The sequence below is a fragment of the Hevea brasiliensis genome, chromosome 8, assembly GCF_030052815.1.
Source record: "Hevea brasiliensis isolate MT/VB/25A 57/8 chromosome 8, ASM3005281v1, whole genome shotgun sequence".
NCBI lineage: Eukaryota > Viridiplantae > Streptophyta > Magnoliopsida > Malpighiales > Euphorbiaceae > Hevea > Hevea brasiliensis.
The window spans coordinates 7,395,300-7,465,358 of record NC_079500.1 but is presented as its reverse complement, the minus strand read 5'-3'; the positions used below and the strand labels follow the sequence as shown (position 1 = coordinate 7,465,358).

Genomic DNA, 70,059 nt, shown 5'->3' with positions numbered 1-70,059 from the left:
AAGATATAATGGAGCGATGTGCAGATACTGACCTTGTGTTAAACTGGGAAAAATGTCATTTCATGGTTCAGGAAGGGATAGTGCTTGGACATTTGGTGTCTAACAGAGGAATAGAGGTTGATAAAGCCAAGGTTGAAGTGATAGAGAAGATGGCTCCTCCTACCAATGTCAAGGGAATTCGAAGTTTTCTAGGACATGCCGGGTTCTACAGACGCTTTATCAAGGATTTTTCTAAAATAGCTAAACCTTTGTCTAATTTGTTAAGTAATGACACACTATTTGTATTTGACCAAGAGTGTTTGGATGCCTTTTGCAGGTTGAAGCAAGCTCTTATCACTGCACCAATCATGCAACCACCTGATTGGAGCCTACCTTTTGAAATTATGTGTGATGCTAGCAACTATGCAATTGGAGCTGTTCTTGGTCAAAGAAAGGACAAAAAGGCTTATGCTATTTATTATGCTAATAGAACACTGGATGAGGCTCAAACAAATTATGCAACAACTGAAAAGGAATTTTTAGCAATTGTCTTTGCATTGGAAAAGTTCAGACCTTACATTATTGACTCAAAGGTGGTTATATTTTCAGATCATGCAGCCATCAGGTATTTACTCCGTAAAAAGGAGGCTAAACCTAGGCTCATTAGGTGGATTTTGATGCTATAAGAGTTTGATTTGGAGATTAGAGATAAGAAGGGAGCTGAAAATGTAGTTGCAGATAATCTTAGTAGGCTGAAATTGGATGATGAAGAATTGGATGAAATCCCTATTGATGAGTTTTTCTTGGATGAACAACTTTTCTCTCTTGTTGCTAAACTACCTTGGTATGCAGACTTTGTGAATTATCTATCTTGTGGAGTTTTACCTCTAGGAATGACATGGCAACAAAAGAAAAAGTTTTTGCATGAGGCAAAATTTTATAGATGGGATGATCCTTTACTCTTTAGGAGATGTTGTGATGGTCTAATTAGAAGATGTATTCCTGATGAGGAGACACAGAGTATTATGCATCATTGCCATGCTTCTGATTATGGAGGACATTTTGGAATCTCTAAAACAGCTAGTAAAATTTTGCAAGCTGGTTTCTTTTGGCCAAATCTTTTTAAGGATGTGAGAAAATTTGTGTTGGAATGTGATAAATGTCAAAGGAGTGGAAGCTTGTCAAAAAGAGATCAAATGCCCCTAAATGGTATTCTTGAAGTAGAATTATTTGATGTATGGGGAATCGATTTTATGGGGCCATTTCCTCCTTCATTTGGTAATAAATACATTCTAGTTGGAGTTGACTATGTGTCAAAGTGGGTGGAAGCTATTGCAACTCCAACTAATGATGCTAGAGTGGTAGTGAAATTCTTAAAGAAATTTGTCTTGAGCAGATTCGGAGCTCCTAGGACTGTAATTAGTGATGGGGGTTCCCATTTTTGTAATAAGCAATTTGAGAGCTTAATGAGGAAGTATGGTGTAGTGCACAAGATAGCTACCCCATACCATCTTCAAACTTCAGGACAAGTTGAAATTTCTAACAGAGAGCTCAAACATATCTTGGAGAAAACAGTGAACAATTCTCGGAAAGATTGGTCTATCAAACTAGATGATGCTTTATGGGCATATAGGACTGCTTACAAAACCCCTATAGGAACTACTCCCTTTAGGTTGGTGTATGGTAAGTCTTGTCATTTACCTGTGGAGCTAGAACATAGAGCATATTGGGACATTCAGACTTTGAATTTTGATCTTAAGCAAGCTGGTGAAAAGAGACTATTGCAACTTAATGAGCTTGAAGAATTGAGGATGGATGCTTATGAAAGTGCCCGTATTTACAAAGAAAGAACTAAAGTTTGGCATGATAAGCATCTTAGAAAAAAGGAATTCAAAGAAGGTGATTCAGTTTTATTGTTCAACTCAAGATTGAAATTGTTCCCTAGAAAACTTAAATCAAGGTGGACTGGTCCATATAGAGTTTCTAAGGTTTTCCCTTATGGAGCAATTGAAATTTGGAGTGAAAAATCTGAAAATTTTAAGGTCAATGGGCATAGATTGAAACATTACATAACTGGAGACCCGATAAAGGGAGCAAGCTGTTACAAGCTCTCCAATCCCTCACCTCTTTTCAGTGAAATTCATGAAAAGTCCAGCTAAGACTATAAATTAGCCCTCTTGGGAGGCATCCCAAGTCCTTTTATTTTGCTTTTGCCGATTTACTTTTACTTTCATTACTTTTGTTTTTATCTTGAATCTCCCCAAATTCAATTTTTAACATTGTTGAATTTTGTCCCTTGTAGATGTATTTCAATGAAGAAAGGTTGGTGAACTGCTGGGGAGTGATTCTTAACTTGAAAATTTTGTCCTTCAAACTCTCCCAAAAACTGATTGGTTTTTTGCTGCATAACCTGTGCAGGAGCTGCTACCTGGTTTATGCAGAGAGGAAAAAGAAATTCTGCAGCAAGGAAGGATCTACAGCACCTGTCTTATGTTCTTGGTGAGGTTGGGTGTGTAACTTTTAAGTATTTGTGCTTATAATGTTAATATGGTGGTGAGTGAGTCATCTTTGTAGTTTTGAGCTTATTTGGGTTGTGGATTCAAGGTGGACAAATTGCATTTTCTTGGCAAAACTTGGGGAGTTCATTTCTCATTTGTGGATAGATGCAACTTCATGTAGAATTTATGGAGTTTTATGTGCCAGATGTTGATTTGCAGAATTTGAGTCAATATGGAATGGGTCACAAATGCCTTTTATGTAGGGTTCACTTTTACAAGCATGTATGATGAAATTTTGATTGATTTTGTATATATTGATGTGTTTTTGGTGAAAATTTCTCATGGTTTATGCTTCATAGAATTATATTTCCTCATTCTAGGGTATTTTTCACACTTGCAAATAATTTTCCATTGCAATATTAATCTTGTTGAATTGTGCATAAGCAACTGCATAGCTTATGCAATCCTGCATAACCACAATTCTTGCCATTTTCATTCATATTGCAAAGTGCATGAGAAGAGTGCATAGCTTATGCAACTCTGCGAGCCTAATTTTGTCAAATTTCATATCTGTCAAAACTTGCATAAGGTGAGTGCATGACTTATGCACGTTTGCATAACTTCAAATTCTGCACTTTCTCTCTCTGCCGAAGTCTGCATAAGGAGGATGCATGACTTATGCATTTTTGCATAACCAGAAACTCCAAAAATCAAAAGTTGTCGAGAGGTGCATAAAGAGAGTGCATAACCTATGCACTACTGCATGACCTCAAATTCTGAAAATCAAAACCCACCGAGGAGTACATAAGCAGAGTGCATAAGTTATGCACAACTGCATGACCACCAAACCAAAATCCCAACAGTTACCGAGAGGTGCATAAGGAGAGTGCATGACCTATGCACTTTTGCATAACCACTTTCCACAAAAATCAGAACCCACCGAAACATGCATAAGCAGAGTGCATAGCTTATGCACTATTTCATAACCACACTTTCTAAACACCAAAACCTACCGAGAGGTGCATAAGGTGAGTGCATGACTTATGCACTTTTAAAAAAAAAAAAAAAATTTCAAAACTGCCGAACGATCGCATAACCCAAAAAAATCAAAAACTTGGAGCAGTGCAGGAAGGCAGGCGATGCATAACTTATGCACTTTTGCATAAGCTATTTCTCTGAAGTCCAAAAACCTACCGAAACATGCATATGTAGGGTGCATAAGTTATGCATACTCACTTTTCACTTATGCAGTCTTACACAACCTAATCCAAAACTCCCGTCGGCACCCATTTCTCCCGCCTCCCGTATTTTCTATTCCCGACCGTCCGTTCCCCTCCATTTCTCTCGACATTTTCCTCTTATTCTTCTCCACACACATTTCTACCGCCCTAGCCCTAACTACCCCGTGCATATTTTTCTTTTCTCCCTCACCTTCTCCATCTTCTCCATCAGCAATGGAGTCGCCTCCCCATTCCCGTCCAGTTTCCCCTCTCCAGGTTTCACCATTGTCAACGCTACCTCCCAATCCCGATTCCCCTCCACAAGCGACACCCCCACCACCCTCCACAACCACATATAAATGAAAAATAAGGTCCAAATCTACTAGGCCCATGTCATCTGCACCTCCTCTCTCAAAGCGCAACGAACCACCCACCACCCCAAGGTCAGAGCCTCCACCCAAAAAGCCAAAGACTTCAGCCTCCACACCCTCTTCCAGCAAAAAGCAATTGTCAGCAACTTCACAGGTCTCAAAACTCCCTTGGTCCCTTTCTGATGCAACTCACAAAGAAACATTTAAACGACTTAAGGAAAGGAAGGTGCAACCCACTAGGTATATTTCTGTGGACTCTCTCCAGTCACTTGGTTTATTTGACAATGTAGTTGACTATCTAGATGGTATGGGTTGGATGGAATTTGTGCACAAGCAAGAAATTGTTTACCCAGCTTTAGTTTTGGAGTTTATTTCCTCATTCTCTGCCACCCTGAAATTGCATGATGTAGATTTTAAGCCAACTATGAAATTTAGATGTTTGGGGCAAAACAGAGAGTTATCATTGGATCAATTTCATAGCATTCTTGGTTTTGCAACTGATGGGCTATTTAGAGTGCCATATACAGGGGTAGAGGTAGCAAACAAGGGTATTTGGAATGCTGCCCAATTTTGGAGAATTATCACAAACCAACCTCAAACTTTCTCTGCTGGCAGATCAAAAACCTCTCAAATACTTGACCCTGCACTTAGGTTTATTCATAGACTGATTGCTAGCACTATTTTGGGCAGAGGGACTAGTTCTGGTGCTGTGGGGAAATCTGAATTATTCATGTTATGGTGTGCATTTCACAAGGTCAAGGTTTCTCCTGGTTATTTCTTTTGTGAGCATGTGTTGCATATTGCCACTAAATCCATAGGTGACATTGTTTTGGGTGGGCTCATAACAGTTATAGCCAAGCATTTTGGTTTTAATCCTAAAGAGCACCAAATACCAGCACTTGTGGACACCTTATATTTTGATGCTGCACACCTGTCCAAAACAGGGTTCAGTTTGCCACATTTTGATACTGCACAACCAGCAGTAGAAGCTGAACCCACTGCACAACCAGAAGCCCAACCTACCCAATCACCCCACAAAGACTTCATCGAACCCACCCCACCCCCTCAATCTGCACAGGACACCCCAGCAGCTTCTGCACAACCCACACCTCCTACAGCTGAACCCTCCTCATCCACAGCCCCTCCTGTATTCAACACTAAAGCCTTATTCACCTATCTTGAAAGGCTTAGTGATGATATATACTTTGTGGATAGGAAGCTTGACACTGGTCTTGATACCCTCAAGGATCGTCATGATCACCTATTTGACCTTGTCATGGAAACCAAGGACAAGCAGAAAGAATTGAAGGAGATGATGAAGAAACTCATGATTTTTCTGGGAATGCCACCTCCACCTCCATCACCTCCTCCAGCACCATCATTTCGACAGCAGCCAGATGCAACCAGCCCCTTAGCAACATCTATGGACAAGGGCAAAATAATAGAACTAGACTAGTTTTTGTTTTACTTTTGTTCAAACTTGTCGGACTTTTTCTTTGTACATATGTTCAAACAATTATAGTTTGTTTTGAATTCTGTTAGTTTGTTTTGAATTAGTTTGTTTCTTAAAGTTCTATTGGATGGCCATTACATTAGTTTTCCATTGATTTTCCCTGCCTTTACTGCCCTTTTGTGCATAATTGTCCATATGTTGTATATTCTGTTTTGTATATTGTGGTTGCACATTTTTCCTTGCTAATCATCATGCAGTAGCTTTTGAATAAGCTGCACAGGCTGTGAATCTCCTTATGCAAATGTCCTGCATAGCCTGTGCAGCCCTTATAGCCACTCATGCAGAACCGCACGGCTTATGCACCCTACTTATGCACCTGTTCTGGACAGCACTTTATTCTGCATAACCTGTGTAGCTTCTTATGCATTCCCATTATCTCTTGAATTCTCATCTGCTCTATACCAGGTAACCTTTTCTTTTTGCTCTTAATTTTCACTAATCCTAGTTATTCCCTTTGCTTTGAGTTTTGATATTGCATTGCTTGAGACATTGAGGACAATGTCTAATTTTGAGTTTAGGGGTGCATTTTGATTTTTGCTTCATTTTTCACATTTTGAGTATAGTGCATCCCATCCCATTCCATTTACATATATTGTAAATATTTTACATATACATCCATACATACATATACATTACACATTTACACACACATTATACATCACTTAGAAATTATACATATTGCACACATTTTGCATAGTCATTTAGGTCTAGTTTCATAGCCATTTTATTTTATTATTAGTCATTTTTAGTCAATTTCATTAGTTATTTAGTTAGTTTTTCATAGTTGTCAATTTTGCATTAATTTGTAATTTTTACTTTATTTTGTAGGAAAAATGGTGTTTTTGAAGGACTGAAGAGAAATTTTGCCATTGAGGAGTGATTTCTACAGCCAAAGATGTCAAAAACAAGTTTTCAAGCTAAAATATGCATTGACCAAATTGTGCATAACTTGCCGCATAAGCTATGCGGATCTGCATAAGGAGAAAAATCACTGTTCCAATACCTGCCGAAATGTGCATAAGGAGACTGCATAGCTTATGCACATTCACGCCTCCCTTATGCACTTTCACGGAATTGTGCATAACCTATGCACCAAGTCATGCAGTTTCGCATAAGTGAACCAGAAACCAGCCGAAAACTGCATAAGGGACTGCATGACTTATGCACCCACTTATGCGATCCATAAAGAGTTCATTAATGAGCTGGCAGAAGATTCCCTCCGAAAATCCCTCCTCAAACACACCATTTTAGGGCTCCATGTCAGAAAATGCTATAAAGAGTCCCATTTCCCATTTTAGAAAGCAAGGACAAAGAGGGGACAAGGAGCAGAAAAGGAAAGGAAGAGGGAGGCAGCAGCTGAAGAGTCATTTTCACCTTCCACACCATTTTCAACCAAGATTTGTAGATTTTCTTTCTTTCCTTACATTTCTAGTGCTTAGTTTCTTGTTTCTTAGCTTAGATTAAAGCTTTATTTCCTTATAAACTCATAATTTCTTGTAAACATTATGGATAGTGAGTAGTTTTATTTTGATTCTGGAGTAAGGGTTGTAATATTTGAGATATTTTGTGGATTTTGATTGGGTAATCCATATTTTCTGGTCTTAATGAGTTTTATTCATTTTTTGTGTGCTTAATGACATGCTTAGTGTAGGATCTCATTGAGTAATGTTCTTAATCCATGGTTGAGGCACCGAAAGGAGAAGGCCTTGTGATAGATAATCAAGAAATTGGACTTAATTAACTTAGATCTAGAAATAGACTAAGGATTAAGAGGATTCACAGATTAATTAAAGAACTTAATGGGTCTTAATTAATTCTAACTCCACAAAAGTAGGATTAGATTGATTAAGGCACTCTTTGTCTCACTCAAAAGGGTATTCAAAGGATTTGAGAATTAATCTCCTTAAAACCCGTAAGTTCCACGAGATTGGATAACCAATTTAAAATCCCAAAATAGCTCGAATATGAAATCCCGAACTCTGAAATCGCCTTTTCATAATTGTTAATTTTTAATTAAAATTAATTGCTTGCCATTTTAATTTTGCCATATTTCAACTTGCTTATTTAAAATTGATGCAATTTTAGTTTAATTAATACATTATTGGATAGATTATTAATTTTGCACATATAGATTTCATACTCCAATACCTATCAATTTATCTCTTTAATTTCAAAGATAGTTCAATTTAGTCAACCTTTTATATCAAAAATTCAATCATTAACACAACTCCTCGTGGGAACGATATCTTTTACTATACTACTTGTACGACCCGTGCACTTGCGGTTGGGTCACATCAAAGTCTTGGATATATATATATATATATATATATATATATATATGAGCTGGTTCTCTATCTACCCATAAGGTTACACACATTCTCTTTCATAAAGTCAAAGATATTAGGGTCATCTCAAGAAAGTCTTCCATCGCTAAAGTCTTATGCGTAAATCAAGAAGGGTCAAGAGGGAGAAATCAGTTTGTTGAATCAAATGGTCTCTCTCAATTACTGCTATGACTCAAGTAAAACTCCGCATCAGGTACGCTTTCTAGATCTGTGAGAATTTATTTGTTCAAAATCCATTATTAGGGTGATAGTTGAATCTTACGTTTATGATTCACATAATGTTTATGATTATTATGATCTATTGAGATTTATTTTACATGCGGTATCAGAGCCCTAGGTTTTGAAGAATTAAATTTCTCCATTAAATTTATGGTGATGAACATAATATTAAAGATCTTACTTGTTATTAGATATGGGTAGGATTAAAGTGTAGATCGTAAAATTTTATGATTAATGTTAATGATTAAAATAATATGATTAAAATTTGACCAAATTAAAATTTGGGCATGAAGATCATTAACGCGACAAAAAATCGCGCTATAAAAGGATTTAAGTTTAAGATCATATTTTTTCAAAAGAAATAAATTAAAAGAAACAAAAAAAAAAATGTTTTCTACCCAATACAATTAAGATTTATAATTAAACCTAATGAATGAATAAATATTAGGTTTATTAAGATACATAATTTATATGGATGCCTTATGATATTTGTTTTAATTTATTAGTCACCAAAGTGGCCAAATTAAAATAAAATAAAAATAATAGTTTGTTGGTCGCCAAAGTGGCTGAACTATGAATGATGTTTACATGCATATAAAAATTATCAATTATCCATACTAATAGATGCCTATGATGAAAAATGGATTAATTGATACCCATTAGTCTTCAAAACTTAAGTATTTTATCCAAAGGTAAATCAATTATTCTATGATAGTGAGAATTATGAGGACAATAATATTTTATCAAATATATATTGGATGTTCAAAGACAACTTGTATATTTGATGTAAGTTAATTATTGTCCAATCAAGTTTAAAGGCATTTAATTTAGGATAGTATATTATAGTATCTACCCAAAGGAGAACTATAATATACTCTAATTATTAAAGTTATCTGAATCTATTTTGAGCATATAAATATAATATTGCAACTTTTCTCTTCATCCGCAAGCTTAATATGTTATTGTTTTAATGGGTTGAACTTCTTTGAATAGTGTGAGCAAGTCAAGTTCCATTTAGGTGTCTTGGACCATCACTTCGCATTATTGGAAAGTTAACTTGCTACTATTATGGATACAAATAGTGAGGAAGAGAAGTTATACCATAAGCAATAGGAATTGGTAAACAAATTGAGCCTTATGTTTTTGTGAATGACTATTGCCAATGACATTAAGACTTTAATTTCACAAACTAAAAATGCAAAAGAATACCTTAAACTTATGAAAGATATGTTTTATTCTGAAGCTAAGTCACTTACTGGTACTCTAATGGCATAACTTATGACCATAAAGTATGATGGATCAAAGAGTATGCAAGAGCACATTATTGAAATGAGTGATATTGCAGCAAGGCTAAAGACTTTAAGGATAACGGTTGATGATTCCCTCTTGGTGTAGTTCATTATGAATTCATTACCTCTTGAATATGGGCCATTGAAATTAACTATAACATTATTGAGGATAAGTAAAATGGTAATGAATTGGCCAATAGGCTAGTTTAGGAGGAAATAAGGTTGAAAAATTAAGGGACTCATTCTGTCAACATTATGGGTCAAGAAGCTAATAAGGGACTTAAGTTAAAGCTTACAAGTTTAAGATGAAAAAGAAAGGATCTTCAAATGTTACTTAAGCTAAGGAAAGAAATAAATGGTAGTATGACACTATCAAAAAGATTGCCTGAAAAATAAAGCTTGATTTGAAAAGAAACGTAATCTTTATGCTTATGTATGTTTCAAATCAAACTTATTTGAGGTCCCTAATAATACTTGATGGCTTGATTTTGATGCTACTATTTATGTCTCTAATGTGATGAAAGAATTCCTTATGGTCCAAACAGAAAACCCAACTAAGACTTTCTATTTATGGGAAACTATATGAAGGCTCTAATTGAAGGCATAGAGACTTACCATTTGGTCTAAGATAATGGCTATCAACTAGACTTGTTAAAAACCTTCTATGTGCTTTCAATTTCTAGGAATGTCATTTTTGTTTTAAAACTTGATGAATTTGGGTTCAATGTTAAGTTTGGGCATGAATATTTCAGTTTATTTAATAATAATGATAATTCCATTATTGTTTTTGGAATTCTTACTGATGATCTATATATATTGAAACTTGGTGATAATTTTGCTGAATCCTTGCTTGTCACTTTTAACAATATTGGAATTAAGCCTAGTAGACAGAATGAGAATTTTGTTTTCTTGTGGCATAAGCGTTTGGGTCACATATCCAAAGAAAGATTAGAAAGATCAATAAAGAATGAGATTCTACTGAGTTTAGATATTATTGATCTTGATGTGTGTGGATTGCATTAAGAGAAAGCAAAATCAAACACAATAAGAAAGAAGCCACAAAAAGCAATAAGCTTCTTGAAATTATACACACTGATATATGTAGGCCTTTTGATACTCCATCTTTTGGTGGAGAAAAATATTTTATTACCTTTATTGATGATTTTTTATGTTATGAATATATTTATTTGCTTAATGAAAAATCTCAATCAATAAATGCACTTGAAGTGTACATAAATGAGGTTGAGAGACAATTAGATAGAAAAGTGAAAATAGTAAGGTCAGATAGAGGTAGTGAATACTATGGAAAACACACTGAAATGAGACAATGTCATGGTCTATTTGTAAAGTTCTTAGAAAGTTATGGCATATGTACACAATATACTATGCCAAGTACTTCTTAATAAAATGAGGTGGCGGAAAGGCAAAATCGAACTTTAATGAATATGGTTAGGAGTTTGATGAGTAACTCTTCTTTACCTATATCTTTGTGGATATATACACTTAAAACTGCTATATACTTGTTAAATAGGATTCCTAGCAAAGCAGTATCAAAAACACTTTATAAATTATGGACTGAAAGGAAACCTAGTTTAAGGCACCTGCATGTTTGGGGTTGTCGAGCTGAAGTAAGAATTTGTAATCCACATGAAAAGAAATTAGATTCTCAAACGATAAGTGGATACTTTATTGGTTATCCAGAGAAATCTAAAGGATATAGGTTTTATGTTCCAAACCATAGTCCAAGAATTGTGGAAACTGGTAATGCAAGATTCCTTGAGAATGGTGAAGTGAGTGGGAGTGTTGAGAGACAGGATGTGGATATATAAGAAAATAAAGTTGATTTTCATGTGCCTATTAAAGTTCCAATATCCACTCTTGCTCCATATGTTGTTCCAACAGTCATTGAAGGACCTAACAATGCTACACAACATAATGATGAAATACATCCTGAAGAAGCTAACCTACAAAGAGCTAATGAAGGTGAACCACAAGAAATGCCATTAAGAAGATCTCAAAGAGAAAGGAGATTGGCAATTGCTAATGATTACGTGGTTTACTTGCAAAAGTTAGATTTTGACATAGGAATTAATAAAGATCCAGTTTCCTTTTCACAAGCTATAGAAAGTAATGAGTCTGATAAGTGGTTAGATGCCATGAAAGATGAGTTAAAATCTATGGAAGAAAAGAAATTATGGGATCTTGTCGAATTGCCTAAAGGATCTAAACGAGTTGGGTATAAATGGGTCTTGAAGACCAAGTGCGACTCGAATGGCAAAATCAAAGGATATAAAGCAAGACTTGTTGCCAAGGGTTATACTCAAAAGGATGGTGTTGACTATAAAGAAATATTTTCACTAGTCTCAAAGAAAGACTCATTAAGAATTATCATAGCATTGGTGGCTCATTATGACTTAGAGTTACACCAAATAGATGTGAAAATAGCCTTTCTAAATGAAGAACTTGAAGAGGAAGTTTATATGGACCAACTTAGAGGTTTCTCAATTGAAGGAAAATGCCATGTGTTGTGTAAACTTAAGAAATCAATATACATACTTAAGTAAGCTTCCCACCAGTGGTATATTAAGTTCAATGATACCATAAAGTTTTTTGATTTAAAGAAAAAGTCATTAATCGATGTATATATATCTTAAGATTAGTGGGAGTATGTTTATTTTCTTAATTCTGTATATTAATGATATTTTGTTTGCTGCAAATGATTTGGGTATATTATGTGAGACTAAAGATTTTCTCTCAATGAATTTTGAAATGAAAGATATGGGAGAGGCATCCTTTGTGATTAGAATAAAAATATTCCGTAATAGATCACAAGAACTGTTGGGATTGTCTCAGAAAGCCTATATTGATAGAATTCTAGAGAGATTTAATATGCGTAAATGTTCAGCAGGAATTGTTCCCATACAAAAAGGGGACAAATTTAGTCTCAATCAATGTTCAAAGAATGATTTGGACCGTAAAGAAATGGAATTAATTCCTTATGCTTTAATTGTGGACAATTTGATGTATGTTTAAACCTGTACAATTCTTTATCCTGGAATTAATAACTAGAAAGCTGCAAAGAAAGTTTTATGGTACTTGCAATGAACTAAAGATTTCATGCTCACTTACAGGACATCTAATCATTTAGAAGTGATTGGATATTCAGATTCAGATTTAGCTGGATGTGTTAACAATAAAAGTTTATTTTGGCTACTTGTTCTTATTAGCTAAAGGAACAGTATTATGGAAAAATGCCAAAAAATAGTCTGTCATTATTTCATCCATTATGAAAGCAAAATTTATGGCATGTTTTAAGTTATAATTCATGTATATGGATGCGGAATTTATCTCAGAACTTGAGGTAGTCGACACCATTAGCAAACCGTTGAAAATTCATTCTGATAATTCCGTGATAGTATTTTCTCCATAAACGACAACTTTGCCAAAGTACCAAGCATATGGAATTAAAGTATTTTGTTTTTAAGGAGAAAGTTCAGAAATAAAGAGTGTCTATTGAGCATAATAGTATTGATCTCATGATAGCAGATCCGTTAATTAAGGGTTCACAATCTAAGACATTTAAAGAATATTTTCTTATAATGGGTCTTGATTGTATTAATGTATAATGTATTAGCTTTGACACTCTGAGCTCATTGATGTATTTCTTATATAAATTGAAGTGTTTCCTGTTCCTCATGATTGTGTACACATAATATTTTGAGTGAATGATAATAGGAAAAGTCTTTGGAGACATTATTGTGGACCATGATGTGATAAACATATATCCATTATGTACCTACTATGGTAAGTTGCTAGTATTGTGGTATATGGAAGGAAGAATGTGATTAAACAATGTACAACCGCCATAACCTAAGTAATTTATTATAGGAAGGTAATTATGAAGTACATTATGGAAATGATTTGTATTTATGTTATTAAAGTTTATATCACCTAATTATTGTACCAAGTGGGAGAATGTAAGATTTTGTCCGGTAATTAATATTACTATATGGGCCAAAATCAATTCCTTTAATGTGGTCCAATATTAATTGATATTTACTTTAATTAATACAAATCCTAATTATACAAGGATTACTTTAATTGAAGTAAATCCTAATTCTAATTGTATAAGGATACTTGATGGACGTATCAAATTAAGTCTTGGATATATATATATATATATATATATATATATATATATATATATATATATATATATATATATATATGAGCTGGTCCTCTCTCTACCCATAAGGTTACACACATTCTCTTTCATAAAGTTAAGTCAGAGATATTAGGGTCATCTCAAGAAAGTCTTCCATCGCTAAAGTCTTGTGTGTAAATCAAGAAGGGTCAAGAGGGAGAAATCAGTTTGTTGAATCAAATGGTCTCTCTCAATTACTGCTATGACTCAAGTAAAACTCCGCATTGGGTACGCTTTCTAGATCTGTGAGAATTTATTTGTTCAAGATCCATTATTAAGATAATAGTTGAATCTTACATTTATGATTCACATTATGTTTATGATTATTATGATCTATTAAGATTTATTTTACATTAATTCGATTCCAATCTCCTAAAAACAACGAAAATCAAAATCATGCCAAAGAAAGATTTCACTTAATGATTTTTTTAGAGTTGTTTAATTGGTAACTCTACGTATTACATGCATTTTACAACATTTGTTTTTATTAGGAAGCCTACTGGACTTCAGGCTAGATAACTCACGTAATGTCAATATGAATTATTATAATTCAGCAATAATTATTAAAAATTTGATTCTATTAATAAAATAATTATTTTATTATAATTCAGCAATAATTAACGATTAATTAAAATATAAAATAAAATTTTTTACTATTCATACTATTAACCCATGACATCGTGCAACTAATTTCGCTTGTATAATTTAAATGTATATAATTAAATTATAAATTATTTATTAAGTTGATAGATAAGAAAAAAAATTTTCTAAATAATTTATATATTGCGAGTCATTTCGAGTTTGTTATTAATTTTTCTTAAAAAAATTATTTTTTATTAAATAATTTTTAAATGAATTAACTTAAAATCAAATCATATTAGTCTTTGCATTGATCCTCAATTAAGCTTTCAATTTTACAAGTTATTGAGATTCAAATCATTTAAAATTTATATAAATTAAAAATCAATTATCAATTAATTTGAATCAGTGGGGTTCTAATAAATCGACGAATCGTATAAAAATTTTACCATATATTATCAATCCTTATGTTCTGAACGTGTTACAGTCCTTCAATAACTAAAATTTTAAATTGAAATGATTAAATAAAATTTATAATTATTGATAAATAATAATTTTATGTTAAAATGTGGATATAATATTTTGGATAATTATAAAAACTTTTGTTTTGAGTTCTTGGATAATAATAAAAAATGATTTCCATAACTTTTCAATATATATCTTTTTGCAATTTCCACTTATTATATTAATATTGAAAATAATTTATTCATCTCAAAAATATTGAAAATAATTATAAATTAATTTTTAATTCAGTGATATTATATTTGTTTCAAAATTATAAAATTTAAATTCAAGATTAATTAAAGTAAAATAAAAAAAATATTAAAATTATCAAACTGGAGGAAGTGAACTTAATTAACCAGGGAATGGAGTTTAACCCAAACTTGCAGCTGATATGCATTGTTTGGCATTTATGATTTAACACTGTGAGTAATTAGACTTAAATGATTAAAATTAATAATTTGGTGGGCTCAAATGAATTATTAGGTTTTAGACCATTGAAATTGCTTGGCATTGAGTAGATAACATAGCGGGCCAACATTTAATTCATAGCATTTGAACTGCTATACTATAAAGGGTTAGAGTTATATTTCTATTAAAAATTTAAGCTTCATGCTCAAATCCTTTTGGTACATGGCACTTGAGCTGTTACACTATAAGGGGTTAGAAATACGCTTCTATTAAAAGTAAAGTTTAAGCTTCCTGCTCAAATTCTTTTCACACACGGTGTTTGAGTTACTACACTATAAATCTCTGCTAAAAACTTAAGATTATGGTGCGATGGTAGGTGCTTGATTTTATAATTAAAATTATATATTTTTCTCTAAAAAGTAAAACTATATTTTCTTATTTCCAGAAAAAAATCTAGGTATCAGACGGAGCTCAAAATCTAAACATATAGACGTTAAAATTTTTATTAAAGGTTAGTTTTATATTTTCGTTACTTTGCTATCTTTTTCTCACAAGTTCGGGTCAAAGGAAGTATTGCCCTTCCAAGACGTTTGAGGCAGTTGGAGTCTTGATTAATGCAAACAAAAAGTTTGTTGGAGTCTTGATTAATGCAAACAAAAAGTTTTTTCTTTGATGATGTTGCCAATTATTATTGAATGGTAAATTGCATAGTATATTTCAACTATGTGATTCTTTAATCACACAGATATGAAATTCATTTTTTATAATTTATAAAAATATTTACATTTATACGAACGTAATGAGCACTTAATTTAGTGTTTCAAGTGCATTTAATAATTTTCAATAAGATCAAATTATGTTAGTTAGGATGGTAGGTTATTCGAATTATTCATCAGATTATTTATATTGCCTATAAAAAAAAATATTCATTAGATTATTATACGCCACAGCCATCAATTTCCATTGAATTAAAGAAAGTTGCCAACTATGCGCGCTACGATATAAATAAATTGAAAGGATTAAAAGAAATTTATAATTATTAATGAATAATTTTTTTATTAAAAAATATGAATATAATGTTTTGAATGATTGTAAAACATTTTTAATGGGTTCCTGGACAATTATAAAAAAAAATGAATCAGATATATTTTCAATTTCTGGTCATACCAATATTAAAATAATCAATTTATCTTAAAAATATTAAAATAATTGATGAGTTTTAATTTAAATAAAATTTTGAAATTTGAGTCTAATATCAAATCTAAATGTTTTAAAAAAAATATTTCTCTCTTAAAACAGATAGACTTCTTGTTAATTTTTTCCACCACAATCAATCTTAATGTTATTCAAAGTTAACGAAAATAAAATAGAATAATTATTGTCTAAATTACAAATTTTGAATTAAAATTAAGTGATAGCTAGACTAAAATTGATAATATAGGAACAAAAATTTAAACTTGAAATCAATATCAAGGTTTCGTGTATAAATTGATGAAATTAAAAAAAATAAAATTAAAGAAGTATTGTGACGCCCCTTACCCGTCTACTGTATAGCCGAGCAAGAAGTGCCACATTCGGTGTCGGAGCACCCTATCTTGTTTTATCATATCTATTGTAAACTTTTGATGTCATTTAAAACATGTATTCTATGTGTGAATTTTTTTTTTTTTATATATCTTATTTCTGTGGAGACCCGGACAGAACCTCCCCTGTTTTATTAGCATCTGGCGGGTTCCACTAATCACCTGTTAACAGGTCCATATTTATTTTACACATTTTCATATCATATTCTCGTGTATCATGTCATTTACAATTATTTATGAGATCTAAAAATGAAGTATCATCTATTGCATTCAAATAGAAATTCATAGATAATAAATTATAAGTTTTCATTTCAATCTCAAAATTTAATTACAAGTCCAAAATGAAATACATCATGACTAGACATAATGAACCAAAATACTAATCTATACATGCCCTACCAAAATACAACTGTAGAGGTGACTAGTAAACACTGACAGATCTAATCGGTCTCTGTGTGAGCACTACTATTGCTGCTGCTGTGGGTGTTGGGACTGATCTCCAGTACCTACGCGATGAAAAACCAACGAGCTAAGCATAATGCTTAGTGGTGCATAATTTATAATAACAATAATTTAACAATTGAAATAATATCTGCAAATCATAATTTTTGGGTCTTTTACATTTTTATTGTTCTTTGGAAGCAATTAACATTATCGAGATCTTTTATGATTACTTATTGTATTTTAAGTCTTAATTAATTTTTATCAGTGCCCAATAAACCTATAACAAATTATAAAAGCTGGATGCACAGATGTATACTGGTTAGACAGCCGTATGTCTATCCAGTATACGTCTGTCAGGCACAAGGCCAGTTGTCAAGCACGAGACCCGCTGTTAAGCTTGTAAAGCCTGAAATAAAGTAGGCACAATGGCCAGTAAGTAGGCATATAGCCGGTAGAATAATCATACCAGACATATATTGTCAGTTTATGATTTTCTCGGTAGGCAGTTCTGCTATCTGTAGTCCCTAATTGGTATACCAATTTATCCAAACTAAATAAATAAGTCTAGATATACTATGGGCAATTAAATATTTTTAATTATTTTAGCATTATTCACTATTACTATTTTTTGGTACTGTTTATTGGTACCATTAATTTCATATTAATAGGAAATTAGTCCCAATTTACATATTCATATCATTTTTAATATTTAATTATCCTTATGAGTATTTTAATTATCATCTATAGCATTTTTCCCATGAACCTTTCTTTAGGTTCGTGTTGATGTGTTATCTTTATCTAGGAATTTGACTAGGTTAGGATGTCTATTTAGTCATACTTCCTTCATAACAATTGCTCCTCTATGTTTAAACTTGAATTTCAGTTTTTGAATCACTGAATTTGGGGTTATAGAACTCAAGTTATGGTCAAAATACCATAACTGGTCCCTTTGCCTCTAAGCTGTCCAGAATTTATAATTCCTTGTCAATAAACTTTGACCAGTTATTTGATCATTTTATGGTCATTTTTAGACTTAGGTTCCTTCACAAGATATGTTCCTCTATGTCTTAAGGACTCCCAAGTACAATTTAATAATTTTTCAAGCTTGTTATAGTGAGTTATAGTTAGTGTATTAATCTGGACTCTCAGTCCTATAAGGGCAATAACAAACTTCAGGGCAGTATGTTTGACCCTCTTTTTAGGGTATTTACACTTAGAATTTGGCAAATGTGTCTAAATCAATGTTGTAGCCCTAAGTATCATGTTTCCAGATCACATTGGCACATCTCAAATGGAATTTCCTAGTGGGAGTTATGGCCAAATGAACACACAAGTATCAAATAGCATTCTGGGTTCAACTTAACATTTTCCAGATTTCAATTTCTAACTCTGGCTAATATTTTCCCTAGGATGCAATGGTTTCTAGATCTTGGTCAAAACATAAAAATTGTTGTCCTATGTCTTATAAAACTTTTGGCACTAGTTTCACTCAATTTGCAGCTTTGGAGACCAAGTTTTGGCATTTTTGCCAAAACTGGTCAAGCATACCAAAGGAACAGTATTTTGGACAATTTCTGGGTTGGCAGTTTTAGTGACTCAACTTATACTAACAATTTGATTTGGTTAAAAGCAAAAATGGATCAAGTGGTCTTCATGAAAAGTGTAGCCCTATGTCAAAGCTTTCCATTGATGAAATTTTAGGTCATTTGGACCAATATAAAGAGAGTTATGACAAAATGAATATGTACTATTCATTTGGTCATTTTCTGGGTTGGCATTTTTAGTGACTCAATTTTTGCTAACAATTTGATTTGGTTAAAAGCAAAACTGGGTCAAGTGGTCTTCATGAAAAGTGTAGCCCTATGTCTAAGCTTCCATTAGGTCATTTGGACCAGTATAGAGAGAGTTATGACCAAATGAACATGTACTGTTCATTTGGTCATTTTCTGGGTTGGCAGTCTTAGTGACTCAATTTGTGCTAACAATTTGATTTGATTAAAAGCAAAACTGGGTCAAGTGGTCTCCATAAAAAGTGTAGCCCTATGTCTAAGCTTTCCATTGATGAAAGTTTAGGTCATTTGGACCAGTATAGAGAGATTTATGACCAAATGAACACGTACTGTTCATTTGGTCATTTTCTGGATTGGCAGTTTTAGTGACTCAATTTTTGCTAACAATTTGATTTGGTTAAAATTAAAACTGGGTCAAGTGGTCCCCATGAAAAGTGTAGACCTATGTTTAAGCTTTCCATTGATGAAATTTTAGGTCATTTGGACCAGTATAGAGAGAGTTATGACCAAATGAACACGTATTGTTCATTTGGTCATTTTCTGGGTTTTAATGTTTGGTCATCCAGGTTTGGGCAGAGAATTGGTCATGATTTTGGCAAAATTTGGGCATAGTGTCTACATGAAAAATGGGCTATTTTGAGTCTATTTTCACCTCCAAATGGCCTCATACTAATTGGAGTCACACATTTTTAGTTATGGGTCAATAAACCCACTGGACTCATTGAGTCCAAACCTGCAGAAAATTGAACACTCCCAATATCTCAATTCTTTCAACTTCCTTACTTCAATTTGCATGCAATACACTTCTCTAAGCAACAATTTCAACTCAATAGGTCAATTTCAATATTTACACCAAGTCCTCAAGCATTTACACAAACTCTAGTTTTCAAAGTTTTAAATTTTCACAAACACTACAGAATCAAACACCCAAATATTTCAACTCATCACACATTCTTATGGAACCATTTTTCATCACTTAAAAGCAATAAACTTCAAGTTCCATGGCTGCCAAAAATTCAAAGATTCTTTCCTCTACATTTTCTTTTTGTTTTAATGATATTTATGCTTGGCTAAACATGCTTTTCATGTTTAATAAAGAGAAGAAGAGGGATTAGTGCACTAACCTTACTTGAGCATCCCTAACTTCAAATTTCTTGCTTCCAATGGGTGTCTATAGCTTTCTTAGGGTGTGGGGAGTATTTTTTGTGAAGTGGGCTATGGGTTTTGGTGTGTAGAAGCTTGGGAAATCAAGCTTGGAAGCTTGATAACAATGGAGGAAATGAGGGAAAAAGAGAGAGAAGAAATGGAGGAAGAAGATGGAAGTGGGTGGGAGTTTGTCCTTTAGTGCCTATTTATAATTTTTTTTTTGAATTTTCCTAAGCTTTTTCTTTTCTTTTCTTTTCTTTTCCTTTCTTTTTTTTTTCTTTTCTTTTCTTTTCTCTTCTCAATTTCCTAATCTATTTAATAAATTTTAATTAATGTTAATTATTTTATTCTCTAATTTTTTTTATTTTGACATTTAGGTCAAAATTCACCTTTGGGGGTGAAATGACCTAAATGCCCTTAGTAGTGCATATTGGGTTATTTTTATTATTTTTGTATCAATTTATAAATTCTCTAAACTTTAATTTAATTTTTTCTCTACATTTTTCCTATATTTTCTTAACATTCATTTCTTCAATTTATGCCTCCTCCTCACTATAGTCTAGGTGTAGTTCTAGACATTTTAACTGTCCGAACAGACATTAGTCATCAGAACAATAAAATGTACGAACTACCTTTGGTGAGAGCGTTACAAGTATGCCTAGTTTTTTTTTTTTAATAAATTATATTTGGCTCATTTTAAAATCCTTGAAACCAAGCACATTAAGTTATATTTGGGGTTAATTACCAAATTTGGTCAATTTTGAGTTAGCAAACTTAATTAATAATGAATGGAGTTTAACTCAACTTACGCTATGCAACATTTGGCATTTATGTTTAAAGGTCAGCCAATTGTGGAAAAAGAAGTCTAGCCCATCCAAGACGTTTGAGGCAGTTGGATATAATTCTTCATCTGGTGTCTCAAAGTCGACTTTACTTGCTAGCTGTTTCCGTTTCTGTTTTTCATTTCTCCAATACAAAAAGTTTTTCATTTATAATTATTTCAAGTGTGAATATTTCTTATCTAATTAATTCAAAATTCACCATTGATCTAATGTCTATCTATGATGGAGAAAATAATGCATTCAAATTCTAATAACACGGTTTTCTTTAAAATATTACAATTGCTTAATTTATTATTAGGATAAATTACTATTTAATTTCTAGATTTTAATAAAATTAACTTTTTGGTTATTGTATTTTGAAAAATACACCATTTAGTCTCTGTATTTTACCTCCATTAAATTGTTTAGTCTTTCTATCAATTTTTTCATTAGTTAATACTGGTCAAACCACTATTTAGTCTTTTTATTTTAGTGAAACTAATTAGTTAGTCCCTATATTTTAGAAAAACATATCAGTTAGTCCTGTAATTTGACTCCGTTAACTAATTAGTCTTATAATTATTTTTTATACCTAAACTACTATAATCCTCTCCCCTTTATTTTTTTCTTATATTCTTTTATTTCTATCTCGCTATGGTGCTTCTCTTCTGTGCTCACACCCTTTTCCTCCTCATTCTTTCTTTGTTTTCATCTGTTAATAAAAGATGTATAAATTGTCTCCATAAAAAAAATTAATCAGTTAACTTAAATTTGTATGTAATAAAGAAAAATTATTTTTTAATAGTGAAAAATATAAAAATGATGTTCAAGAAATTAGAAATTTAAAAAAATACATATAAATTTAAATTTAGTCTTCACATAGTAAAATTTCTATTTTTATCTAATCATATAATTTTCAAAATGTTATATTTTTCAAAATACATTGATTAACAAATTAGTTTTACTAAAATAAAGATACTAAATAGTAGTATTTTTGAAAATATAGGAATCAACTAATTAATTTTTTTAAAATATAGAGACTAAATAGGAGTTTGAACAGCATAAATAATAGAAAATTTGACTAGAGGACCAAATAATGGCACAACAACTTAGAAGGTAGTCTTCCCTTGAGCTTAGGCATCTCTCTTCCAAATCTCCAATTCTTCTCCATTTCAGGTAACCAATTTACTGGTTTTATTCCAACGTCAATTTCAAATGTCTCAAGTCTAGAAGTGCTTCAGTTAGGCCGAAATAATTTTATCGGAAGAGTGCCTTCTCTTGAAAAGTTGCATAGGCTTCGGAAATTAATAGTTTCTGAAAACCATTTAGGAAATGGGAAAGCTGATGACATGGAGTTTCTTTCCACTTTGACTAATGCCACCAATTTACTAGCATTTGCTATAGACCAAAATAACTTTGGAGGGAAGCTTCGTGAACAATTCTGCAACTTTTCAAAAAAGCTGCAGGCAATTTTCATAAATGAAAATCAAATATTCGGAAACATCCCCTCTAGAATTAGTGATTGTGTTTCATTGGAAATTCTGGTTGCACAAGGGAACTACCTGTCAGGTTCCATTCCTTCTAGCATTGGGAAGCTTCCAAATCTGGGTCTCTTGTTACTTCATTATAATGATTTTTCAGGATCTATTCCCTCCTCTTTTGGAAACATGACAAATTTAATTCGAATGGACTTATCTTATAATAAGCTTCAAGGCATGCTCCCTTCGAGTCTTGGGAATAGAAAAAATTTGCTAGAATTACATCTTTCAAATAACAATCATAGTGGTCTCATACCTCCAGAAATTTTTAGATCTTCACCTTTATCATTGGGTCTTGACTTGTCCGGAAATCATTTGTCTGGCTCCATTCCCATAGAAGTAGAAAATTTGAAAACCATGGGAGTTCTAAGCCTTTCTAAGAACATGTTATCAGGAGTGATACCAAGTGGTCTTAGTAGTTGTACAAGTCTAGAATTCCTGGACATGGGTGCCAACTTTCTCCGAGGTTCTGTTCCTTCATCTCTAAGTTCACTAAGAGGCCTTAAAATATTAAATCTTTCTCATTACATGTTGTCAGGAAAGATACCAGAGTTCCCAAAGGGCTTTAGTACTTTAGAGTTGTTGGATTTGTCTTATAACGACTTTGAAGGTCCTGTACCAATAGAAGAAGTTTTCAAGAACGCAACTGCCACATCCATAACAGGAAATAAAAATCTTTGTGGTGGCATGCATGATTTGGGGCTACCTCCGTGTAAGCTTCAACAATCAAAGTGGGAATTGACAATAACGTGGAAGATTATAATCTCAATAGTTTCTGTGCTTATAGGTGCAACCCTTGTGCTGATTTGTTTGTTTTTGTGCCTATCAAGAAAGAGAAAAAGAGTCTTCATCAATATCTCATGGGAGGGAGCTATTGAAATTGTCTTATCAAAGTCTTCTCAAGGCTACAAATGGATTCTCTTCCGATAATTTAATTGGTACAGGTAGCTTCGGGTCAGTATATAAAGGAATTCTTGATCGAGAAGGAGTTGTGATTGCGGTGAAGGTGTTTAAGCTCATGAATCGAGAAGCTTCAAAGAATTTTATAGCTGAATGTAAGGTCTTACTTAGACATCGAAATATTGTCAAAGTGCTCACAGCCTGTTCAAGTGTTGATTATCATGGTAATGATTTCAAAGCTTCGGTTTATGAGTTCATGGTCAATGGAAGCTTAGATGATTGGTTGCATCCAACTGTTGGATGAGATGAAGTACCAAGCACTTTAAGTGTTCTCCAAAGACTGAATATTGCCATGGATATTGCATGTGCTTTGGAATATCTTCAACATCATTTTGGAACACCAATTGTTCATTGTGATCTAAAACCAAGCAATATTATTCTTAATGAAGAAATGACTGCACATGTAAGCGATTTTGGATTAGTCAAGTTCCTTTGTAATGCCACCCCTAGTTGTTCTACAAATCAATCCAGCTCCAATGCAGTAAGAGGAACTATCGGTTATTGTCCTCCAGGTAATTATAAGTATATATATATTTGTTTATTTATTTAACAAAAAAAATTTCATTTTTCTTATTTGTTTGTTTTCCATTTCATGATTGGTATTATTATTATTATTATTATTATTATTATTATTATTATTATTATTATTATTATTATTATTCATTTGGCTTTGGCTCCAATTGTGACTCGTATTTGAGTAGTTGCAAGAAGAATTATTAATTGTATTCATATATTTCAAAGGAAACTCAATTTATATATTTGATCATGCATGTATTTAGAGTATGGCATGGGAAGTCAATTATCAACATCAGGTGACATTTTTAGCTTTGGCATAATCTTGTTGGAGATGTTCATGGGAAAGAGACCTACTGTTCACATGTTTCAAGAAGGTATGAGCCTTCACAATTTTGTTAAAAGAGCTTTGCCAGAACAAGTGACTCAAATTGTAGATCCCAACATCAACCTTCCTCAGATACGATCCAATGCAAACACAACATCGGTTCATAATCACAATCTTGGGAACATGAGAAACAACATGTTTATTGAGTGCTTGATTTCAATCTTTGAAATTGGAATATCTTGTTCTGCTGAATCACCACTGTTAGCATAATTACAGCAATCAGCATGATTATAGGAGATTTGTGTAACATAATTACAGCAATCAGCATGATTATAGGAGATTTGTGTAGCATAATTATAGCAATTATTATTCTTGTCCAAATTAGTTCATATTCTCATGTATAAATAGATGTAATATCTCTGTAAATGTGACACAGACAAATACACAATCCTTTTCTTCATTACTTGTATTCTTTCTTCTAACATGGTATCAGAGCCATAAAACTTTTATTTCTAGTTTTTTGGGGTCTCTCTGCTCTCTCTACAACCTGTTCTGGTTCATTCTTTCATACCTATTATTATACCATTTTTTTTTCCTCATCTTGTTATCAATGGAGAAATCGATATTTCAAAACCTATTGCAATGATTCCGATTGGTTCCAACTATAATCTTTGGGTTCAAGGAATGAAAAGTTTTTGATAGGTCGCAAGCTTTGGCGTATTGTTACCGGAGATATCACTACGCCGACAAGAGAGAACGATGAAACCGATGCAAAATTTGTCGACCGTCTTGAGGATTGGGATAGTAAAAATCATCGATCATCACCGTTTCGCAATACCTCTGTCTCGTCCATCCACATCCGTTTGCTAATTATGACTCGCAAAAGAAATCGGGATTTTTGGCTAATCGATATCGGACCACGGACTTGCCCACTATTATCGATTGTGGACTACTCTTCATAATCTGAAACAAGAAGCGTCAACTGCGGAATGATTTTCTTGCCTGTGTCCAACCTATTTGGAATCAAATATCTCGTGCCAAAATCGGTGAAGATCATCTTCATCTCATTCAAGTTCTAATGGCTCTTCGATCAGAATATGAGGCCGCTCGAGGCCCTCGCTACATCGAAATCCACTCCCATCATTGGAAACGCTATTCAAGAGATTATTTTTGAAGAGACTCGTCTCGGTTTGGATAAAACTCCTCAATTTGAAGTCGCTCTTGCAACTACTCGATCCTCACATCGTAAATCTGCAATCAACTCGTAAGAATTGTAATCAAATTGGTCATGCTTTTGCATATTGTCCTACCATAAAATGCGATATTGTCATGGTTACGGTCATATTCTTGAACATTGTCCCACACGCCTCCAAGATCAAAAGGAGGGCATTCTAAATTCAAGAATGTCTCAAAGCCCGGATCTTCCTCTCACATCGCTGTTGTCGCATCGAGGGCTCTACCGCCGCCATCACCATGAGTGATCTTGAGGCACTATTCAAACAGTTATCTCTTCTAATTCTCCTGCTGCCATGTCCGCCACTCCGGGTAATTCTTATTGGCTTTTGACTGCATGTTGTAATCATATGACCACTAATCTTAAATTCTTGTCTTCTCAGAAACTCGTATCTTCCTTACCACCAATCCATACCGCAAATGGTACTAAAATGAACATCACACATCTTTGGTCATGTGTCTACCTCAAATCTTCATCTCCCGACACCTATTATATCCCTAATTTGCCACTCAATCTTATTTCATTGGTCGGTTGTGTGAAAAAGGACTAAATGTTATTTTTCTCACCATGGTGTCCAGCATGTGGATCCACAAACGGACAGATTCTTGGGAGGGTCGCAGAGTGGGTCGATTAATGGCATCTTTACATCTTTCTCAGAGATTTGTGTCTGCAGCTACAATCCCTAATTCCTCCATTCACCAATGGCATCTTCTTCTTGGTCATGCTTCTGCCAATAAAATTCAACTTTTAATTTCTCATGGATTATTAGGATATACTAAGTTTGAGTCATTTAATTGTTTAAATTGTCAGCTTGCAAAACAACTCGCATTATCTTTTTCCCATAATAATACTACTGCACACTCCTTTTGGTTTAATTCATTCGACATTTGGGGTCCTTCTCCTATTTCTTCAATAAATGGTTTTCGTTATTTTGTAATATTTATTGATGATTATTCTCGGTTTACTTGGATATATTTTTTGAAACATCGATCCGAGTTATCACAAATTTACATCACATTTGCAAAAATGATTAAAACTCGATTCTCTTGTGACATTAAAATTCTCCAATGCATAATGCCATGGAATATCGGATTCTTCTTTGCTTCGTTTCTTAGTCAACAAGGCACCGTTGTTCAACGTTCTTGTCCTCACACCTCTCAACAGAATGGGCGAGCCAACGCAAGCATCGCCATATTCTTGATTCTCAGACGCATTCTTCTTCTTTACGCCTCATGTCCGTAAAAATTTTGGGGAGAAGCGACTTTTCATGTTTATGTTATTAATCGTCTTCCTACCTTGGTTCTTCATAATTTATCTCCTTTTGAAAAGTTGTTTGGACAACCTCCGACTATTCCATCCTTAAACCTTTTGGATGTGTTTCTTTTGTTCTTTTACAACCTCATGAACATACCAAATTAGAACCCCGTGCTCGCCTCATGTTGTTTTCTTGGTTATGGCATTGAACACAAAGGGTATCGTTGTTGGGATCCTGTTTCTAATAAGTTACGATCTCTCGTCATGTTACCTTTGGGAAAATACTATGTTCTCTTCTCTTTCCAAATTTCATCACTCACAATACCGACTCTCTATTTTTCACCGACTCCTCCAAAGAGTTGTTTCCAAGTCCCGATCCAGTGATTGTGATGTGCTCAATATTAGCCCAACTACACCGCCTCGTTGAATCAAGACACTTGTTGATCCAAAGACTGCGCTGCATCTCCTCCTAGCACTACTCTTCGTGCTCTACCCGTGTAAGAGAAACTCCTCATTATCTTTCCGATTTTCATTGTTACTCTACTATTGCAACCCTTCATGAGCCTCATTCTTATCGTGAGGCAAGCATCGACCCTCTTTGGCGACAAGCTATGGTCGATGAACTTGTGCTTTAGAGAAAACTCATACTTGGGATTTAGTTGATCTTCCACCAAACAAGACTCCTATTGGTTGCAAATGGATTTACAAAATCAAGACCCGCTCGATGGAACTATTGAACGCTACAAAGCTCGCTTAGTAGCCAAAGGGTACACTCAAGAGTATGGTATCGACTATGAGGAAACTTTTGCTCCAAAGGGGTCCGATTAACATCTATTCGCATCTCTTAGCTATTGCTGCAGTCAGAAATGGAAACTTTTCCGCATGGATGTTAAAAATGCTTTTCTTCATGGTGATTTAATGTAAGAGGTTTATATGCATCCTCCTCCCGGTTATCATTCTCCTCATAAGGTTTGCAAACTTGGCATGAGCCTTATATGGATTAAAACAAGCTCCTGTGGCCTGGTTTGCCAAATTTAGTTCCACTCTTGCTCAACTTGGTTTTCTCTAGTCCACATGATTCTCGCATTATTCACTCCGAATCGATGCGGTGGTATTGTTCTTCTCACGCTTTATGTTGATGATATGATAATAACAGGAGATGATTCATCCGGTATTTTAGAGTTACAACATTATCTCAATCAACATTTTGAAATGAAAGACCAGGTTCTCTCGCTATTTTTGGGCCTTGAAGTTTCTCAAAATTCTGATGGCTATTATCTATCTCAAGCCAAGTATGCATCCGACTTACTTTCTCTAGCAGTCATCACTGATAGCAAAACAGTATAAACCCCATTGGAGCCCAAAAGCAAACTTAAAACTCTTGATGGCACTCCTCTTGATGATCCTACTTTATATCGACTTGTCGAGTCTTGTTTATCTCACGATTACTCGACTGATATTTCATATGTCGTTCATCCGTCACCCGCTTTATGTCCGCTCCGCTCAACTCATTTCTCTGCAGTACTTCGAATCCTTCATTATATCAAAGGCACTCTTTTTCATGGTTTGCACTTTTCCGCTACCTCCTCCCTAGTATTATCTGGCTACTCTGATGCTGATTGGGCTGGTGATCCGGCTGCATCGCCGCTTCTACAACCAGTTATTGTTTCTTCTTGGGTAATTCTCTTATCTCTTGGCGTAGCAAAAGCAAACTGTTGTTGCACGTTCTAGCACGTAACTGAATATCGTGCTCTTGCCGATGCTACATCCGAATTACTTTGGTTACGTGGTTATTAATCGATTTGGGTGTCACTCATTCTTCCGCCACAATACTCCATTGCGATAATAGAAGTGCCATATGATTTCTCATAATAATGTATTTCATGAGCGTACCAAACACATCGAAATTGATTGTCATTTTGTACGTCATCATGTTGCTCATGGCACCATATGTTTGATTCCTGTCTCCTCTGTCAGCCAAACCGCTGATATATTCACCAAAACGCATCCTCCCGCTCGCTTTCAGGATCTCTTAAGCAAACTCAAGTTGGCACTTGGACTACCACGTTGAGTTTGAGGGGGGGTGTTAATATAATTACAAAGAATCAAGATGATTATAGGAGATTTGTGTAACATAATTACAGCAATCAGCATGATTATAGGAGATTTGTGTAGCATAATTATAGCAATTATTATTCTTGTCCAAATTAGTTCATATTCTCATGTATAAATAGATGTAATATCTCTGTAAATGTGACACAGACAAATACACAATCCTTTTCTTCATTACTTGTATTCTTTCTTCTAACAACCACAAGAGCGCATGAATATTGGTGATATTGTTGCTCAGCTCTCTTCTATCAGAAACAAAATCTTAGGGACTGGATTACCATGGCAGAAAGAAGCTGCAAGTTCACTTCCATTAGCAGGTAATAAACTAATCCTCTTTTCCAGTTTCAAATAACAAAGAAAGCTTATAACACAGCAAAAATTTGTTCCTTAATCATATATTATTATTATTATTAGTGATCATTCTTACAAATTCTCTTATCACAGGTACACAAGGTTGATGTATACGAGTGTATTTTCTTGCGTGTAGCTTTATGTTTTATACATCAAGTGTTCTTTTACTATACTTTCTATATATAATTTGTACTGTGTTTGCTTCAATAATAAAATGCTGTTCTTATTTTACTTTGAAATCTTCATTTTTAATGATACTAAAAAAAAGCTTAATTTTTAATTAATTAAGAGGTTAATTTCAGCTCCATCTTGATTCTACACCAAGCAAATTAAATTATGTTCGGAGTTTTTTTTTTTTTTAAGAATAAATTATGCTCGGAGTTAATTAACCAAATTTTGTCAAATTTGAGTTAGTGATCTTAATTAATAATGAATGGAGTTTCAACCAACTTAAAGTCGATATGCATCGTTTGGCATTTATGATTTAACGCGGTAAGTAGTTGGACTTAATTGACAAAAAGAATAGTTTGGTGGACTCAAATGAATTATTAGTTTTGCATTTTCAATTTTTCATTGTTTTCTTTTAAAGTCAGTCAATTGTGGAAAAGGAAGTCTAGCCCGTCCAAGAAGACATCAAGAAGACATCTGATGTCTTGCCATTTTAATAATTAAGTCAACGTTATTTGGGATGATCGTTTATTCAAATTATTCATCTCACCATTATATAATAAAAATTTATTTTAATAAATTAAGAATTATTTTGGTTCAAAGCAATCTTTTAAAAAAAAAAAATTATTTTCATTAATTTTACTTTTTTGTTTCCTTACCAAAACTTAAATTGAATCAATCAAATGAATGAATCAAATTATATGAATCATTTAATTAACTTTTATTTAAATTAACTTTTAATTAACTCCTCAATTACACGAATCATTTTAAATTTTACACATATTAAAACAGATTATGTGTCATTCAGATTAATATGTTTAGATCAAATTAGCATACTAAATAAAAAAAAAAAAAAAACCCACCCTATTGGTGATCTGCAAGTTTCCTCCATCTTAGCTGTGCCAGATTCTAAGTTCGTAGTCGCATGGACTCTTGATTTGGACCCAACACCTTTGTATTTGAATACCATCTCAAATGCCATTGCTTGCCCTTTGAAAGCACAACCTTTTGTTACCATCAGGCATATTCGGTGAAGTGAATTCATCACTAGCTGAGAATGGCTTGTCTAGATCTTAGGACTTTGTGGCGTATCTCTGATTTGCATTACCTCGCGTTTCTAATTGTTTCAGGTTGCTCTTTGAGATGGGTGTAAGAGGGTCTGCCTCTTGACGGGTGTTTTAGAGATAAGCACCTATTTCAATTAATCCCTTTTTTTTTTCTTCTAATAGAATATTTTTTTCTTATAAAAAAATAAAAAATGTACCATTCTTCTAGTGTTTATCTATAATAGAAAAATTATGCATTTAAATTCTAATATCTCCTTTTTCTTTGAAAATTTCCATTGATCAAGCATAATGTTATAGTTTGTTTATATATATACATATATATATATATTCACTTTCCAACTTGTTTGACTAAACTAATTAAGGTGGGTCAATCTTGGAAAAGAAAGCATAGCCCATTCGGTTAATTTTCCAGGAAGTCAAAGTCAGCAGAATTCTGTAATGGTTTACCTGTTGGTCATGGCCGATGGCTCTGTATGGATTGTATTTAATAGTTGTTGATTGATAATTAATAATAATAATTATTATTATGATAAATTATTATTTAATTTATGTAATTTAATGAAATTAATTTTTTAACCCTTATATTTTAAAAAATATACTATTTAGTCCATATATCTTGCTTTTGTTAAACTATTTAGTTTTTTTGTGAATTTTTCCATCAGTTAATACTAGTTAAGCTACTATTTAGTTTCTCTATTTTAGTGAAATTAATTAGTTATTTCCTATAATTTAGAAAAACACATTAATTAATTCTTATAATTTGAATCTATCAACTATTTAGTCTCACGATTATTTTTTTATATCTAAACTACTATAAATATGGTAGTAATTTTAAATGATTTTTCTAATTTTTTATTTTATCTATAAATAGTTAACATTTAAGGGTATATATTTTACTATCTTTTTTGGTTAAATTTTAGAATAAAAAAATTAAAAAATAAATTTTAACTAATCTATCTTATAATTAAAATAAAATAAAAAAATTAAAAAATAATTTTTAACTAAGCAATCTTACAATAAAGCTAAGCAATAAAAAGGGTTCATAAGAGTGTACCACGTAAGTTAATAACAAAAAACTTAAAAATTGACATGTAGCACATTTTTTATTTTTATTTTTATTTTTAATTTATATATAAAATTAATTTAATATATTAAATATTAATTTTCATTTAAATATTTTTAAATTTCAATTATTAAAATATAAAATTCTTTTGAGCATATATTTTTTTAAAATTTTAAAATATTCTTAAGTTTACAAATTCAAACATTAATTATAAAACTATACTCATTATAATATATATCCATAACTCAATTTTTTAATTAAATTTTTAATTACATTAAAATAGGAATGAATTATTTTTAAAAAATTAAGTATATAATTATTCACTAAAAAAAATTTATAAAATTTTTATATATTCAAATATATTTTAAATTTCTTATATTTAAAATATAAGAATTTTATTGGCAGATGTTAAATAATAATAATAATAATAATCAACTTATTTATTTATTAAATTTGAAATAAAATTATGATCAGTTAAAATTTTATTGTTACTAATATTTTATAATATAGTTATAAAAATATAAAATATAGTAAAAAATAAATTAAATTATGTTAATAAAATAAAATAATAAATATTTCGGGCAATATTTAATGTTTAAATTTGAAATCAACATCAATGTCTCGTGTATGATAAAACCAAACAGAGGTCATGGCCAAATAAAACCAAGGGAAACAAACAGCCCGAGAACAAACGGAATTAGCAACTGAGGAGAATCATCTGGTGAATTCTCCAATACTGATAAAAGGTTTTTCATTTATTTATTTATTATAAGTAAAAAAGATTTTATTAATAACATGCAGACAAAGCTTAAGCATCCACCATCCAATTAAGAGACTTTCTATACACCCGATCTGGAAGTGTAAAATCCTGGAGAAACAGAATGCAAGGCAATTCACAACAATTGAAATCACCATGTCAAACCAAGAGAATTCAACAGGATTACAAAAACAGAGAAGTACCGGGAACTACAGCCCTGTTACAACAAAAGGAAAGGCCCCTAGATGCCATGAAATTCCAGGATGCAACCAGAACCAAGAACCAGAACAAAAAGTTTTTCATTTATGATGTTCCAAATCTATCTGTAATTTCGTAGCATAGTATCTAATCTTCCAAAGACTCAAATGTCATAATTGATCTTTTTTAATTTGTATGGAAAAATTGCAATAGTTTATTTCATTAATGTATCGCATATCCTACTACCAGTGGAAGAGTTTTCCTGCTTTTGTGCTCTTCCTCCTTTTAGTTGCCATTGTCCTTTTACCAATTTGCCTGGCTTGAAGACGCCCATCAGCTTCTCCTTTGGTTTTGTGTGGCTTGGCTATTCATCTCTGCCTTACAGCCGCTTCTCTTGGTGAATCTTTGCGTATCGTGTGTGTTCTGTGGCGATCATCAGAGGACTTTGAAAGACTTGGTTTATGTCAAGCATCATCTGTTCTGCATTTCTTCTAGCTTTATTTTATTACGCTGTTTTGGTTTGTTTTGTCTTGTTTTGCTGGCCGGCTGTTCTTTATTTTCTAGGCGTTTTCCTTGGTTGGTTTTGGCTGGGTATCGCCTTTGGCCTTTGTTTTTGTTTCTTGCTTTTGTCTTTGGCGTCTGTTCCCTCTCCTTCCTGTTGTTCTCTTTCTCTTTATTTATTAAAATCGTTGCTTATCAAAAGGGGGAAAAAAATGCATTGCATATCCATCTCTATAAATATGCTTTCAATAAATATCCATTCGCAGCCAATATTTACTGCTTATCCATAAAAAAAAAAAATGGGGCTTTCTTTCAGGAGTTTGTCAGTATCTTTCTCATCCTTATGCCTCCTTTCTATCATTCATTTCTTGTGCTTCAGCTTTCTGGCCCTTGCCATCCATAGGAACAACAACACAGATCGACTTGCTTTGTTGGAACTCAAGGCCAAAATAACTGATGACCCTTTTGGGGTTATGAACTCATGGAATAGCACCCTTCACTTCTGCAGCTGGCACCACGTCACATGTGGGCGTAGGCACCAGAGGGTCACAATGTTAGACCTGAGCTCCCTCAAACTTTCAGGTTCCATATCACCACATGTTGGCAATTTGAGCTTTTTAAGGGAGTTGTACCTTGAAAATAATAGCTTCCACCATGAGATTCCTACTGAGATTGGCAACATGCGGAGACTGCAAATACTGCATCTTTACGATAATTCATTTAGTGGTCAAATTCCTGCGAGCATATTTAATTGTTCTAACCTTGTTTTGTTTTATTTGCATAATAACAATCTGGTAGGTAGAATCCCTGCGGGGCTAGGTTCCTTGAAGAAGCTCAGAGAAATCTCTTTTGGCGCCAATAATTTAACAGGTGTTGTGAAAGGAACGTAAGATGGCTCACTAGAACTCACAAATGCTGCAAAATAAAGTAATCACAGCAAGCAATAAAGTGAGGACAGCAAAGAGATAACTAGTTCTCAAAGAGAAATTTAATCAAACATATGGTAGGCACAAATCTGCAAAAAGCTTTGACATACAAAGACATGTTATTCATGAACCAAAGTGGCCTTTAAATAGGCTTAACACAATAACTGAAAACAATAAAATAGCAGAATTAATTGGTACTAAATAAAAAATGCTCCCACTACTAACAAACAACCAGAATTTTAGGAAGAAAAACAAAACGTGCCTAAGACAAAGTCAGAAAATAAAACAACTGTCACTTTGAATCAATCTCTAATACTCCCCCTTGATTCAAAGTTGCAAACTCCAAGTTGATTTCTGAAGTAGACATGCTTGTCCCGTAGAAGTGATTTTGTGAAGATATCAGCAACTTGTTCATTTGTGCTACAATACTATAATTTGATTTCTCCATCTGCCACAAGATCTCTAATAAAATGAACACGAATGTCCACATGCTTTGTTCTTCCATGGTACACTGGATTTTTTGTCATGGCAATTGCTGCTTGATTGTCACAAAAAATTTCAGTTGCTCAGCATTGTTCTTGACAGAGATCGGCAAGAATTCTCCTTAGCCATACTCCTTGACATGTCGACGATGTTGCCGCTATGTATTCCGCTCGATGAAGACAAGGAAGACGTGCTCTGTTTCTTTGAACTCCAAGAAATAGCACCAGACCCAAGATTAAAAATATATCCTGAAGTGCTACTTCTATCTTCCAAGCATCCAGCCCAATCGATGTCAGTGAACCCACTTAACTTGAAAAATGATACTTTTTCATACCACAGCCCATAATCAATGGTTCCAGCTACATAACGCAGAATTCTTTTTGCTGCTCCAAGATGATGCTTTGAAGGATTATGCATGAACCTGGAAATTACACCAACTGAAAATGCAATGTCTGGCCGTGAGTGTGTTAAGTAAATCAAGCCACCAACCAAGCTTCTAAAGTGACTTGCATTGGTTTGTTCAGTCCCATCATCAACCTGTAACTTATCATTTAAGTTCATAGGAGTGGCTGCAACTTTGCAGTTTAACATGCTGAATCTTTTAAGTAAATCAGTTGCATATTTCCTTTGTGACACAAAAATACCATCTTCAACTTGCTTAACCTCTAACCCAAGAAAATAATGCAACACACCCAAATCTGACATCTCAAACTTCTTTTTCATGCAGACTTTGAATTCATCAATAAGAGAAGGAGAAGAGCCCATATAAATCATATCATCAACATAAAGGCAAATAATTAGAAGATCATTTTTACCTTGCCTTTTTGTATAGAGAGTGGGCTCATTCTTACTTCTCTCAAAGCCATTCTGATGGAAATAAGAGTCGATTTTGCTGTACCATGCCCGTGGAGTCTGCTTCAATCCGTAAAGTGCCTTTCGCAGCTTGTAGACTTGGTCTTCTTTTCCACGAACAACAAAACCTTCAGGCTGAGAAACATACACCTCTTCTTCTAACTCCCCATTTAGGAACGCCGATTTAACATCAAATTGGTAGATGGGCCAATTTAATTGAGCAGCCAAGGCTATTACAATTCTCACCGTTTCAAACCGTGCAACCGGAGAGAAGGTGTCGTCATAATCTACACCTTGTTGTTGTGAATAGCCTTTCACTACGAGTCGTGCCTTGTATTTTTGAATGCTGCCATCTGCATGAAACTTTGTTCTAAAGACCCATTTAACTCCAATGGCTTTCTTATCTTGAGGAAGATCTACCAATTCCCATGTTTCATTCTTCTGGATTGCTTCAAGCTCATCTAACATTGCATTGCGCCATTCTTCTTTTTCTGCTGCTTCTTCAAATGTTGTTGGATCAGCTACAAACAAGGCTTGTGTGCCTTCATAAATTTCAGCCAATGATCTGAATTTTCTTGGAGGAGTTTCACCTTCAGATGCACTACTGTTGCTGGAACTTGAAGAAGTAGTGCTTGGTGAGGTTGATGAGAATGGACTAGGAGTGTTTGGAGGGGTTGCTTGCTGTCTAATGGTTGGTGATCCTTCATTTTCTGCTGGAATCTTGAACTGAATGTCATCTGATTTCTCTTGCCAACACCAGCTTGGCTCTTCATCAAACACAACATTCCTGCTAACAATCACCTTGCCACTCACAGGATTGTAAAGCCTATATGCTTTGGATTGAGTACAATAACCAACAAAAACACATTTCACAGATTTTTCATCAAGTTTGCTGCGATTATGTGAATCTACCAATGAATAGGCAATACAACCAAATATTTTTAAGTGGCTTACCCAAGGCCTTCTTCCACTCCATGCTTCATATGGTGTTTGGTTTTGGACAGCCTTTGTTGGTGACAAATTCAACAAATATACAGCAACTGCAACACCTTCAGCCCAAAAATGATCAGGCATTCCCTTAGCCTTTAACAAACTTCTTGCCATTTCAACAACAGTGCGATTTTTGCGCTCAGCCACTCCGTTTTGCTCCGGTGTATATGGTGTTGTTAGTTCTCTGTGCAGGCCTTGTTCATCACAAAATTGATTGAATTCTTGAGACACGAACTCTCCTCCTCTATCGGTGCGAAGGACCTTTATGCTTTTTCCACTTTGCTTCTCAACAAGTGCCTTGAACTTCTTGAAAGTGTCAAAAGTTTTTGATTTGAATTGTAAGAAGTAAACCCAGCTCATGCGACTATAGTCATCTGTGAACAACAGAAAATAACGACTCCCACCCAACGATTGTGTTTTCAAGGGGCCGCATAAATCAGCATGTACAAGCTCAAGACATTCAGATGCTCTTCTAGACTTTCCTATAGGAAATGGTTTTTTACATTGTTTCCCATATACACACCCTTCACACAAATCTAATGACTCAATTCTAGGTAACCCAAAAACCATTTCCTTTTGACTCAGTAATTTCAGACCCTTTACATTCAAATGCCCATATCGTAAATGCCATAATCTAGACTCTCTATTTTCATTGACAATAAGAGCATGTTTTTCAACACTGGAAATTTCAAGTGGAAAAAGCTTGTTTGGTGCCATGTGAACATCTACAATAATCTGTTCTGATTTTTTATCTCTAATCACACAGGAGCCATCATCAAACATAATTGAATATCCACTAGACACAAGTTGTCAGATACTTAACAAATTTTGTGATAGACAAGGAATAAAATAAACATTGTAAAGGAGCTTCACATTACCGTGGCCTTTGCTTATTGCCACCGTGCCTTTGCCTTCAACTTGCACTTGTTTGTCATCACCAAGTCTCACTTTCAGTTTGTATGACTCGTCAAGCTCCTTAAACAAAGATTTTATTCCAGTCATATGATTGGAACACCCGCTGTCCAGAAACCAGATGTCACTTGAGGCTTTGTTGTCATCTTGAGAGGCCATAAATAGCTTGAGCTCTTCCTCATCTTCTGCAAAATTTGCTTGCTTTTCTTTCCTCCAGCATTCTGCCTTCACATGCCCATACTGCTTGCAATTATAGCACTGGATATTGCTCTTGTAATTTTTCTGCCTCTCTGTTGTTAGCCCTTGCTCATCTTATCCACCAATTTTGCCTCTACCTCTACCACCTCTACCACCACCTCTGCCGTGATATCCTCCTCTACCACGTCCTCTGGTTAATGCCTTTCTTGAGTCATCTTGTTGTTTAAATGACTCCCCCATCACTTGAAAAGCCTTTTCATCATTCTTTTCATTTGCCCTGTTCAACCTTGCCTCATGGGATTGTAAAGATCCCATTAGTTCATCAAACGAGTAAGTAGCCAAGTCTTTCGACTCCTCAATAGCTGCCACTACATGATCAAACTTTGGAGTTAAACTACGCAACACTTTTGCAACAACAGTCACATCAGTAACTACTTCTCCATAAGACCTCATTTGATTAACTATTAGACAGAAAATCTTGCACTGATTCTCCGCTTTTCATTTGCAAGGTTTCAAAATCACGACGAAGTGATTGGAGTTTTACTGTGATTACCTTTGAGGAACCTTGGAACACCGTCTGCAAGGTCATCCATGCTTCTTTGGCTGTATTTGCTGTCGCTATTTTTGAAAAAATTGACTCATCCACTGCTTGCTGGATGAAGAATAGTGCTTTGGAGTCCCTTTTCTTGTTTTCTTTAAGTCTAGCCTCTTCATCTCGTTCAGGATACCCGTTCTCAACCAAGTCCCACAAATCTTGAGACTTGAACAATGTCTTCATTTTGATGCTCCAGAATTCATAGCATTCACCTTTGAAGATTGGAATTGATGGTTGAGAAATATTCATTGCATTGCCGTTAGATGCCATGAGTCGTACGCCTGCATTACAATCGAACTGTGCTCGATACCACTTCATGTGAAAGGAACGTAAGATGGCTCACTAGAACTCACAAATGCTGCAAAATAAAGTAATCACAGCAAGCAATAAAGTGAGGACAGCAAAGAGATAACTAGTTCTCAAAGAGAAATTTAATCAAACATATGGTGGGCACAAATTTGCAGAAAGCTTTGACATACAAAGACATGTTATTCATGAACCAAAGTGGCCTTTAAATAGGCTTAACACAATAACTGAAAACAATAAAATAGCAGAATTAATTGGCACTAAATCAAAAATGCTCCCACTACTAACAAACAACCAGAATTTTAGGAAGAAAAACAAAACGTGCCTAAGACAAAGTCAGAAAATAAAACAACTATCACTTTGAATCAATCTCTAATAACAGGGACTCTCCCACCATCTTTGGGCAATCTTTCTTCTCTTCAGAAACTATATGTAAGGAGAAATAATTTGCATGGTGTTGTCCCTGATACTTTAGGCCAATTGATGAATCTAAGGATTTTATCCTTGAATGAAAATAAGTTTTTTGGCACTATCCCTCCTTCATTCTTCAACCTCTCTTTGATCGAGGTTGTAGGCATGGCATACAACAACCTAGAAGGTAGAATTCCCTGGAACTTAGGCATCTCTCTTCCAAATCTCCAATTCTTCTCCATTTCAGGAAACCAATTTACAGGATCTATTCCACCGTCAATTTCAAATGCCTTAGATCTAGATGTGCTTCAGTTAAGCGAAAATAATTTTACCGGAAGCTTGCCTTCTCTTGAGAAGTTGCATGGGCTTAAAGATATTATCAGTTCCTATAAACCATTTAGGAAATAGGAAAGCTGATGACCTGGAGTTTCTTTCCACTTTGTTTAATGCCACCAATTTACAGAAATTTTCTATAGCCCAAAATAACTTTGGAGGGAAGCTGCCTGAACAATTCTGCAACTTTTCAAAGAAGCTTCAGTTGTTTTTCATACAAGACAATCAAATATTCGGAAATCTCCCCTCTGGAATAAGCGATTGTGTTTCATTGGAATATCTGGTTGTAGGAGAGAACTATCTGTCAGGTTCCATTCCTTCTAGCATTGGAAAGCTTCTAAATCTTGGAGGATTGAATCTTGGTTATAATGATTTCTCGGGATCTATTCCCTCCTCTATAGGAAACATGACAAATTTATTTCGCATGGATTTATCAAATAATAAGCTTCAAGGCATGATCCCTTCGAATCTGGGGAATTGCAAAAATTTGATAGAGTTAGATCTTTCAAATAACAATTTTATTGGTCCTATACCTCCACAAATTTTTGGATCCTCCCCTTTATCAATGGGTCTTTCCTTATCCAGAAACCATTTGTCAGGCTCCATTCCCATGGAAGTAGGAAATTCAAAGCTATAGGATACCTAAGCCTTCTCGAGAACATGTTATCAGGAGTGATTCCAAGTGGTCTTAGTAGTTGTACCAGTCTAGAATTTTTGGACTTGGGTGCCAACTTTTTTCAAGGCTCTGTTCCTTCATCTTTAAGTTCACTAAGAGGCCTTCGAGAATTGAATCTTTCTCACAACATGTTGTCCGGAAAGATTCCAGAGTTCTTGAACGGGTTTAGTTTATTATTGTTGGATTTGTCTTATAACGACTTTGAAGGTACAGTACCAATAGAAGGAGTTTTCAAGAATGCAAGTGCCACATCGGTTGCAGGAAATAGAAATCTTTGTGGTGGCATGCCTAATTTGAGGTTACCTCCATGTAAGCTTCAAAGAATAAAGAGGGGATTGACTATAACATTGAAGATTATAATCTCAACAGTTTCTGTGCTTATAGGTGCAACGCTTTTGCTGATTTGTCTCTTTCTGTGCCCATCAAGAAAGAGAAAAAGAGAATCTTCCTCAACATCTCATGGGAAGGAGCTATTGAAGTTGTCTTATCAAAGTCTTCTCAAAGCTACTAATGGATTCTCTTCAGACAATTTAATTGGTACAGGTAGCTTTGGGTCAGTTTATAAAGGAATTCTTGATCAAGGAGGAACTGTGGTTGCGGTGAAGGTGTTTAAGCTTATTAATCGAGAAGCTTCAAAGAGTTTTATAGCTGAATGTGAGGTATTACGAAATGTTAGACATCGAAATCTTGTCAAAGTGCTCACATCTTGTTCAGGTGTTGATTATCATGGTAATGATTTCAAAGCTTTGGTTTATGATTTCATGGTCAATGGAAGCTTAGATGGTTGGTTGCATTCAACTCTTGGATTAGATGAAGTACCAAGGACTTTAAGTGTTCTCCAAAAGCTGAATATTGCCATTGATATTGCTTGTGCATTGGAATATCTTCAACATCATTGTGGAACAGTAATCGTTCATTGTGATCTAAAACCAAGTAATATCCTTCTCGATGAAGAAATGACTGCACATGTAAGTGATTTTGGATTAGTGAAGCTTCTTTCCAATGTCACCCTTGGTTATACAAATCAATCCAGCTCTGTTGGAGTAAGAGGAACTATTGGTTATTGTCCTCCAGGTAATTATAAATAAAATAAATATATTTTTAAAATGAATTTCATTTGTCTTATTTGTTTATATTGCCATTTCAGGATTGTATTATGCTTTTTTCTATTGATTTGGCTTTGGCTCCTACAATAACTCAAATTCGAGGCCTTAATTACAACCTTGAAGAAAAGTCCTTGTATTCATATATTTCTAAGCAGACTCAATTTAACTATGTGATTGTGTATATATTGTAGAATATGGTATGGGAAGTCAAGTATCAACATCAGGTGATATTTTTAGCTTTGGCATACTTATGTTGGAGATGTTCACGGGAAAGAGCCCTACTGATCACATGTTCAAAGATGGTATGAATCTTCACAATTTTGTTAAGAGAGCCTTACCTGAAGAAGTGACACAAATTCTAGATCCGAAGAACAACCTTCCTCATATACAACCCAATGCAAATGCAACATCAGTTCATAACCACAATCTTGGGAACATGAGAAACAACATGTTTATTGAGTGCTTGATTTCAATATTTGAAATTGGAATCTCTTGTTCTGCTGAATCACCACAAGAGCGCATGAATATTGGTGATATTGTTGCTCAACTCTCTTTCATTCGAAAGAAAATCTTAGAGACTTGATTACAATGGTAGGAAGAATTTGCAAGTTCACTTCCATTAGCAGGTAATAAAATAATAATCCTCTCTTCCTGTTTCAAATTAAAAAAAAAAAAGGCTTATAACATCATCATCATCATCATTATTATTTTATTCGTTGTTTTGTTCACAGTGATCATTCTTTCAACTTCTTTTATCACAGGTGCACAAGGTTGACGACTCTAGATAGAAAATAAATACCAGTTGTTCTACACAATAACATGTTGCCTTAATGTGATGCCATCCCTGCCACGTGACCATTGTACACGCACCAGTGAAGCAAACTCATTTGCTGATCACCTTGCAAAAATTGATGGGAAGATATTGATAGGAGGATCTGATTGTATTTCTAGAGGCTTTGAGACTTCCATCTCTCCTTTTCTCTATTTTGTCATATTCTTTTGCTTCTCTTGCTTTGTACATTGTGAGGTTCATCAACAGTTGGTTGAAATATATGTGAGTGTATGGGGTGGACCTGTTGGTTGGATGCTTTCTGTTGTTGATTTTTCCCTTACTTTTATATTATTAGTCAAATTTATCGTATAAAAAAATGCCTTTTCTTGCATGAAGTTTTATGTTTGTTACATCGAAAAAAAGTGTAGCTGCCCTGATAGACTCAAGGGTGTATTGCTACAAAGCGATGCCTTTTAGATTAAAGAATGCTAGAGCAACATATCAAAGGCTCATAGACCAGATGTTTAGGCAACAAAAGGGAAGAACAGTTGAGGTCTACATTGATGATATGATCATCAAATCTAAGAAAGTAGAAGATCATGCCAACGACATAGCCAAACCATTTTTGGGCCTCGTTTTTGTCCCAAGGCAGAGTAAAAATTCAATTTCGAGTATCCTGAATCGAACTAGCCGAATTAAACCAATCCGAATCGAACCGGTCAAATCAAACTGGTCCCATTTCCTTCTTTTCTTCCTCTCCCTTCTCTCTCCCCGATGCCACCTTCTCCCTCTCATTTCTCTCTCCTCCCTCTCTCTCTGCGCCAAGCACCGCCACCCCTCCCTTCCTCACATCGTCGGCAACCTTCCCCGCCCCTCCTCCGTAGCTGGTTGGCCTCTAGGTCACCGGAAAACCGCGCCAAAACCCCCCTCGTGGGTGCCATTTTAGATTCCAAGCCTGATTCCAGTCGATCCGATCAACGATTGGGCCGGGTCTTATCCCAAATATCATCTACAACTCGAGAGCTTTCCATATACACCAAGAACACAAAAATCTATCTAGCTATTTGTCCAATTTTTATCCGGGAAGTTTGAGCCCATTTTGACTTTTGGACTAGATTTCTCGCAAATCGTGAACCCCACAAAAAATCTTAGAGTACCGAAGTGCTCCCCTCGACGAGAGATTCACGATAATACCCATTTTAAAATTTTTCGATACCGTTTTTTGGTGGATCCCATAAAATTTCGCAGTATTTTTTCGAGCATTAAATGAGCTTAATAAATTTCATAAAAATTATGTACTAACCACCATGTTATGGGCTTCACGTAGGTACATTCGATTCATGAAAATTCGACTGTCGATTAGGTCTGCATTTTCGGGGCGAACAGACGGGCAGTCGAAGCTACTTTAAAATCGAGTCAAGATTATAGGCTATCCTACCATTTTGTAGACGTCCCGGATACGTTTCCAGTATCCAAATTGGCGTAAGTAAGCCCAAACCCTAACTTTCCTTAATTATTTAGTTTTGGGTTTAGATTAAAAGTCCATAAAATATTCGTGGGTAGTTAGAAAATTATAAATCCTTTTATATTAGCTTAGCAATATTACTAAGGATTGTGAGACAAAATTTTAGAATTTTTAAAGCTCATATGGGTAGTTTCTGCAAAAAGGATAGTTGTAGGGATTAAATTATAATTTTTCAAAATTATGATTGTTGACTGCTTGGATGGGCTACGTGATGTGATTGAGATATGATTGTGTGACTTCGGATTTTTCAATTTTACAAGTTATTGAGATTCAAATCATTTAAAATTTAAATAAATTAAAAATCAATTATCAATTAATTTGAATCAGTAGGGTTCTAATACATCGACGAATCGTATAAAAATTTTACCATATATTATCAATCCTTATGTTCTGAACGTGTTACAGTCCTTCAATAACTAAACTTTTAAATTGAAATGATTAAATAAAATTTATAATTATTGATAAATAATAATTTTATGTTAAAATGTGGATATGATATTTTGGATGATTATAAAAACTTTTGTTTTGAGTTCTTGGATATTAATAAAAAATGATTTCCATAACTTTTCAATATATATCTTTTTGTAATTTCCACTTATTATATTAATATTGAAAATAATTTATTCATCTCAAAAATATTGAAAATAATTATAAATTAATTTTTAATTCAGTGATATTATATTTGTTTCAAAATTATAAAATTTAAATTCAAGATTGATTAAAGTAAAATAAAAAAAAATATTAAAATTATCAAACCGGAGGAAGTGAACTTAATTAGCCAGGGAATGGAGTTTAACCCAAACTTGCAGCTGATATGCATTGTTTGGCATTTATGATTTAACACTGTGACTAATTAGACTTAAATGATTAAAATTAATAATTTGGTGGGCTCAAATGAATTATTAGGTTTTAGACCATTGAAATTTCTTGGCATTGAGTGGATAACACAGCGGGCCAACATTTAATTCATAGCGTTTGAACTGCTATACTATAAAGGGTTAGAGTTACATTTCTGTTAAAAGTTTAAGCTTCATGCTCAAATCTTTTTGGTACATGGCACTTGAGCTATTATACTATAAGGGGCTAGAAATACGCTTCTATTAAAAGTAAAGTTTAAGCTTCCTGCTCAAATTCTTTCTATACGTGGTGTTTGAGTTACTACACTATAAATCTCTGCTAAAAACTTAAGATTTTGGTACGATGGTAGGTGCTCGATTTTATAATTAAAATTATATATATATATTTTTTTAAAAAAGTAAAACTATATTTTCTTATTTCCAGAAAAAAATCTAGGCATCAGACGGAGTTCTAAATCTAAATATATAGACGATAAACTTTTTATTAGAGGTTAGTTTTGTATTTTCATTACTTTGCTATCTTTTTCTCTCAAGTTCGGGTCAAAGGAAGTATTGCCCTTCCAAGACGTTTGAGGCAGTTGGATATAATTCTTCATCTGGTGTCACAAAGTGGACTTTACTTGCTAGCTGTTTCCGTTTCTGTTTTTCATTTCTCCAATACAAAAAGTTTTTCATTTATAATTATTTCAAGTGTGAATTTTTCTTATCTAATTAATTCAAAATTCACCATTGATCTAATGTCTATCTATGATGGAGAAAATAATGCATTCAAATTCTAATAACACGGTTTTCTTTAAAATATTACAATTGCTTAATTTATTTTTAGGATAAATTATTATTTAATCTCTAGATTTTAATAAAACTAACTACTTAGTTTCTGTATTTTGAAAAATACACTATTTAGTCTCTGTATTTTACTTCCGTTAAATTGTTTAGTCTCTCTATCAATTTTTTCTTTAGTTAATACTGGTCAAACTACTATTTAGTCATTCTATTTTGATGAAACTAATTAGTTAGTCCATATATTTAGAAAAATATATTAGTTAGTCTCTATAATTTGACTCCGTTAACTATTTAGTCTCATAATTATTTTTTATACCTAAACTACCATAATCCTCTCCCCTTTATTTTTTTCTTATCTTCTTTTATTTCTATCTCTCTATAGTGCTTCTCCTCTATGCTCACACCATTTTCCCCCTCATTTTTTCTTTGTTTTCATCTGTTAATAAAGAAGGTACAAAAAAATTAATTAGTTTACTTAAATTTGTAAGTAAGAAAGGAAAACTATTTTTTAGTAGTGAAAATATAAAAATGATGTCCAAGAAATTAAAATTTTAAAAATATATATATAAATTTAAATTTAGTCTTTACATTGTAAAATTTCTATTTTTATCTAATAATATAATTTTTAAAATGCTATATTTTTAAAAATACATTGACTAACAAATTAGTTTCACTAAAATAAATGGACTAAATAGTAGTATTTTTGAAAATATAGGGATTAATTAATTAATTTTCTTAAAATACAGGGACTAAATAGGAGTTTGAATAGCATAAATAATAGAAAATTTGACTGAATGACTAAATAATTTAACGAAAGCAAAATATAAGGACTAAATAGTGTATTTTTCAAAATAGAGGGACCAAGTAGTTAGTTTCATTAAAATATAAGGACTAAATTATAAGTTTCCTTTATTATTATTTTTATTTGCCGCTAATTTCGTAGCTTAGCATCTAATCTTGCAAAGACTCAAATGTCATAATTAATGTATACCATCTCTATAAATATGCGTTCTACTTGATGAATTCAACTACCAATTCCAGTAATCTTTTTTCCTTTTTTCTCCATCCACAACCTATCTAAACCCTCGGAAAGTCTCAAACAGCATATATGGGGCTTTCTTTCAGGAGTTTATCAGTGTCTTTCTCATCCTTGTGCTTCCTTTCGATTATTCATTTCTTGTGCTTCAGCCTTCTGGCCTTTGCCATCCACAGGAACAACGATACAGATCGACTTGCTTTGCTTGAACTCAAGGCCAAAATAACTGACCCTTTTGGGGTCATGAGCTCGTGGAATAGCACTCTTCACTTCTGCCGGTGGGACTACGTCACATGTGGGCGTAGGCACCAGAGGGTCACAATGTTAAACCTGAGCTCCCTCAAACTTTCAGGTCCCATATCACCATATGTTGGTAATTTGAGCTTTTTAAAGGGGTTGTACGTATTTAACAATAGCTTTAGCCAAGAGATTCCTACGGAGATTGGCCATTTGCGCAGACTGCAAGTATTGTCTCTTCACAATAATTCAATTGGTGGTCAAATTCCTGCTAGCATATCTAATTGTTCTAACCTTGTTATCTTTTATTTAAATAATAATAATCTTGTAGGAAGAATCCCTACGTGGCTTGGTTCCTTGGAAAAGCTCAAAGAAATCAATATAGCCACCAATAAGTTAATAGGGACTCTCCCACCATCTTTGGGCAATCTTTCCTCTCTTCAGCAACTGAATGTAAAGAGAAATATTTTACATGGTGTTGTCCCTGATACTTTAGGCCAATTGATGAATCTAAGGATTTTATCCTTGTTTGAAAATCAGTTTTTAGGTACTTTCCCTCCCTCCATCTTCAACCTTTCTTTGATTGAGGTTATAGACATGGCACACAACAACTTAGAAGGTAGTCTTCCCTTGAGCTTAGGCATCTCTCTTCCAAATCTCCAATTCTTCTCCATTTCAGGTAACCAATTTACTGGTTTTATTCCAACGTCAATTTCAAATGCCTCAAGTCTAGAAGTGCTTCAGTTAGGCAGAAATAATTTTATCGGAAGAGTGCCTTCTCTTGAAAAGTTGCATAGGCTTCGGAAATTAGTAGTTTCTGAAAACCATTTAGGAAATGGGAAAGCTGATGACATGGAGTTTCTTTCCACTTTGACTAATGCCACCAATTTACTGGCATTTGCTATAGACCAAAATAACTTTGGAGGGAAGCTTCGTGAACAATTCTGCAACTTTTCAAAAAAGCTCCAGGCGATTTTCATAAATGAAAATCAAATTTTCGGAAACATCCCCTCTACAATTAGTGATTGTGCTTCATTGGAAATTCTGGTTGCACAAGGGAACTACCTGTCAGGTTCCATTCCTTCTAGCATCGGGAAGCTTCCAAATTTGGGTCTCTTGTTACTTCATTATAATGATTTTTCAGAATCTATTCCCTCCTCTTTTGGAAACATGACAAATTTAATTCAAATGGACTTATCTTATAATAAGCTTCAAGGCATGCTCCCTTCGAGTCTTGGGAATTGCAAAAATTTGCTAGAATTACATATTTCAAATAACAATCTTAGTGGTCCCATACCTCCAGAAATTTTTAGATCTTCGCCTTTATCATTGGGTCTTGACTTGTCCGGAAATCATTTGTCTGGCTCCATTCCCATAGAAGTAGAAAATTTAAAAACCATGGGAGTTCTAAACCTTTCTAAGAACATGTTATCAGGAGTGATACCAAGTGGTCTTAGTAGTTGTACAAGTCTAGAATTCCTGGACATGGGTGCCAACTTGCTTCGAGGTTCTGTTCCTTCATCTCTAAGTTCACTAAGAGGCCTTAAAATATTAAATCTTTCTCATAACATGTTGTCAGGAAAGATACCAGAGTTCCTAAATGGGTTTAGTACTTTAGAGTTGTTGGATTTGTCTTATAATGACTTTGAAGGTCCTGTACCAATAGAAGGAGTTTTCAAGAACGCAAGTGCCACATCGGTTGCAGGAAATAAAAATCTTTGTGGTGGCATGCATGATTTGGGGCTACCTCCTTGTAAGCTTCAACAATCGAAGTGGGAATTGACAACAACATGGAAGATTAGAATCTCAATAGTATCTGTGCTTATAGCCGCAACCCTTGTGCTGATTTGTTTGTTTTTGTGCCTATCAAGAAAGAGAAAAAGAGAGTCTTCATCGATATCTCATGGGAAGGAGCTATTGAAATTGTCTTATCAAAGTCTTCTCAAAGCTACGAATGGATTCTCTTCAGATAATTTAATTGGTACAGGTAGCTTTGGGTGCGTATATAAAGGAATTCTTGATCGAGAAGGAATTGTGATTGCGGTGAAGGTGTTTAAGCTCATGAATCGAGAAGCTTTAAAGAATTTTATAGCTGAATGTGAGGTCTTACGGAATGTTAGACATCGAAATCTTGTCAAAGTGCTCACAGCCTGTTCTAGTGTTGATTATCATGGTAATGATTTCAAAGCTTTGGTTTATGAGTTCATGGTCAATGGAAGCTTAGATGATTGGTTGCATCCAGCTGTTGGATTAGATGAAGTACCAAGGACTTTAAGTGTTCTCCAAAGACTGAATATTGCCATTGATATTGCTTGTGCATTGGAATATCTTCAACATCATTGTGGAACACCAATTGTTCATTGTGATCTAAAACCAAGCAATATTCTTCTTAATGAAGAAATGACTGCACATGTAAGCGATTTTGGATTAGTCAAGTTCCTTTCTAATGCCACCCCTAGTTGTTCTACCAATCAATCCAGCTCCAATGCAGTAAGAGGAACTATCGGTTATTGTCCTCCAGGTAATTATAAGTAAATATATATAAATATAAATATAAATATATAAATATATATATATATATATATATATATATATATATATATATATACTTATTTATTTATTTAACATGAAATATTTCATTATTATTATTATTCATTTGGCTTTGGCTCCAATTGTGACTCGTATTTGAGTACTTGCAAGAAGAATTATTAATTGTATTCATATATTTCAAAGGAAACTCAATTTATATATTTGATCATGCATGTATTTAGAGTATGGCATGGGAAGTCAAGTATCAACATCAGGTGACATTTTTAGCTTTGGCATAATCTTGTTGGAGATGTTCATGGGAAAGAGACCTACTGATCACATGTTTCAAGAAGGTATGAGCCTTCACAATTTTGTTAAGAGAGCTTTGCCAGAACAAGTGACTCAAATTCTAGATCCCAACATCAACGTTCCTCAGATACGATCCAATGCAAATGCAACATCGGTTCATTATCACAATCTTGGGAACATAAGAAACAACATGTTTATTGAGTGCTTGATTTCAATATTTGAAATTGGAATATCTTGTTCTGCTGAATCACCACAAGAGCGCATGAATATTGGTGATATTGTTGCTCAGCTCTCTTCTATCAGAAACAAAATCTCAGGGACTGGATTACCATGGTAGAAAGAAGCTGCAAGTTCACTTCCATTAGCAGGTAATAAACTAATCCTCTTTTCCAGTTTCAAATAAAAAAGAAAGCTTATAACACAGCAAAAATTTGTTCCTTAATCATATATTATTATTATTATTATTATTATTATTATTATTATTATTATTAGTGGCCATTCTTACAAATTCTCTTATCACAGGTACACAAGGTTGATGTATGCGAGTGTATTTTCTTAACAAAGAAATTGAAGAAATAAAAGAAAATAAAAAAGGAATTACCTCCTTAACAAAAGCAGTAAGAGGCGAATTAGGCATGGGGAGTTGTATTGCTTGATGTAAGAAAAGCTAGACTAAAATTGATAGTTATTTTAAATAATTGGTCATCCGGTTAATTTAGTGGTTAAACTTGAAATCAATATCAACTTTTCTTGTATAATTAATTGATAAAATTAAGTGTGCCAAGTTTTGATTTAATTTTTAACTATTTGTTTGATTTTAAAATCCTTAAAATTAACCAAGCAAATTAAATTATGCTCGGAGTTGATTAACCAAATTTTGTCAATTTTGAGTTAGTGATCTTAATTAATAACGAATGGAGTTTCAACCAACTTAGAGTCGATATGCATCGTTTGGCATTTATGATTTAACGCGATGAGTAGTTGGACTTAATTGATAAAAAGAATAATTCGATGGACTCAAATGAATTATTAGTTTTGCATTTTCAATTTTTCATTGCTTTCTTTTAATGCCAGTCAATTGTGGAAAAGGAAGTCTAGCCCATCCAAGAAGTTTGCCATCTTTTTCTCCATCTGAGGTCACAAAGTGGACTTGACTTGCCATTTTAATAATTAAGTCATGTTATTTGGGATGATTGTTTATTCAAATTATTCATCACACCATTTTATAGTAAAAGTTTTATTTTAATAATTAAGAATTAACTTTATTCAAATTATATAAATCATTGAATTAACTTTTGGTTAAATCCTCAATTACAAGAATCATTTTAAATTTTACACATATTAAAACAGATTATGTGTCATTCAGATTAATGTGTTTAGATCAAATTAGCATACTAAATCAAAAAAAAAAAAAAAAAATTACCTCCCTATTGGTGATTTGCAAGTTTCCTCCATCTTAGTTGCGTCAGATTCTAAGTTCGCAGTCGCATGGACTCTCGATTTGGACTCAGCACCTTCGTACTTAAATACCATTGCTTGCTCTGTGAAAGCGCAACCTTTTGTCTGCCTATTGACAGAGGTTTTAGAGATGAGCACTTGTTCCAATTGATCCTTTAATTTTCTTCTAATAGAATATTTTTTGGCTTATAAAAAAAAAAAAAAAGCTTTATCATTGATCTAGTGTTTATCTACAACTCAATTCAACTCAACTAAACCTTTATCCCAAAAATTTGGAGTCTACTATATGGATTCGCTTTCTCCACTCTAGACGATTTTGGGTTAAATCCTCAGAAATGTGTAATGCTTCTAGGTCATTTTGTACTACTCTTCTCCAAGTCAATTTAGGTCTATCAATTTTTTTGTTTCTATCCTCTAACCTATTGTGCTCTTCTTGTCTAACTGGAGCCTCCGTGTATCTACGTTTCACATGACCTAACCACTTCAATCTCCTTTCTCTCAACTTATCTTCAATTGGCACAATTCCTACCTTTTCTCTAATACTCTCATTACGAACTTTATCTAGTCTAGTATGGTCACTCATCTACCTTAACATTCTCATCTCTATAACTCTTATCTTAGACGCATACGACTCTTTCAATATCTAACACTCACTACCATATAACATAGCCAGTCGTATGGCTGTGCGGTAAAATTTTCCTTTCAACTTATTGGGAATCTTGCGATCACATAAAACTCCCGTGGCACGTCTCCACTTCAACCATCCAGCTTTAATCCTATGACTAACATCCTCCTCACATCCCCCATCTACTTGAAGGACTGAGCCTAGATATTTAAAGTGATTACTTTGGGACAGTACCACTTCATTCAAACTAACTCCTTCCCTATCACCAGTTTGGCCTTCACTGAACTTGCAATGCATGTATTCTGTCTTCATTCTACTTAACTTAAAACCCTTTGACTCTAGAGTACTTCTCCAAAGCTCTAGCTTTCTATTGACTCCTTCTCGTGTCTCATCTATCAGAATAATATCATCCGCAAACATCATGCACCAAGGAATACTCTCTTGTATATATTTCATCAATTCATCTAAAATTAATGTAAAAAGGTAAGGGCTTATGGCTGATCCTTGGTGTAATCCAATTGAGATCGAAAAATCTCTTGTGTCCCCTACTACTGTGAGCACAATAGTAGTTGCTCCTTCATACATATCTTTCAACTCTTATATGTACCTAATAGATACCCTCTTTTGTTCTAACACATTCCATAAGACATCTCTTAGAACACTATTATAAGCCTTATCCAGATCAATAAAAACCATGTGTAGATCTTTCTTCACATCTCTATATTTCTCCATGAAGCTTCTAATGAGAAAGATCGCTTCCATAGTTGAACGACCGGGCATGAAATCAAATTGATTGAGAGAGATAGAAGTATCATGACATAGTTGATGCTCCACAACTCTCTCCTACAACTTCATAGTATGGCTCATGAGTTTAATTTTCCTATAATTTGAGCAGCTCTGTATGTCTCCCTTATTTTTAAAAATAGGTACTAAAATACCCCTCCTTCATTCATCAGGCATTTTCTTTGAGTTTAAAATCTTATTAAATAATTTAGTTAACCATGCCACTCCCATATCTCCCAAATACTTCCACACTTCAATTGGTATTTCATCGGATCCACAGGCTTTACCTACTTTCATTCTCTTAAGTGCTTCCTTTACTTCTAATGTCTCTTATTTCTTTGAAATTTCCATTGATGAAGCAAAAAATTATAGTTGGTTTATATATATATATATTCGCTTTCCAACGTGTTTGACAAAACAAATTAAGGTGGGTCAATCTTGGAAAAGGAGCATAGCCTATTCGGTTAATTTTCCAGGAAGTCAAAGTCAGCAAAAGGCTGTAAGGGTTTACCTGTTGGTCATGGCCGACGGCTACATATGGATTGTATTTAATAGTTGTTAATTGACAATTATTAATAATTATTATTATTAGGATAAATTATCATTTAATTTATGTATTTTAATAAAATTAATTATTTAATCCCTACATTTTAAAAAATATATTATTTAATTTCTATATTTTATTTTTATTAAATTATTTAGTTCTTCTGTAAATTTTTCTACTAATTGATATTAGTCAAATTACTATTTAATTCCTCTATTTTAGTGAAATTAATTTATTAGTCCCTATAATTTGTAAAAAAACATTATTTAGTTCATATAATTTGGAAAAATAAATTAGTTAGTACATATATTTTAAATTTATTAACTATTTAGTACCATAATTATTTTTTAGTACCTAAACTATCCTAAACCTCTCCTCTCTCTCCATGTTTCTTCTTTGTTACACCTGCACCCTTCCCTCATTCTCTCGTTGTTTGTTTTCAACTGTTGATAAAAATAATACAAGCTATTTATCCAAAAAAAATTTAATCAGTTTTCTTAAATTTATAAGTAATCAATGAAAATTATTTTTCAGTAGAGGAAACACAAAAATGATGTCCATGGAATTGAAAATTAAAAAAATATATATAAATTCAGATTTAGTCCCACATATTAAAATTTTTATTTTTATCCAATAATAAAATTTTCAAAACATTATATTTTTTAAAATACATGCCTCAACTAATTAGTTTCACTAAAATAGAGGGACTAAATAATAATATTTTTGAAAATATAGAGATCAACTAATTGATTTTCTTAAAATAGATGGATTAAATAATAGTTTGAATAGTATGAATAACGAAAAATTTGATGGAGGGACTGAATAATTTAATAGAAGAAAAATGTATAGATTAAATAGTATATTTTTAAAATACAAAGATTAAGTAGTTAGTTTTGTTAAAATACAGAAGTAAATAATAATTTTTCCTTATTATTGAGAGTATCTATTTTCACAATCTAATTTATTAGAGTCACAACTAATTTAACAAATAATTTATAAAAGAATAAAACACTCAAATAAATTCTTTATAAATAAAAAAATATTTGTATCCAATTTAAAATAATTTCTCATATTACCAGTCAATATTAATTTTTTTAAAATCTTTAGACAAAAGAATAACATAAAAAAAAATTTCCTTTATTTATGTTTTTTTAAAAAAAAAAACTGAAAATTCAAGCCAATTATGCTAAAAAAAATTGCACTTAATTTGTAATCTTTTAAAAGTAATTTTTTTATTTATCATTATGAAATATATATATATATATATATATATATTCATTGATTTAATGTTTTTTCTTAATATTTTTAAAAAGATTATTTTAAAAAAATTGTTTGCTCATGAGCAATTAGATATTTACTAATATTAAAAGATAATTATATATAAAATAATAAGTGAATATTAATGAACATAGACTGTATTAGTAACCCGTTTTCTTGATGAGAAAAACTATTTTATATTTTAGTATGTTATTTAATAATAGTTGATAATGGTAATTTAAATAAAAAAGTATAATTTATTTGAAATTTAATTAAAATATTTTCAAAATTTTGCTTCCTTTTAAAGTTGACTGGTAAATATGTGAAGAAATATAGGATATAAATATGGTAGCAATTTTAAATGAGTTTTCTAGTTTTTAATTTTATTTATAAATAATTAACATTTAAGGGTATTTTAGTATCTTTCTTGCTTTGGTTGTAACCTTAGTATAGCATATTGAGTTGTGGAAATAGGCATTCTCTTATTATTGAAAATATGATTATTATTAATTTTATTTTTTTCTCTTTAAAGTGTAGAGTGTGAGAGATTTTAAGTTTGAATCTTTACTTTTACATGTGTAGTTTCTAGTTGTTATTTGTACTTGTAGTACATACTTGTAATTTAATTTTTTATATGTAATTTTTCTTTTTTTTTTTTCATATGTATCATATCAGATCAATACTTAATTAAAAAATAAAAAATAAATTAATGTGATAATTCCTAAAATTATAGTATTTTAAATATCAAATTTTATAAATAAAATTTATACTTAATTAAATTATAGTATTTTTATTTTAAATTTGTAAATAAAATTAACTTATTATATTAAATATTAATTTTTGTTTAAACAATTTAAATTTCAACTATTAAAATCTTATCTTAACTATTAAAATATAAAATTCTTTTGAGTACACTTTTTAAAAAATTTTAAAATCTTCTTAAGTTTATAAATTCAAACATTAATTATAAAACTATACTCATTATAATGTATATCCGTAAATCAATTATTTTTCAATTTAATTTTTACTTACATTAAAAAAAGATTGAATTATTTTATAAAAAATTATACATATAATTATTCACTGAAAAATATTTATAAAATTTATATATATTTATATTTTTAAAAACATTTCTTATATTTAAAATATAAGAATTTTATTGGCATATGCCTAATAATAATAATAATAATAATAATAATAATAATAATAATAATAATAATAATAATAATAATAATAATAAAAAAATAAACTATTAATGTAACGCCCTCACCGTAGGTAGTCCATATATTTTACTGTTCCGATAACTAATGTCTGTTCGGACAGTCAAAATGTCTGGAACTACACCTAAACTATAGTGAGGAGGCATAAATTGAAGAAATAAATGTTAAGAAAATATAGAAAAATTTAGAGAAAAATAAATCAAAGTTTAAAAGATTTATAAATTGGTACAAAAATAATAACATTAACCCGATATGCATTATTTTGGTCATTTTGGTCATTTCACCCCCAGAGGTGAATTTTGACCCAAATGTCAAATAAAAAATTTAGAGAATAAAATAATTAACATAAATTAAAATTTATGAAATAAATTAGGAAAAGAATGAGAAAGAAAAGAAAAGAAAAGAAGAGAAAAGAAAAGCTTATGGCAATTAAAAGAATTAAAGTACACAAAAATAAATAAATATATAAGACAATAGAGACAAAAGCCACCGACCACAAGCTTCTTCTCCCCCTCTTCTCTCTCTCTTTCTCTCCCATGGCCGGCGCACACTTTCCCCCCACCTTTTCACCATTTTTGTCAAGCTTACAAGCTTGATTTCTCAAGCTTAATCCACCCAAAACCCATAGCCTGCTTCACAAAAAATATTCCCCATACCCTAAGAAAGCTATAGATACCAAAAAGAAGCAAGGAAAGTGAAGTTTAATAAGTTACAAAAAAAGGCTAGTGCTCAAAACTCTTAATCTCTCCTTTAAGCATGAAAATCATGCTAAACCAAGTGAAGATTTACATGAAATTAAAAAGAAAAATTTGGGAAAGAAACCCTTGAATTCAGCAGCCCTAGAGGAACCATGAAAATGATGGATTTTATTGGTTTTAGTTTAGTTAGGGAAGTTAATTAACAAGGTATTATATGTGGGAATTGATTTCCTGGTTATATATATGAATTTGATGTTTGAAATTAGGGTTGTGCACTTGAAATTGAGGATTTTGTGACATTTTTTAATTTGACCTAATTGTGTTAAGATTGATGCTAATAAAAGTGACATGTATGCTTATTTGGAGTTTGGAGAAGGAGGATATTGAATTTTGGGAGTGTTAAATTTTCTACAGATTGGGACTCAATGAGTCCAGTATATTTGTTGAACCCTAGCTGATAATGTGTGACTCTAATTGGTATGAGGCCAATTGGAGGTGTTTTGGGACATCCAAACCTTCATTTTTTAAGAAGAAACCCTACTCAAATTCTGTCAAAATCATGACCAATTCTCTGCCCAAATCCGGATGACCAAACACTAAAACCCAGAAAATGACCAAATGAACAGTATATGTTCATTTGGTCATAACTCTCTTTATACTGGTCCAAATGACCTAAAATTTCATCAATGGAAAGCTTAGATATAGGGCTACACTTTTTATGAAGACCACTTGACCCAGTTTTGCTTTTAACCAAATCAAATTGTTAGCACAAGTTGAGTCACTAAAACTGCTAGCCCAGAAAATGACCAAATGAACAGTATGTGTTCATTTGGTCATAACTCTCTCTATACAGATCCAAATGACCTAAAATTTCATCAATGGAAAGCTTAGACATAGGGCTACACTTTTCATGAAGACCACTTAACCCAGTTTTGCTTTTAACTAAATCAAATAGTTAGCACAAATTGAGTCACTAAAACTGCCAACCCAGAAAATGACCAAATGAACAGTACGTGTTCATTTGGTCACAACTCTCTCTATACTAGTCCAAATGACCTAAAATTACATCAATGGAAACATAATACTTAGGGCTACAATATTTATTTAGACACCTTTACCAAATTCTAAGTGTAAAGACCCTAAAAAGAGGGTCAAACATACTGTCCTGAAGTTGGTTATTGCCCTTATAGGACTGAGAGTCCAGGTTAATACACTGATTATAACTCACTATACCAAGCTTGAAAAATTATGAAATTGTACCTGGGAGTCTCTAAGACATAGAGGAACATATCTTGTGAAGGAACCTAAGTCTAAAAATGACAATAAAATGATCAAATGACTGGTCAAAGTTTATTGACCAAAAATTATAAATTCTAGACAGCTTAGAGGCAAAGGGACCAGTTATGGTATTTTGACCATAACTTGAGTTCTCTAACCCCAAATTCAGTGATTCAAAAACTGAAATTTAAGTTTAAACATAGAGGAGTATTTGTTATGAGGGAAGTGTGACCAAATAGACATCCTAACCTAGTCAAATTCCTAGATAAAGATAACACATCAAAATGAACCTAAAGAAAGATTTATGAGAAAAATGCTATATTAATTAAAATACTCATAAGGATAATTAAATATTAAAAATGATATGAATATGTAAATTGGGACTAATGTCCTATTAATATGAAATTAATGGTACCAATGAACAGTATCAGAAAATAGTAACAGTGAATAGTGCTAAAATAATTAAAAATATTTAATTGCCCACAGTATACCTAGACTTATTTATTTAGTTTGGATAAATTGGTATACCAATTAAGGACTACAGATAGCAGTACTGCCTATCGAGAAAATCATGAACTGACAATATATGTCTGATATGATTGTTCTACAAACTATATGCCTACTTACTGGCCATTGTACCTATTTTATTTCTGGCTTTACAAGCCTGACAGCGGGTCTCGTGCTCGACAGCTGGTCTCGTGCCGAACATACGTATACTGAATAGACATATGACTGTCTAACCAGTATACAACCGTGCATCCAGCTTTTATAATTTGTTATAGGTTTCTTGGGCATTGATAAAAAAATTAATTAAGACTTAAAATACAATAAGTAATCATAAAAGATCCCGATAATGTTAATTGCTTCCAAAGAGCAATAAAAGTGTAAAAGACCTAGAAATTATGATTTGCAGATATTATTTCAATTGTTAAATTATTGTTATTATAAATTATGCACCACTAAGCGTTATGCTTAGCTCGTTGGTTTTCTATCGTGTGGGTACTGGATATCAGTCCCAGCAGCTGCGGTAGCAGCACCAGTACTGCACTGACAGAGCTCTGACCAGATCTGTCATTGTCTAGAGTCACCTCACCGATCTTTTGTATTTTGGTAGAGCCCATGTATAGACTAGTATTTTGGTTCATTATGTTTAGTCATGATGTAATTACCAGTTTATGATGTATTTCATTTTGGACTTGAAATTAAACTTGAGATTGAAATGAAAACTTGTAATTTATTATCTATGAATTTTCATATGAATGCAATAGATGATACTTCATTTTGAGATCTCATAAATAGTTGTGAATGATATGATAAAAGAGAATATGATATGGAAATATGTGAGATGATTATGAATATATTAACAGGTGATAGTGAAACCCGCCAGATGCTAATAAAATAGAGGAGGATCTGTCCGGGTCTCCACAGAAATAAGATATAAAAAAAAAATTTCTACACATAAATTACCTGATTTAAATGACATTAAAATTTACAATAGACATGACAAGACAAGATAGGGTGTTCCGGCACCGAATGTAGCACTCATCGCCCGGCTACACTGTAGACTGGTGAGGGGCGTTACAATTAATCAACTTATTTATTTATTAAATTTAAACAAAATTATGATTTGCTAAAATTTATTATTTTTAAATTTTATAATATAATAAAAAATATAGTAAACTATGTTAATAAAATAACATAATAAATATTCCATACAATGCATGGATAAAATGACTAGTTTAATGGTTAAATTTAAAATCAACATCAATATTTCGTGTATGATAAATAAAATGATAAAATTAAAAATGTATGCCAATCTTTTAAAAAACAATTTGGCTGATTTTAAAATCCTTAAAACCAAGCATATTAAATTATATTTGGGAAAATTGGGGTTAATTAACCAAATTTTGTCAATTTTGAGTTAGCAAACTTAATTAATAATTAAACAATTTGGCTGTTTAAGGTCAGTCAATCGTGGAAGTCTTGATCAATATTGGATGAAATTCTCCATCTTATTTCACAAGCCATAAAAAAACATGGAGTTAAAAGCCTAACAGAAGAATGCAAAGCGCCAGTAGAACATAAGAAGAAACAAACAGAGGTCATGGCCAAATAAAACCAAGGGAAACAAACAGCCTTAGAACAAACGAAATTAGCAACTGAGGAGAATCATCTGGTGAGTTCTCCAATACTGATAAAAAGTTTTTCATTTATTTATTTATTTATTTTTGATAAGTAAAAAAGATTTTATTAATAATATATATGCAAAACTTAGCATGCACCATCCAACTAAGAGACTTTCTATACACCCGATCTGGGACAAATGCATCCTAAAGTGTAAAATCCTGGAAAAACAGAACACAGGACAATTCACAACAATTGAAATCAACATGTCAAACCAAGAGAATTCAACAGGATTACAAAAACAGAGAAGTACAGAGAACTACAGCCTCGTCACAACAAAAGGAAAGGCCCCCATATGCCAAGAAATTCCAGGATGCAACCAGAACCAAGAACCAAAACAAAAAGTTTTTCATTTATGATGTTCCAAATCTATCTGTAATTTCGTAGCATAGTATCTAATCTTCCAAAGACTCAAATGTCATAATTAATCTTTCTTAATTTGTATGGAAAAATTGCAATAGTTTATTTCATTAATGTATCGCATATCCTACTACCAATGGAAGAGTTTTCCTGCCTTTGTGCTCTTCCTCCTTTTAGTTGCCATTGTCCTTTTACCAATTTGCCTGGCTTGAAGACGCCCAGCAGCTTCTCGTTTGGTTTTGTGTGGCTTGGCTAGTCATCTCTACTTTACAGCCGCTTCTCTTGGTGAATATTTGTGCGTCGTGTGTGTTCTGTGGCGATCATCAGAGGACTTTGAAAGACTTGGTTTATGTCAACCATTATCTGTTCTGCATTTCTGCTAGCTTTATTTTATTACACTGTTTTGGTTTGTAGTTTTGGTTTGTTTTGTCTTGTTTTGCTGGCCGGCTGTTCTTTATTTTTAGGCGTTTTCCTTGGTTGCTTTTGGCTGGGTATCGGCTTTGGCCTTTGTTTTTGTTTCTTGCTTTTGTCTTGGCGTCTGTTCCCTCTCCTTCCTGTTGTTCTCTTTCTCTTTATTTATTAAAATTGTTGCTTATCAAAAGGGGAAAAAAAAAAGTATTGCATATCCATCTCTATAAATATGCTTTGTACTTGACGAATTGAACTACCATTCGCAACCATTATTTACTGCTTATCCAAGAAAAAAATAAAAAAGAAAAATCTTTACCCTCGGAAAGTCTCAAACAGCATATATGGGGCTTTCTTTCAGGAGTTTGTCTGTATCTTTCCCATCCTTATGCCTCCTTTCTATCACTTATTTCTTGTGCTTCAGCTTTCTGGCCCTTGCCATCCATAGGAACAACGACACAGATCGACTTGCTTTGTTGGAACTCAAGGCCAAAATAACTGATGACCCTTTTGGGGTCATGAACTCATGGAATAGCACCCTTCACTTCTGCAGCTGGCACCACGTCACATGTGGGCGTAGGCACCAGAGGGTCATAATGTTAGATCTGAGCTCCCTCAAACTTTCTGGTTCCATATCACCACATGTTGGCAATTTGAGCTTTTTAAGGGAGTTGCGCCTTGAAAATAATAGCTTCAGCCGTGAGATTCCTACTGAGATTGGCCACTTGCGCAGACTGCAAATACTGTCTCTTTACAATAATTCATTTGGTGGTCAAATTCCTGCTAGCATATCTAATTGTTCTAACCTCGTTTTCTTTCATTTGTATAATAACAATGTGGGAGGGAGAATTCCTGCGGGGCTAGGTTCCTTAAAGAAGCTGAAAGAAATCTTTTTTGGGGCCAATAAGTTAATAGGGACTCTCCCACCATCTTTGGGCAATCTTTCTTCTCTTCAGAAACTATATGTAAGGAGAAATAATTTGCATGGGGTTGTCCCTGATACTTTAGGTCAATTGATGAATCTAAGGATTTTGGCCTTGAACGGAAATCAGTTTTTTGGCACTATCCCTCCTTCATTCTTCAACCTCTCTTTGATTGAGCAATTAGGCTTGGCAGACAACAACCTAGAAGGTAGACTTCCCTTGAGCTTAGGCATCTCTCTTCCAAATCTCCAAGTCTTCTCTATTTCAGATAACCAATTTACAGGATCTATTCCAACGTCAATTTCAAACGCCTCAAGGCTAGAAGTGCTTCAGTTAAGCAGAAATAATTTTATCGGAAGGGTGCCTTCTCTTGAGAAGTTACATAGGCTTATGAGATTTGTGGTTTCTGGAAACCATTTAGGAAGTGGGTGTTAGCATAATTACAGCAATCAGCATGATTATAGGAGATTTGTGTAACATAATTACAGCAATCAGCATGATTATAGGAGATTTGTGTAGCATAATTATAGCAATTATTATTCTTGTCCAAATTAGTTCATATTCTCATGTATAAATAGATGTAATATCTCTGTAAATGAGACACAGACAAATACACAATCCTTTTCTTCATTACTTGTATTCTTTCTTCTAACATGGTATCAGAGCCATAAAACTTTTATTTCTAGTTTTTTGGGGTCTCTCTGCTCTCTCTACAACCTGTTCTGGTTCATTCTTTCATACCTATTATTATACCATTTTTTTTTCTCCTCATCTTGTTATCAATGGAGAAATCTGATATTTCAAAACCTATTGCAACAGTTCTGACTGGTTCCAACTATAATCTTTGGGTTCAAGGAATGAAAAGTTTTTTGATAGGTCGCAAGCTTTGGCGTATTGTTACTGGAGATATCACTACGCCGACAAGAGAGAACGATGAATGTGATGTAAAATTTGCTGACCGTCTTGAGGATTGGAATAGTAAAAATCATCGATCATCACCGTTTCGCAATACCTCTGTCGTCCATCCACATCCGGTTTGCTAATTATGACTCGCAAAAGAAATCGGATTTTTGGCTAATCGATATCGGACCACCGGACTTGCCCACTATTATCGATTGTGGACTACTCTTCATAATCAAACAAGAAGCGAGTCAACTGCGGAATGATTTTCTTGCCCAGTCCAACCTATTTGGAATCAAATATCTCGTGCCAAAATCGGTGAAGATCATCTTCATCTCATTCAAGTTCTAATGGCTCTTCGATCGTAATATGAGGCCGCTCGAGCGTCCTGCTACATCGAAATCCACTCCCATCATTGGAAACCGCTATTCAAGAGATTATTTTTGAAGAGACTCGTCTCGGTTTGGATAAAACTCCTCAATTTGAAGTCGCTCTTGCAACTACTCGATCCTCACATCAGTAATCTGGCAATCAACTCTGGATGTATTGTACTCAAATTGGTCATGCTTTTGCTGATTGTCCTACCTTAACATTCAGATATTGTCATGGTTACGGTCATATTCTTGAACATTGTCCCACACGCCTCCAAGATCAAAAGGAGGGCATTCTAAATTCAAGAATGTCTCAAAGCCCGGATCTTCCTCTGTCACATTGCTGCCATCGAGGGCTCTACCGCCATCACCATGAGTGATCTTGAGGCACTATTCAAACAGTTATCTCTTCTAATTCTCCTGCCGCCATGTCGCCACTCCGGTAATTCTTATTGGCTTTTGACTCGCATGTTGTAATCATATGACCACTAATCTTAAATTCTTGTCTTCTAAAACTCGTATCTTCCTTACCACCAATCCATACCGCAAATGGTACTAAAATGAACATCACACATCGGTCATGTGTCTACCTCAAATCTTCATCTCCCGACACCTATTATATCCCTAATTTGGCACTCAATCTTATTTCGTTGGTCGGTTGTGTGAAAAAGGACTAAATGTTATTTTTCTCACCATGGTGTCCAGTGCACAGGATCCACAAACGGACAGATTCTTGGGGAGGGTCGCAGAGTGGGTCGATTATTTGAGCTTACATCTTTACATCTTCCTCGAGATTTGTGTCTCAGCTACAATCCCTAATTCCTCCATTCACCAATGGCATCTTCGTCTTGGTCATGCTTCTACCAAGTAAAATTCAACCTTTAATTTCGTGGATTATTAGGATCTACTAAGTTTGAGTCATTTAATTGTTTAAATTGTCACTTGCAAAACAACTGCATTATCTTTTTCCCATAATAATACTACTTGGACACTCCTTTTGGTTTAATTCATTCGACATTTGGGGTCCTTCTCCTATTTCTTCAATAAATGGTTTTCGTTATTTTGTAATATTTATTGATGATTATTCTCGGTTTACTTGGATATATTTTTGAAACATCGATCGAGTTATCACAAATTTACATCACATTTGCAAAAATGATTAAAACTCGATTCTCTTGTGACATTAAAATTCTCCAAGACAATGCCATGGAATATCGGGATTCTTCTTTGCTTCATTTCTTAGTCAACAAGGCACCGTTGTTCAACGTTCTTGTCCTCACACCTCTAAACAGAATGGGCGATCCGAACGCAAGCATCGCCATATTCGTGATTCTTAACTTACTCTTCTTCTTTCAGCCTCATGTCCAGAAAAATTTTGGGAGAAGCGACTTTTCATGCTGTTTATGTTATTAATCGCCTTCCTACCTTGGTTCTTCATAATTTATCTCCTTTTGAAAAGTTGTTTGGACAACCTCGACTATTCCATCCTTAAACCTTTTGGATGTGTTTCTTTTGTTCTTTAACATCCTCATGAACATACCAAATTAGAACCCCGTGCTCGTCTAGGTTTTTTTCTTGGTTATGGCATTGAACAAAAAGGGTATCGTTGTTGGGTTCCTGTTTCTAATAAGTTACGATCTCTCGTCATGTTACCTTTTGGGAAAATACTATGTTCTCTTCTCTTTCCAAATTTCATCACTCACAATCGACTCTCTATTTTTCACGACTCCTCCAAAGAGTTGTTTCCAAGTCCCGATCCAGTGATTGTGATGTGCTCAATATTAGCCCAACTACACTGCCTCGTTGAATCAAGACCAGCTTGTTGATCCAAAGACTGGCATCTCCTCCTAGCACTACTCTTCGTCGTTCTACCCGTGTAAGAGAAACTCCTCATTATCTTTCTGATTTTCATTGTTACTCTACTATTGCAACCCTTCATGAGCCTCATTCTTATCGTGAGGCAAGTACTGACCCTCTTTGGCAAGCTATGGTGATGAACTTGGGCTTTAGAGAAAACTCATACTTGGGATATAGTTGATCTTCCACCAAACAAGACTCCTATTGGTTGCAAATGGATTTACAAAATCAAGACCCGTTCTGATGGAACTATTGAACGCTACAAAGCTCGCTTAGTAGCCAAAGGGTACACTCAAGAGTATGGTATCGACTATGAGGAAACTTTTGCTCCAGTGGCCCGATTAACATCTATTCGCAGTCTCTTAGCTATTGCTGCAGTTCGTAAATGGAAACTTTTCCAGATGGATGTTAAAAATGCTTTTCTTCATGGTGATTTAACAGAAGAGGTTTATATGCATCCTCCTCCTGGTTATCATTCTCCTCATAAGGTTTGCAAACTTCGGCGAGCCTTATATGGATTAAAACAAGCTCCCAGGGCCTGGTTTGCCAAATTTAGTTCCACTCTTGCTCAACTTGGTTTTCTCTCTAGTCCACATGATTCTGCATTATTCACTCGTCGAACTGACAGTGGTATTGTTCTTCTGCTGCTTTATGTTGATGATATGATAATAACAGGAGATGATTCATCTGGTATTTTAGAGTTACAACATTATCTCAATCAACATTTTGAAATGAAAGACACAGGTTCTCTCTATTTTTGGGCCTTGAAGTTTCTCAAAATTCTGATGGCTATTATCTATCTCAAGCCAAGTATGCATCCGACTTACTTTCTCGAGGTGCATCATCGATAGCAAACAAGATCAACCCCATTGGAGCTCAATTGCAAACTTACACCTCTTGATGGCACTCCTCTTGATGATCCTACTTTATATCGGACTTCGGGCGGGAGTCTTGTTTATCTCACGCTTACTCGACACGATATTTCATATCTTTGTTCATCCGTCACCTTTATGTCCGCTCCGCTCAACTCATTTCTCTCAGATAATCCTTCGTTATATCAAAGGCACTCTTTTTCATGGTTTGCACTTTTCCGCTACCTCCTCCCTAGTATTATCCGGCTACTCGATCTCGATTGGTGGTGATCAGCGGATCGCCGCTCTACAATCAAGTTATTGTTTCTTCTTGGGTAATTCTCTTATCTCTTGGCGTAGCAAAAGCAAACGTTGTTGCACGTTCTAGCAGAATCTGAATATCGTGCTCTTCGCGATGCTACATCTGAATTACTTTGGTTACGGTGGTTATTAACTGATTTGGGTGTCACTCATTCTTCTGCCACAATACTTCATTGCGATAATAGAAGTGCCATACAGATTTCTCATAATGATGTATTTCATGAGCGTACCAAACACATCGAAATTGATTGTCATTTTGTACGTCATCATGTTGCTCATGGCACCATATGTTTGATTCCTATCTCCTCTCACCAAACCGTGATATATTCACCAAAACGCATCCTCCCGCCGCTTCGGGATCTCTTAAGCAAACTCAAGTTGGCACGTGCTACCACCTTGAGTTTGAGGGGGTGTTAGCATAATTACAAAGAATCAAGATGATTATAGGAGATTTGTGTAACATAATTACAAAGAATCAAGATGATTATAGGAGATTTGTGTAGCATAATTATAGCAATTATTATTCTTGTCCAAATTAGTTCATATTCTCATGTATAAATAGATGTAATATCTCTGTAAATGAGACACAGACAAATACACAATCCTTTTCTTCATTACTTGTATTCTTTCTTCTAACAGTGGGAAAGCTGATGACCTGGAGCTTCTTTCCACTTTGTCTAACGCCACCAATTTAAAGGTATTTGGTATAGACCGAAATAACTTTGGAGGGAAGCTGCCTGAACAATTCTGCAACTTTTCAGAGAAGCTCAAGCACATTTGGCTAAATCAAAATCAAATATTCGGAAACATCCCCTCGGGAATAAGTGATTGTGCTTCATTGGAATTTTTGGTTGTACGAGAGAACAATCTGTCAGGTTCCATTCCTTCTAGCATTGGAAAACTTCTAAACCTGGGAGAATTGGATTTTGGTTATAATGATTTCTCGGGATCTATTCCCTCCTCTATAGGAAACATGACAAATTTACTACGCATGGATTTATCAAACAATAAGCTTCAAGGCTTGATCCCTTCGAGTCTAGGGAATTGCAAAAATTTGTTAGAGTTAGATCTTTCAAATAACAATTTTAGTGGTCCTATACCTCCGCAAATTTTTGGATCCTCCCCCTTATCAATGGGTCTTTCCTTATCCAGAAACCATTTGTCAGGCTCCATTCCCATAGAAGTAGGAAATTCGAAAGCCATGGGATACCTAAGCCTTTCTGAGAACATGTTATCAGGAGTGATTCCCAGTAGTCTTAGCAGTTGTACGAGTCTAGAATTGTTGGACTTGGGTGCCAACTTGTTTCGAGGCTCTCTTCCTTCATCTCTAAGTTCACTAAGAGGCCTTAGAAAATTGAATCTTTCTCACAACATGTTGTCAGGCAAGATTCCAGAGTTCCTGAAGGGGTTTAGTTTATTAGAGTTGTTGGATTTGTCTTATAACGACTTTGAAGGTACAGTGCCAATAGAAGGAGTTTTCAAGAACGCAAGTGCCACATCGGTTGCAGGAAATAAAAATCTTTGTGGTGGCATGCCTAATTTGAGGCTACCTCCATGTCAGCTTCAGCAGTCAAAGGGGGGATTGACTATAACATTGAAGATTATAATCTCAACGGTTTCTGTGCTTATAGGTGCAACGCTTGTGCTGATTTGTTTCTTTCTATGCCTATCAAGAAAGAGAAAAAGAGAGTCTTCGTCAACATCTCATGGGAAGGAGCTATTGAAGTTGTCTTATCAAAGTCTTCTCAAAGCTACTAATGGATTCTCTTCAGATAATTTAATTGGTACAGGTAGCTTTGGGTCAGTATATAAAGGAATTCTTGATCAAGAAGGAATTGTGATTGCGGTGAAGGTGTTTAAGCTTATGAATCGAGAAGCTTCAAAGAGTTTTATAGCTGAATGTGAGGTCTTACGAAATGTTAGACATCGAAATCTTGTCAAAGTGCTCACAGCCTGTTCAGGTGTTGATTATCATGGTAATGATTTCAAAGCTTTGGTTTATGAGTTCATGGTCAATGGAAGCTTAGATGGTTGGTTGCATCCAACTGTTGGATTAGATGAAGTACCAAGGACTTTAAGTGTTCTCCAAAAGCTGAATATTGCCATTGATATTGCTTGTGCATTGGAATATCTTCAACATCGTTGTGGAACACCAATTGTTCATTGTGATATAAAACCAAGTAATATCCTTCTCGACGAAGAAATGACTGCACATGTAAGTGATTTTGGATTAGCGAAGTTTATTTCCAATGTCACTCCTAGCTGTTCTACAAATCAATCCAGCTCTATTGGAGTAAGAGGAACTATTGGTTATTGTCCTCCAGGTAATTATAAATAAAATAAATATATTTTTAACATGAATTTCATTTGTCTTATTTGTTTATATTGCCATCCAAGATTGTATTATAGCTTTTTTCTATTGATTTGGCTTTGGCTCCTACTATAACTCAAATTCGAGACCTTAATTACAACCTTGAAGAAAAGTCCTTGTATTCATATATTTCTAAGCAAACTCAATTTAACTATGTGATCATGTATGTTTTGTAGAGTATGGTATGGGAAGTCAAGTATCAACATCGGGTGACATTTTTAGTTTTGGCATACTCTTGTTGGAGATGTTCACGGGAAAAAGGCCCACTGATCACATGTTCAAGGAAGGTATGAGTCTCCACAATTTTGTTAAGAGAGCTTTACCTGAACAAGTAACACAAATTCTAGATCCCAATAACAACCTTCCTCAAATGCAATCCAACGCAAATGCAACATGGGTTCAAAGCCAAAGTCTTGGGAATATGAGAAACAACATATTTATTGAGTGCTTGATTTCAATATTTGAAATTGGAATCTCTTGTTCTGCTGAATCACCACAAGAGCGCATGAATATTGGTGATATTGTTGCTCAGCTCTCTTCCATCAGAAAGAAAATCTTAGAGACTCGATTACAATGGTAGGAAGAAGTTGCAAGTTCACTTCCATTAGCAGGTAATAAAATAATAATCCTCTCTTCCTGTTTCAAATTAAAAAAAAAAAAAAACAAAAGCTTATAACATCATCATCATCATTATTATTTTATTCGTTTTTTTGTTCGTAGTGATCATTCTTTCAACTTCTTTTATCACAGGTGGACAAGGTTGATGACTCTAGATAGAAAATAAATACCAGTTGATGTACACAATAAAATCTTGCCTTAATCTGATGCCATCCCTGCCACATGACCATTGTACACGCACCGAGTGAAGCAAACTCATTTGCTGATCACCTTGTAAAAATTGATGGGAAGACATTGATTGGAGGACCTGATTGCATTTCTAGAGGCCTTGAGACTTCCATCTCTCCTTTTCTCTATTTTGTCATGTTCTTTTGCTTCTCTTGCTTTGTACATTGTGAGGTTCATCAACAGTTGGTTGTAATATATGTGAGTGTATGGGGTGGACCTGTTGGTTGGATGCTTTCCGTTGTTGATTTTTCCCTTACTTTTATATTATTAGTCAAATTTATCATATAAAAAAATGCCTTCTGTTGCATGAAGTTTTATGTTTGTTACATCGAAAAAAAGTGTAGCTGCCCTGATAGACTCAGGGGTGTATTGCTACAAAGCAATGCCCTTTGGATTAAAGAACGCTGGAGCAACATATCAGAGGCTCATAGACCAGATGTTTAGGCAACAAAAGGGAAGAACAGTTGAGGTCTACATTGACGATATGATCATCAAATCTAAGAAAGTAGAAGATCACGCCAACGACATAGCCAAAGCATTGACTTATTGGACAAAATTGGGTGAAGCTGAATTCGAACAAATTAAGTTCAGAGTAAGGGCAGGGAAATTCCTCAGCTATATGATTTCTAAGTGAGGAATCGAGGCAAATCTAGAGAAGATCCGAGCAATTCTTAATATGCAACCTCTACGCAATATCAAGGAAGTACAATGACTAAACGGATGGATCACTGCATTGGGGAGATTTATAAACTACTCAGCTAAGAGATGTCTACCCTTCTTTTGAGCACTAAAAATAAGAAGAAACTTCAAATGGGTCGATGAATGCCAGGTAGCTTTCGAATAAATTAAACAATTCTTATCTTCACCCCCATTACTTGATTTGCTAAAACCAGGCAAGATTCTTTATCTTTATCTAACAATTACAAAGGAAACAATCAGTTCAGTCCTCATAAGAGAAGAAGAAGGCGAGTAGCGACCTATATATTACACTAGTCTGGTGTTGGAGGGATTAGAACTCAATTACCCAATGTTAGAGAAGCTCGCCTATGCAGTTCTATCAGTAGCAGCAAAATTGAAGCCATACTTCGAAGCACACACCATAGAGGTCCGGATGAATTACCCACTTAGAAAGATCATACACAGACTAGAGACATCCAGGCGATTAACAACTTGGTCAGTCAGCTTGGCTGCATACAACATCAGGTACGTGCTAAGAACAACATTAAAGGCACAAATACTCACCAACTTCATGGCCGAACTAACCCCAATACTCGAAAGGAAGGACAATATCAGAGAACTATGGAATGTATGGACGGATGGAGCATCAAGCTCTTCCAGTGCAAGAATTGGAATAATAATGGAAGGATTGTATAAAGCGAAGATGAGATACGTAGCAAAACTAACTTTTTGAGCCATAAACAACATAGCAGAATGTGAGGCCATCCTCATGGCTCTCTAATTGTCAAAGAGGTAAAAGCCCATAGCATCAATCTTTATTGCGATTCATAACTAGTTGTAAATCAAGTGTAGGGAAATTTTCAAGTATGAGATTCAAACTTAGGAAAATACGAAGTCCTCACCCAAGAAATGTTGGCACAAATCAAGGTCGAAGGGGGAGACGTTAAACTTGTAACACCCCTAATTTTTAAATTACTTATTTTATGAGTAAATATTAATATTTTATTTTATTAAAAATTTGAAAAATTATTTGGAATTTTTTGAATTTTAGAAATCGAGTTTGATTTTTCAAAACCAATAAACTTTGTTAATTTTTACAAATTAATTTAAAGACCACGTGGCAAAACTAAAAATACATTTAGACTCTACAAATTTTTTTGAGTTTTTTGAAATTTTTTCAAAATTTTTGGACCTCGTTTTTGTCCCAAGGCAGAGTAAAAATTTAATTTCGAGTATTCTAAATCGAACTGGCCAAATTGAACCAAACCGAATCAGACCGGTCAAATCAAACTGGTCCCATATCCTTCTTTTCTTTCTCTCCCTTCTCTCTCCC

At 33.7% G+C, this 70,059-nt stretch overlaps 2 protein-coding genes and 2 pseudogenes across 2 annotated transcripts; all 4 read left to right on the top strand.

Moving 5' to 3' along the window:
* The first annotated feature begins 10,879 nt into the window (after nt 1–10,879).
* LOC131181997 (probable LRR receptor-like serine/threonine-protein kinase At3g47570) lies at nt 10,880–32,951 on the top strand (annotated as a pseudogene).
* Nucleotides 32,952–33,256: 305 nt separating this feature from the next.
* LOC131182244 (probable LRR receptor-like serine/threonine-protein kinase At3g47570) lies at nt 33,257–41,328 on the top strand (annotated as a pseudogene).
* A 4,405-nt stretch (nt 41,329–45,733) lies between these two features.
* LOC131182472 (probable LRR receptor-like serine/threonine-protein kinase At3g47570) lies at nt 45,734–49,479 on the top strand. Its single transcript, XM_058152031.1, has 3 exons — nt 45,734–48,476; nt 48,727–49,161; nt 49,316–49,479. The coding sequence occupies exons 1-2, from the start codon at nt 45,791–45,793 to the stop codon at nt 49,128–49,130; spliced, it is 3,090 nt and encodes a 1,029-aa protein (XP_058008014.1). The 5' UTR covers nt 45,734–45,790; the 3' UTR covers nt 49,131–49,161; nt 49,316–49,479.
* A 10,473-nt stretch (nt 49,480–59,952) lies between these two features.
* On the top strand, nt 59,953–67,807 carry LOC110672148 (probable LRR receptor-like serine/threonine-protein kinase At3g47570). The gene is made up of 4 exons (XM_058152030.1): nt 59,953–60,959; nt 65,471–66,162; nt 66,286–67,155; nt 67,379–67,807. The coding sequence occupies exons 1-4, from the start codon at nt 59,953–59,955 to the stop codon at nt 67,780–67,782; spliced, it is 2,973 nt and encodes a 990-aa protein (XP_058008013.1). The 3' UTR covers nt 67,783–67,807.
* Nucleotides 67,808–70,059: the final 2,252 nt, after the last annotated feature.

Excerpts from the sequence above, each read along its gene's own strand:
- LOC131182472 (XM_058152031.1), top strand. The coding sequence starts at position 45,791 with ATGGGGCTTTCTTTCAGGAGTTTATCAGTGTCTTTCTCATCCTTGTGC. Across the intron at positions 48,477-48,726 it reads TATCGGTTATTGTCCTCCAG|AGTATGGCATGGGAAGTCAA; the intron begins GTAATTATAAGT and ends GCATGTATTTAG.
- LOC110672148 (XM_058152030.1), top strand. The coding sequence starts at position 59,953 with ATGGGGCTTTCTTTCAGGAGTTTGTCTGTATCTTTCCCATCCTTATGC. Across the intron at positions 60,960-65,470 it reads GGAAACCATTTAGGAAGTGG|TGGGAAAGCTGATGACCTGG; the intron begins GTGTTAGCATAA and ends TTCTTCTAACAG. Across the intron at positions 66,163-66,285 it reads CTCTCTTCCTTCATCTCTAA|GTACAGTGCCAATAGAAGGA; the intron begins GTTCACTAAGAG and ends ACGACTTTGAAG.